General features: G+C 41.4%; 2 protein-coding genes across 5 annotated transcripts in view; one reads left to right on the top strand and one right to left on the bottom strand.

The window, feature by feature from the left end:
• xrn1 (5'-3' exoribonuclease 1) overlaps positions 1-11594 on the top strand; it is a 27080-nt gene extending 15486 nt beyond the window's left edge. The window contains exons 25-41 of the mRNA XM_083928190.1: positions 714-803; positions 976-1111; positions 1236-1292; positions 2476-2608; positions 2765-2834; positions 3260-3455; positions 3580-3669; positions 3792-3863; positions 4608-4652; positions 5007-5087; positions 5224-5361; positions 5649-5775; positions 5871-6040; positions 6148-6264; positions 7133-7238; positions 7405-7586; positions 7704-11594. Coding sequence (XP_083784316.1) covers positions 714-803; positions 976-1111; positions 1236-1292; positions 2476-2608; positions 2765-2834; positions 3260-3455; positions 3580-3669; positions 3792-3863; positions 4608-4652; positions 5007-5087; positions 5224-5361; positions 5649-5775; positions 5871-6040; positions 6148-6264; positions 7133-7238; positions 7405-7586; positions 7704-8063 — 2170 coding nt within the window. The 3' untranslated portion in view covers positions 8064-11594. The remainder of the gene's footprint in view (positions 1-713; positions 804-975; positions 1112-1235; positions 1293-2475; positions 2609-2764; positions 2835-3259; positions 3456-3579; positions 3670-3791; positions 3864-4607; positions 4653-5006; positions 5088-5223; positions 5362-5648; positions 5776-5870; positions 6041-6147; positions 6265-7132; positions 7239-7404; positions 7587-7703) is intronic.
• A 1614-nt stretch (positions 11595-13208) lies between these two features.
• col15a1b (collagen, type XV, alpha 1b) lies at positions 13209-68846 on the bottom strand. Of its 4 annotated transcripts, none has more exons than XM_083929111.1 (44): positions 68727-68846; positions 68405-68469; positions 43866-44053; positions 43304-43513; positions 42848-43000; positions 38292-38366; positions 37836-37934; positions 35608-35725; positions 35352-35392; positions 35044-35217; positions 34890-34916; positions 34757-34819; positions 34573-34650; positions 34366-34428; positions 34142-34291; positions 30983-31036; positions 30716-30751; positions 30456-30593; positions 30206-30265; positions 30020-30055; positions 29857-29898; positions 29400-29462; positions 28947-28982; positions 28249-28332; positions 27638-27703; positions 27238-27273; positions 26813-26875; positions 26613-26702; positions 25330-25365; positions 24945-24998; positions 24231-24287; positions 23376-23435; positions 22547-22591; positions 19755-19836; positions 19542-19567; positions 19211-19309; positions 18771-18924; positions 18586-18650; positions 18290-18421; positions 18035-18127; positions 17426-17500; positions 17078-17275; positions 16703-16818; positions 13209-16103 (listed from the first exon to the last, which is right to left on the bottom strand). In XM_083929111.1, exons 1-44 carry the CDS (start codon positions 68735-68737, stop codon positions 15881-15883), a joined length of 3834 nt encoding a protein of 1277 aa, XP_083785237.1. In that variant the 5' UTR covers positions 68738-68846; the 3' UTR covers positions 13209-15880. The 4 variants fall into 4 exon arrangements, with proteins under 4 accessions (XP_083785237.1, XP_083785238.1, XP_083785236.1 ...); XM_083929112.1 differs by having other exon boundaries at positions 35608-35722; XM_083929110.1 differs by lacking the exon at positions 22547-22591.
• Positions 68847-72089: the final 3243 nt, after the last annotated feature.

Below are 72089 nucleotides of genomic sequence, written 5' to 3'. Positions count from 1 at the left end.
CATGCCACCTTCCAAACTCAAAACCTTCGGACACAGAGCTTTCTCTAGAACTGCACCCCGACTCTGGAACTCTCTCCCCCAGCCCATCCGCGACTCTCCATCACTCACAACATTTAAATCCCGTCTAAAAACCTTCCTTTTCTCACAAGCCTACAACCTCCCCTACCCATAACTACATTCACTCCCGGCCTCTCCCCCCGACTCCCCCCCCCACCCTCCTTCCGCTCTCCTCACCCATTTCAGCCCCTCCCCTTGACCCCCCCCCCCCCCCCCCCCACTGCTCTTCAATCCATCCCCCCACCTCTATTGTTGTACCTGTTTCTGGCTATTTGTCTGTATCACCATTACCCCATGCCCCCTTCGCCTTGCTTCCCTGTCATCCTTGTCATCCTTGACTCCTGTCGTTTATCGTCTGTATATATTATATGTCCTACTCTGTAAGCGACTTTGGGTCTCTGAAAAGCGCTATATAAATAAAATGAATTATTATATGGATAAGTACCTCATATAACCACACTTCAGAAAAGCCAATTTCCTATCCCTTTAAAGTGAGTCCTTCACTCTTCAGTTGTTTGAATGGGTAGCAGCACTGAACATCTGGTTGTACTGAAATGTGTTGAATTCATGTTTGGACAAACAATGTGCAAAACAAAAATGTTTTGCACAAACCAGCATATTTCAACATTTTAAATGATGTTTTTATATTTTTCTAGATTTTCTGAGGTCTTCAACACAGTGTCCAGAAACAGTCATGATGATGTTTTCTATGAAGATGACATCTGGCCTGAAGAGGACCAGATTGGGTAAAACACACACACACAGAGATAGATCACAGTGTAATTGAACAGTTTACTTGAAAACCTAAACCTGCGTTTGCTATGGCTGTACCTGTGTTGAGCTTTTCAACTGAAATTCTATCTTGTGAAATGAATTGTATTGATGGTTATTTGCGGATGAACCATGGACACCCCACAGAGCGGAGAGGGTTGCTGAAATCACTTCCTGGTTGAAAAGTCACCCAGTGAGCTCAATCAGCAGGACGTCATGTGACCTACAAGTGCTGGACTCTGCCATCGTGGAGAGGATCGAGGAGGCGGTGGAGAAATCCAAGGTGACGACAACATACTGCCTCCCGTAATTCTATCACTTCACAGTTCTCTCTGCGTGAACTCACTGTGCCCCAATTCACATGCCTCTCTTTATCCTCTCTCTCACTCTCAACATCCTTCTCTCAGGTGAAGAAGAGCACCAAGAAAGTCCGTGTGACGGTGAAGCCTCATCTCCTCTTCAGGGTGAGCGCTTTTTTACCTGTGTGTAATTACTTAAAGATATACTCTGCAAGATGTTCATCTAGTAACCTAACTAAGTTACTATCTATCAAAGAGTGACTTAAGACAGTGGTGATTGATCATATGACCCACTAATGAAAGCACTTGTTGCCTCTTTTCTGAGTATTCCAATCTGTGTGTCTGTGGAGACATTCCCTCCCTAAATGCGAACGTGCCGCCATGGTAGTGACGCTGACAGCCAAGATCGCCACTAATGGTTATGCTGCATTCACTTGTAATCGGAATTCCGTAACTTCCAACTTCTGAGTCAGGCTTGTAGTAAGGGCAGAAGTGTGATAGGTGCGTGTGTGTAATTATGAGAGTAACATACAGTATAGGGGACCAACCAGAAGGACAGAGGTGAATGTGTTTCAATAATGTTTACAAAAGAGCTTAAAATAAATTATAATAATTAACTTGGGGCTACACGGTGGTGTAGTGGTTAGCACTGTCGCCTCACAGCAAGAAGGTCACAGGTTCGCATCCCGACCTTGGCCTTTCTGTGCGGAGTTTGCATGTTCTCCCCGTGTCTGCGTGGGTTTTCTCCGGGTACTCCGGTTTCCTCCCACAGTCCAAAGACATGCATGTGTTAGGTTAATTGATGAGTCTAAAATTGCCCGTAGGTGTGAATGGTTGTCTGTCTCTGTACGTCTCTATGTGCCCTGTGATAGACTGGCGTCCTGTCCAGGGTGTACCCCGCCTCACGCCCGATGTCAGCTGGGATCGGCTCCAGCACCCCCGCGACCCAGACCCCGGGATAAGCGGTTGAAGATGAATGAATGAATGAATGAATAATTAACTTTTGAAAATTGCTTGGGTTTTGAATAAAGTGCTTGAAATGTAGCTTTTATAGGATAACAGCCTATATTATAATCCTTTAATTTGTCACCTCTCTGTTAAATTAAAAAAAGATTGATAGTATAATTGACAGATTAATAATAATAAATAAAGTTAATTTGTAAAAACAGATCAAAGTCATTGTAAAAAAAAATAAATAAACCAACACCAGTTTGATTACACAATAAAAAAAACATGAAAAAAGAGAGAGATCTCTTATCAAAAACCCATATGATAAGTGCTTATTGAGCCCTATATATGTTTACTTTGCAAAGAACGTGTATGCAAGAACGACTGTGTTTGTGTGTAGCCCTTGGAGCAGCAGCAGGGGGTGATTCCAGACCCGGATTCAGAGTATCGCCTGTTTGACAGAGTCATCAACACCAGGGAGAGCTTCACCGTCCCGCTGGGACTCAGAGGAACCATCATCGGCATCAAAGGAGGTGAGGAGGATTTCTTCACACAGTTAGAAATTTAACAAAAAGCCTTGGCACTTTTTATGGCTATCATGCGTGTCTCTGATAGAAAGGAGAAAATCTGCATGTAACACATAATGTGAATGTAATTCTCACAGTTTGCGTCTGTCTTTATGTCTTCAGCGGATCGTGAGGCAGAGGTTCTCTATGAAGTGCTTTTTGATGAAGAATTTGCTGGAGGTCTCACCATCAGGTACTTACAGGGTTCTTACGGGTGCAGAGAAACTTTGAAATCATTTTTTCAATGTGGTGTTTTCAAGGTTCGAAAAGTACTTGGGTTTTGAATAAAGTGCTTGAAATTGCTTTAAAGGTAGGTTTTATAGGATGCCAAGTCTACTTAAAAACACTTGTTTTCCTTTAATTTGTCAGCTCTGTGTAGAAAGTTGAAATGACTTAGGTTGTTCATATTACAATAACATCTGATTTAATGTGACCAAGAAGAGCATTAATCAATATACTGTATCCAAATGTGTAATTTACCAGTTGTAAGGGGCTGAAAAAGCACCTAGAAAACCAATTTACAATATATAGGTCAAATATAATGTTTAGGTGTAAAGGTAAAAGCTAGCATGACTTCTGATCCGACATGCCTGCTGTATTATTGGCCGGTGTCCTCAGGTGTACATCACCCCGTGGTTACCGCCTCCCTCCCTGCGCCCTCATTAACCTTTCCCACGGAGTACGAGTGGATCAAACCTCCCACAAGCTCACCGCCATCGTCAAACCTCAGCCCGCTGCAGCGGCAAACTTCAACTCACACCGCCAGATGTCCGGCCTGAACCACTCTCCGCGTTCACCCTTCATACCCATGCAGGTAAGGGTGGAGCCCTACACAACCACACACCATTTTTTAAATTAATTTGAAATCAAACAATAAGAATTGTTGTCTCTCTCACAACATCTTTTTTTCTTCTTTCTCTATTCCACTGCTCCTGTAGCATAACAATAAACACGGCGTGGTGAAGGCGGCCACCCAGGGCAGCAGGAACTCTCCCATTAAGGGTCCTATACAGAAACAGCAGGCCAAGGTAAGCACATGGTCACCTGCATGTGTAGACCCTTCTCACTTCTATAGGCCCTTTTAACTATGACACCTTACAAATATATATGGTCCAATTTTGTGTGTCTGCCCGTCTCTCTACTTCTCCAGGAGTACAGTAACGTGTGGCAGTCTCTGCAGAACTCTGGTCCTCCTCTCAAACCTCCTGCTCACTGGCAAAATGTACGTCTGTGTGTGTGAGCAAGTGTGTTTGTGGGCTTTTTAAAATGTAAATGATAGGGGAACAGGGTTTTTTTTCCTGGTCCTGTGGTGACTATGCACGGTATTAAGGATGATTGGTCCATGTACAGAAAAAGGCAATGAGTCTGCATTAACCTTTTTGACAAATTATGCATTTTCCTGTTATTGCTGACAAAAAATGTTTTGCTATTTTTTGTTCTCAATTCTTCTCACTTTGGTGCTTTTTTCCATCGGCCCTGGCTTAAACCTCGTTGGGGGCGAAAAAAAGTTCCTCCACGTTAAAAAAATCCTTGGAAAAGAAGAATAATGTGGCACAATGAACGTGTTATCCATACATAACGTTATTTTTTTAACCTAAAAATAAGTCGTCTTTTTTTTTTTTGTGTGGTTCAGGGGACCGTTTCAACAAATTTGCAACTTGCTTAGCTGGAATTTTCTACATGACATCAATTCATGAATCCAATTGAACATAACGATGCTCCCACTTGTGATGTGAGTGTAAGCAGTGCTCACAAATCACCCTGTGAACCGGACCTTTGCCTGACAAGTGTTACAATTGTGCAAAGTCCAGTCGTGCAGATAAATGGTTATACAAATTGAAAAAAACTTTTCTGGAATGATTTGAAAGTGTATGTTGGATTTTAAATGTTTCTTTGACTGACATTGAAATTTCTTATGAAAAAAAAATTGAAAGAAAAAAATAATCTTGTGTGTTTCCAACTCTAGGAAGGACTTTCCCAACAGGAGAAGAACCAGCACCCAAACAGAGCTGTAAGTGTACACACACGCACACACACACACACACGCACGTACGCCAACCAGATAAAAAGCAGTTTGTTAATCTGAGCTGCTTGTGTAGAAGTATGTCTCAGTTGTGCAGTAATACATCAGAATCAGAAATACTTTTATAATCCCAGGGGGGGGATAGCTACATAAAGAATGCTTTACAACTAGAGAGATCCACTGGTGCTTTATGTATATGTATGTGACTTTTGGATGCAGACCTTTGCTCTAATGTATAAGCCTGTGACTCATATTCACACACACACACACACATATATATATATATATATATATATGACTAATGACTAGGATAACCTTGGTTTGTGTGTGTGTACTTTGCAGGCCCCAGTTGGTGGCATCAGACTGTTGAAGAAAAATGAAGACGCCAACTCTCTTTTCCCCCCACAGAACACAGCCAATAAGGTACACACACACACACACACACACACACACACACACTTGTGCCCATGTTTCCAACCACTATGGGCATTAGTCCACAATGTAAACCAATTGTCTCCTCCTCCACACTTCTCTCTCTTCACATGTTTCTCCCATTCAGGCTTCGACTGAGTTTGAGGATCTGATAGCCAGTCTCAAGATCTCAAAGGGTAGCCAGCAGACCCCAACCCCTCCTGCCCCTCCACAAGCACCTGCTAGCCAGTCAGATGGCCCGTTGTCTCCGCAGTCCTTCGCCATGGTGAGTATCACAGGCAGAAATTCCCTACCAAAAATGAATGGTATTTGGTACAGAAAGACAGACGTCAAAATTGTTTGTGCAGGTCTACAAAACCATAATGTAAAGTAATCTCCATGCTTTTTTGACGGCAAGTTTGCGGGGAGCCAATAATGTCCGTCAACGGTGTTAATCTTTTATGAATCTGAGTCATTAATTTCTTCAAACAGCAACTACTTTTAGCTTCATTGATGGGTAGATGGCAAGAGGCCAGACCAGGACAACTGAAGTGTGTCTGTCTGTGGTTGCAGAAGGGAACCCTGATGCTGAAGGAGATGCTGAAGATCGATGGTGCTGGAACCGAAAGTCCGTTTTCACAGGAAGCAGCTAACACTGGTGGCCAGCAGCAGAACAGGAGGCGATCTTTCAAGAAACTGGGTACGTAAAAGATTATTACACCAACAGCCAAATGTACAGCGACCCAAGGTTTTTTTTCCTCCCTTTCATCCCATTTTTCCCTCTTCTCCTTCTAGCAGCAAATATGAACGCCCCCCACGGTGACGCAGCTGTGATGGCTTCTCCCGCAATGGCCCCTGCCAACCTCTCCAACGCTGTGCTGAGCAGTAAGGTGTCAGAGTTGGCATGTGTCTGTGTGGGCTTAGGAATGGCACCGCCCGATTTCAGCTTCATTGGCAACAGACAGGTAAGAGGGTTGTTTTTTTGAGTGCTTTATTTAACATGGTGTAGATATAACATGCCTCAGCCAAGTGTCTCTCTGCATGGTTGCACTAACATCCTCTATCTCCACAGAGCCGCACAGTTGTGTGTCAGGTGAAGCTGTCCAATGGGTTGATGGTTCACGGCCCCCAGTGCCAATCAGAGAATGATGCCAAGGAGAAAGCTGCCTTCTTTGCCCTCCAAAGACTCGTACGTAACTTGTAAAAGATGGAATGTCTTTACACTCACAATTCAGCCAGCTGGATAGTTTATATGGGATTATCAGAGATCGACATTATTCTTGGCCCATAGCCACAAACAGTTACTCAGCGGCCCACAGATGTCCTCTGTAGGTGGCAACCAAGTTTTAGAAGGTCCTGCATGTCTTAATGAGATTACCTGTCTACATATAGGTTCAACAAATAAAAAAACAGTGTCAATATGCCCCAGGTAAGAATAGTCACACTCTAACCCCCTGCCCTGTCCAGGAGACTTCTATTCATTTACAAAAACCTTTTTTTTTTAAAGTTTACATTTGGGCAACCAATTTTAGGGCCTTAAAATATTAGCGTCTATCCCTGGATTATTATAAATCTATCATAAATACGCCATCTTTCTCTAAGTAGCCACTAAAACCGTATTTATGAAGGTCCCTGACGTAGTGTGCGTCCAGACCAAATGGCCCTCTGTTTAAACAGCACAAGGGGCCGAAGTGTGAGTTACAGATCCTGTTTGAAGACTATCAGATGCCAGAATATTATGGTGGCAATATTTTGTCTTTCCCGACGATCCCAAGGTAAACGGTAAAAACGCACTGTTCATGTTACCAAGTAAACAACCTGGAATTTGATCGGCCACCGAAGTCCCTGCTTGAGGTTGGTTTTGTTTTTACTGTAGTCCTCTGTGCTGGTACCCAAAGGACAGAAAGACATTAACAATTAAACAGGTCGACAAACACTATGTGATCATGTGTAAATGATTACTTTCCATCCAAACTGTAAGGGATGAATATTATAATATTTTATTATAATATTGAATATTAAAGCTTCTCTGTCTGTGTCCTCTCGCTCATCAACAGAACTCAGTGGGATCTGGCTTCCCCCTCCCACCGCCTCTGTACCCAGGAGTTGGTCAGATAAGACCCCCACCCTTAGGAGCCATGAACCCTGTCTTCAGCCAGCAAGGTCAGTCTTCTCTCTGTACATTTTAGATAAATGGTCTGCAGGATTTTGAAAATGTGTTGTTATCTTGTCTCACTTTGTCTGTTTCTTGAGATCTAGAGCTATGTAATTAAATTAATTTGACCCCTTTTATGTGCTGTTATCTCATGAGTATGCTCTTCTTCTCCAGGGGGTTTGCTGTTGCCTCCCCAGGGTTACGGCCCCACCCCTATGTGGGGAATGCCGCTACCTTCTCACCACCACCAGAACCAGCCTTTCTACGGAGCAACAGGAACCTTCCCCGGTGCCGCTCGCCCCCAGCTGGCAACAACACTGCCCATCGGCTCACACAACCAGTTTATCCCCTTACAGGTAGATTTACACGTGTGAGGGAATCGATATCTGTTGAAAAGTTTTGCTGTATTTCTATTTTGTTTTTTATGCTCAAAAAAATAATGCTGCAATTACAGTTTCCTCTGACCTTAACAGGTGACTAAGAAACGAGTCTCAGCCAACAAGAAGAACCAGGAAAGTCGAGAGTTTTACAACGCCGCCCACATTGCGGCCAGAAACCAATCGCAGAAAACCCAGAACCAGCCCTTTGGCCAATCGCTGGCTCACGGCGAACCCCAGGGTGGTAAAGTGCACCAGCCGCACCAATATGCCGCCAACAGCGACCCCTCCTCATCCAGTCCCGGTCTACTAGATGCTGTTTCCACAGCGGCGCCAGCCCCGCACACACCCCCTCGACAAAACATCCCAGCGACAGGCCACACCCCCGGCTCCTCCGGCAAGAGGAAGCACAGAAAGCTGGCCGTTAACTTCGAGACGGCGAAAGTCTCTGAGTGATGAGTGAGTGAGTGAATGAGTGTGTTTGTGTGTGTGTGTGTGTGTGTGTGTGTGTGTGTGTGTGTTTTTAAGCTGCTGTTTTAAAGCCTGACTCAGCATCTCTGATCAAAACCTCATCAATGTGAAAGTTTCTTTTCACTCTTTGCACTTAAGCAAACTAAATTCCTCCCAATTTTACTCCGAACACAACAACACAGAAATCTCACATGGTCCCATCGCGTATTCTCCTGAGATCACGGTTCTGTCAGTGTACCCCCGCTGTTGTCGATTCTGCGTCCTTAAGCTCATTTGCTCAATTCTTTGAATCGGAACATTACTTTTCCTTTATGTATGCTGAATGGATCACTACAGTTTACTATACTATTTTAGTATCTCTGGCTATTAAATCAGTTATGTTTACGTTGCAATTGCTGAAATCACTGCATGTAGCAACATTGCTGTCCAGAGCTACGGAAATAAAGTTGTTCTAGTTTTCCTTTAAAGGTATAGTTGGGCTTTTATTGAAGTGTGTTTTTTTGAGGTACAGTAGATCATGGTTAGCACGCTGCTTTGCAGAAGCAGACAAGAGTACCAATACAGGAGCTGCTGTGGACGGGGGCATTTAGGGTAGTTTCACCGCTTTACCTCGCTGTCAGAAAGCCTTTTCCTTTGGAGCTACGTTTTCTTGACATATTTCTATGCATAAGTGCAACTGTGCCATGCACTGTATTCATTAGAATATCTGCAGTTTGAGTCAGACTTTCTGCAGTTTATGGAATAAAAATGCTGATTATTACAGCCACGATGAAATGCTGCTAACTGTGGAGACGAGAGGACCCATTAATGATTTGGAGTTTACAGGGGAAGAACTTCTGCAGAGGGAGGCTGAATGGCTGAGAGAGAGAGAGAGAGAGAGAGGAGAGAAATGAGAAAAGCATCTGGCAGCAAAGTAAAGCGCTAAAAATATTCTTAAATAGAAGTTACAGTTGATTTTTTTTCGGTGTGCCTTTTTATAGGTGGCTAAAATACGTTAGCAGCTGCTGCCCCCGTCGAAAGTAGTGAATTGCTTATCTTTCGTGTTGGTACTCGTTTCTGCTTCTCCAAATTCTCAGTGTGCTAACTCATCTACTGCAGGTAATGCACCGACTACCTCATACAACCACACTTCAGGATGGCCAAACTATCCCTTTAACTGAATGAGCAGTGCACTGAGTACATACTGTAGGGGGGTAAGGGAAGTATATTCTGAAACCATCTACTGACTAGTTCCCTACGGTTGTTCATTGAGCTTGGTTAAAGTATGCCTAATAGTGAGGAAGTGCCTTTAAAAGTACACCGTCTTCATTAAATATGTATTGAAGAGAAAATCCAAGGTGCAAAAAAAAAAAAAAAACCTGCAGCAGTGCCATCACGTTGAAACCAAAAAATTAGCTCGAAGTAAGTAACACACTTGTTTTTACTAAGTTTTCTGTCTGGGCATTGACACAGCTCATAGAATTAGAAATCAGTGTTGTCTCTCTTACTGCCCTTCGTGTCAGTCTTGGCACCGTCCATCTGCTCCTCCAGCTGAGAGGCAGGACGGTATCACTGACTTGAGGGGTGGCTGTTGCCTTAGTTGAGGACGGCGCAGGAGGCTCCAGGGTAGCATAGACTGAGAACACACACTGGAGTGCGGATATGTTGAGATTTTTCACGCAGTACAGATAAGTCCTCGACGTTTTGGACAGCCTCTTCAATCGGTGGATCTTTGTACTCAGGGACATGTACTCTTCATATTTTAGCCTCAGATTTTCAGTGCTCTGGCAACTACTGCTGCTTTCTTATTTACAGTTATTTACATGGACGTCTTTAGAAAACTAGTTTGACTGCATATGACGCTGTGTTGGCTGTGTTAATTTTTTAGGGGGATGTTAGTATATTAATTATGCATCAAAATTGGGCTTCTATCATGGCTATGCTTGTACAAAATACATCGCCTTTGTCAGGTTTGGATCAGTGGTGTTAATCAGGCCAACAATGATTATCTGTCGTAATGTTGTTTTGTGATCGTTTCCCATCAAGTTCGACAGCCTTTTTATTTCCTTCAGACTTTCGACGCCTTGCTCCATTTTTATACTTTTACTTCCCTTTTTTTTTCACCGCCAAAGTAACAAGTTGAGTGCGCAGTGTAGAATTATGACATGAGAAAGGATTGGAAGGATAAACGCATGCACACCACACGATATTCCCACTGCAGGGCTGTTTTACACCAGCATACATCCCGGAGTCCACACCTACAGTGTTAAAATTGCCAGAGGCTTTTTTAAAATTTGATTTGTCTCTTTATTTTTTTTAAACGGGACCTTTTGAGGAAATCACTGCCAGCGAAATCAACATGATGGAAAACTTTCTGTTTTTATTTGGGTAGCTGCAGGAGGTGTTGGGTGATTTTACACAGGTGCAAACAAAAGAAAGAAATTGCTTCCACTGATGGATTTTTAAAAAAAGATTTGAGCTTTTTTTTCTCGTGAATGAGCCCACGCAGTCTACAATGCTATGTTCTTTTGATATCTTCAATTGAAATACAAACCAAAAATTCAGATTTTATGGCTTGTTTGAAATACTTTTCATTTCGATATGACACGTGTTATTACAGTTGTCTTGGTCGATATGACACGTGTTATTACAGTTGTCTTGGTGATATGACACGTGTTATTACAGTTGTCTTGGTGATATGACACGTGTTATTACAGTTGTCTTGGTCGATATGACACGTGTTCTTATAGTTGTCTTGGTGACCCTCGAGACGTGTGTGTGGGACAGATTGGACAACCACACGTGCTGATGATTAATGAGCTTCCTTTAAAACTTAAACAATTGTCTTGAAAAGTGTATCTGTGTAAACGCAGCCAAAGAGCTTTGGAACAGTGTTGTGATGATATACTAATATATTTCAAACTAAATTCAGCGTACACACTCTCTGAGATGCTTTAGGGAACGTTCCTCCAGGCTTTGGTTGGTGGTTTTCTAAAACTGTTCATTTTCTAATTTGAGATTTTGAGCTTTATCGTACACATCTGTGCACATCTGGAATTATTTACACAAGCGCGCGCACATAGGCATATATAAAATCTCTACATTTTAAAGAGCTTTCTTTCCTTTTCATGCTATGGATTTTATGGATACCCTTTTTACGGACCGTCTTAGGGGTCTTTTCTAAGCTAATTAATGTTTGAATAATGTTTGTAGTGGCGCTGCAGTGACGGAAGCGGCTGCAGCATCCAGTAAAGTGTCTTCGTTTGGAGGCGTACTCTGTGTATGTGGCGTGATTGCTGTTTTAAGGCTGATATCCCTACGCCGACCCTGGGACTCTAGTCTGTAAGGCTCTGGTGCAATAAAGGGAGGTTTTAAAACATTTCGGAAAATCGAAGCACACCTGTCTTATGTCTGTTTTTTTTGTTGTTTTTTTTGAAAAACAAAGTAGAGAATTCTCAATATGAAGAGATAATGACTTGTTTTCATCCAGGAATGTGCTGTACATATCCATTTAATAAAGTCAATCTTTTGTTACAATGTGCTGCTTCTTTTTAGCATCAGAAACTCACTGACGGGTATTTTTTCTCAAATTCTTTTGTTGAATTAGGTTTTTTTTAATTGATTTAACATTGCTTATGAAAACCGTAGACGGATTACTGCAGCATTTCATTCATTTCTATGACGAAAACTTCATAGAACAGGATAAAGGCACAGTAAAGACCTGAACACAAGCTACGCCCACAGGGCCTTCCCTCTGCTGCACAGCCCCGCCCTGCACCAGGAAAGGTAGGGGAAAGACATCAAGTAGTCCATATGTTAAAAATTCATAGTATGGTGTTTAATGTCACATCATTTGACTTTAAATTCATGAAAGTGCAACATAAAATTTAGAGATCCTACAAAAAAACAATTCTAAGAAAGCAAAATACTGCTGAAACTCTGATAGTGTAGTTTGCAGGATTTAGGGAGAAATGGGATATAGGCTATGTTTCCTTCGTGTATAATCACCTGCAGCTAAGACTAGTGTTGGACAATCTTTCGAAGGGAGCACCTGTTCTCTTGGAGTTCAAGGTGATTTTTAAAAAAAATATGTGAAACTAAAATATGCGTCACATCTTACATCTACGGCTCAGCGCAGGTGGCTAATCTTGAGTTATGACCCGCACTGTCAATATTCTAACCATGTGGTGAGAAATTACAAACAAATACATTTTCAAATGGGTAATAATAGGAATAAAAATGTTAAGTTTTCTTTATTGTCGTTCTATAATTAAAAAAAAAATGCCAAAAATATAAAAACTATAGTTTTTTGTATATATCATGTAACTATATATAAAACGTTATAAGCTGTGCGGCTCAGGACACATTTTATTTGGTGGAACACGGGGAAATGGCTCTTGATTGTAAAGGTTGCAGACCCCTGGTCTAGAATGAGCCATTCACATCCACTCCAAGGAGCCCGTCGTGTTGCATGTTTCTACAGTAACCCAGAAAGGACAAACAAAGGCCGCTGAATGTTCTCTTACTGGACCGGTGAGGTCAATCTGCACTTTACCACTAGATGCCATTAAATCCTCCACAGCGCCACTTTAAAGGAGCCATATTCTGCTCATCTTCAGGTTCATATTATTTTGGGTTTCTACTCGAACATGTTTACAGGCTTTGCTATTCAAAACACATTATTATTTTTCTCATCCTGCCTTTTTGTATTTGCCCTCCGTTTGAAACGCTCCGTTAAAGCACCTGTCTCTTTAAGCCCCCTCCTGAAAAAGCCCACTGTGCTCTGATTGGTCAGTGTTTCCGGGTTTCCTGCATCTGTGCTCTTGACGTCTCAACACTGTCTTTGCAGCTGGGGAACGACTGTAACGCCACTGTTTCTGAATACGCTTTGCACCTGCTTAATAATAAAAAAAAAACAGCTTTTCTTCATATCTGCCAATAAGATTTAAACTGTAACTTTTAACTGCAAATTAAAAACAAAACGACACATTTAAAGGTTTAGATGAACGTAAAGAAGGACACTAAAGGAGTCACTGCGTTAAAAAAACAAACACAAAATAAGACATTTATTCAGTGAGCACCAGTCAGTCAACAAACATTCTCGTTTCCTAGAAGTTTTGTTTGAAGAGTTATAATCATAATCATCATAATCAGACATCAGGAAGACAAAACATTTCAAACTGTCTTTGCCTCTGAGCCAGGCAGCCCTGTAACATCTCAACCCACGTCTGGTGAGAGAAAATCTTCAGTCATTTAGTGTGTGTCATATAAAACCTACCTCTACGGAGTAAAGAACAAAAACATTTGGACAGTAACAACACACACACACACACACACACACATTTATATACATACATGTTCCAACTTCATCAAAATCTGAAAGTGACCTCACTAGATTCTCTCACTATGTCCTGCTACTGTATAAATTAATAAACACTGATTTCACCTCTAATACTAACGCTAAAGCACGGATGTTAATGTTGACACTAGCTTTCAAATCATTTATTAAGCAGCAGGACTAAAGTTCAGCAGAAAACAGGAAAGACGATCAATCTTTAATATTGGATTATGGGATGCCAATTAGTGGATGCCCTCAACTGATGCAACATAACGCGACAAAGCTGGTGAGTCGACACATTTTCAGCAGAAGGCGCCATACTCTCTTTAATATTTGTTCCATATCTGTAGCTTCAACAATTAGAGAGGAACTTAGTGGTAAAATGTTTTTTTGGTTTACTCCAGACGGATTTTTTTGGCTTTTCAGTGGCCTGGGGAAAAAATGGAGGAACTTGAGCGATGCTGTGATCGGTTGACTTGCTAGGAGGACATTATTCACATACAGTGTATTTACATCTAAGATATGGCAGTATGACATGGTCACTTACGTCTGACATCAGAGGGGCTCTCAGATAAAATGCGTGATTAAAGAAATACGTCGTAACATGTGTGCATTATGTTTTCAAATGAAAATCTGGTGAATTTTCTCTGTTAACAAATCCTATTTAAAGATCAAAACCAGGAATTAATTGATTGAATTATTGTGCGTGTGTGTGCGCGTGTGTGCGTGCGTGTGTGTGCACATAAGCCACTGTGCCATAGAGCTCCATTTCTGCCCATAAACTCTAGAAAACACATCACTGTTACACTGAACAGTGACATGTTCCCTCAGTACAGGGATCTCACACTGTTTTGATTCAGTCCCATACAGCGTCCTGCCGCTGTGCATCCTCACTAGAGCCCCAAAATTGTAATAATCCACAACTGAAACTAGTCGCAAACAAATGCATCTTCCTCCTGTTGGAGCAAAGTTTGCTAAAACTCCTGGTTTTGATCTTTTCATGGGGTTTGTTGACAAAGTCAGTAATACAGAATGTTGCTAGCCTCAAAACATCGTCCTAAATAACTCACACCTCATTTTATTTCTTGCGTAGCCTGAAGTCTGTTCTGCAGTGTCTCCTCACAACAGCACAACACATTTTGACACAACACACATGGGTCTAAACTACAACACTGTCATGTTTGGATATGAGGTTGGAGTTTGTAAATGGACCACGTTTAATCCAAAATCTTGTTCCATAATTCCATTTACCACAAATCATTAATCATCCTGTGTATTTGACACCATTTTGTCGTATTTAAGACGTTCTGAGCCAGTGGTTTTCATCCCTTTCCCTATATGGAAACAATGTGTCAGATTTGTTCTAGGTGTTTAATCCATCACAGTGAACATTGAGTAAGCGTAGAGAATGCAGGAAGGAGTCCTACTGTATAACCTGGACGTGAGTTTGCATTGTTGTCACTTCTGCTTCCCTCGTCTCAAAGCTTTCTTTGAATGGGTTTTTGTTTTAGCTGCATGAAATAGGATCTGTGTGAAATATGAAACACATCACTTAGTACCCCACTCGTGAATTTTGAAACTTGTATGTCGTACCTGCAGCGCTCTGTTACTTTTGTCAGAATATGTTCTTGTTATGAGGCGATGCATTGACCAAAAAAACAAAAGTCTATTCCTAAACTGCATCACTGTGCGACAGAAACAACACTGAAATCAATATAGACCTTTTCAACAAGTTCCATTTATAGGCAACAGCCGTGTTCCTTGTTAACTTCCTGTTGGCTGATGTCATTCACATTCACTGCAACAGGAAATAAACCAGGACTGTTTTGGATGTTTATGTTTACATCTTTGAGAAGGTCCATATAATGCAAATGTGACACTGTAGAGAAATGGATGGAAACCGATGGCTGCATGGAAGTGAAGAAAAAATACTTTTGAAAAACAGTTGAGTAGTTAAGAAGATCAAACTTTGCACTGGCATGGTCTGTGATTCAGCTGTGCTCAGATCAGCTCGTGTCGGCACCTGATATCCAGGCTCGTCTCTCACTTTAACAGCACCAACTGTAAATGTCCTGTGTGATGCTGCTGCTGCGCTGTTACACGTTCATGGTGAATTTAAATCATTCAAATCTAGACTGGGACGGATGTGTGGCGACACTACGAAGTGATGGATTTCATTTGAGATGAAACTAAACAAAGTGAAAGGCACTCAGACGTGTGTGTGATCTGTATGTTGCGTGTGCTCGAGTGCAGGCTTGTATTTATCTGCATGTGCTGAACGAACAGTTGCCGAGTTGAACAAGTGCCTTCTGTCTGTGTACTTAAATGTAATTTTGACGCAGCGATTTATATCATCCCAATGTGGATATGTGCCTGCATGTGTTTCCCATTCAAATTCAAATCCATGTGCACTGTGTCACATATTCTACTCTGCACTTTCAGCACGCCTGCATGTGTGTTTGTGTGAGAGAGAGTGTGTGTCTCCTCAGGTCCTCTTTTGATGCGCGGTGCCCACGTACGTGTTCTCTATACACAGCACTATGTAGTGGTTGGAGCAGGAGCGGGTGTGTTGGCCTAACAGTCGTCCTGTCTGCAGCAGCGCAGCTTGGCCCGTCACCGCCATGTCGGCCGTCCTCCACGCCTCGCAGTAGTTAGTGGTCAGGCGGATGCCCATCGCATTGGAGCCGTGCCATACCAGCTTCTCTGGCCTGGAGAAGGAGGGGGAGGAGCTTAGTGAGTGGAGGTCACACGGGTAAGCTCTGTTCACACCAAAGATTTGCAAAGAGGTAAGTTGAAACGTGCAACTACCGTTCTGAAACCTGCCTGTTTACACCAATGCGACAAGACTAGGCGGCGTATCATTTGGGTGTAATGTCTCCATAGCAACCACTCTCTGTACCTAGCTGGGTTAGTTTGTAGCGTCTAAAACATGAATTACACTGATAGTGAGATACTTGCTACAGTTGCATTGTCGTGACTCAACTGAGTAAAGACTGTATTTTCATTCTCCGACTCCCTGCTTTGTTCTGTCCAACGCCGCTCTCTCTCTTCACTCACTCTCTAGCTCACTCGACCACCGCTGCTGTTCTCTCTCTCTGAGTCTGTGTACAAAACTTTGCCATTTCGTGCATCGTTTTGCTACAGTTTCTTTGTTGAACAACACACACAGTGTGCGACGGGCATGGAAGTACGTTATCTCTCGTTGCGGCTCCCGTATGTATATACAGTAAACTTTATTAAAAAGGTAGTGTGCTTGCTTATATGCACGCACGCACACACGCACACTCACACACACACTCACACTCACCATGCTGACTCAGTCATCACGTTACGTCCATCAAAGGAGTAGATGGGTGTGGACGGGTTAAATGTGCCTCCATTTCCAGAGAAGATGGACATCCAGCTACTGAACAACACTTCGCCCTGTGAGGAGAGAAGGATGAACCTCAAGGGGATTTCAACATGAACATATCTTCTGTTATGATTTCGGTATAACAATAAATCTGGAGGAACACAGCGGGTGTCGTCTTAATGTCAGTGAAAAACATTTTAACATTCAGAAATATTGCAAGAAAAACAGTAAACTCCATCATTGACCTACTTCTATTTTTTTTTAAATTTAGCTGAATCCGTATTATCTTTAAACAAAATGGTAAAATGTAAAAAATAAATGTGTCCTCACCCTGAGATTAACCACAGGCATGTCATTGCGGTCCGCCTTCCTCACAATGGTCGCCAGGTCCTGCAGGTGTGAGGACAGGAAGGCCCTGTAGGTGGCTGTTAGCCCCATGGAGCGTGCCTGCTGGTAGCACTGGAAGTCTGCACCTCGGATGCCACGCATGTCCCCTTTCAGTGGGGAGTTCAATGCTACCAGATGGAGCTGGGAAAAAGAAAATACGCTTGGTCCAAATCTGCCACATTATTCATCAGAGATCTGGCAGCAGTCAGGTGCGCCAGAATTGAAAATGAGCTTGTGTTGCACTAGTGTTGTGTGCGTGCCTGCCTGCCTGCGTGTGTGTGTTCCACTCACCCCAGGTACGGAGTTGAAGGTCTGTGGTAGTACGTTATAGATGGGCTGATATCCTCTATTGCCCTCTTGGAGCTCCTTTTCCACAAACACAAATAAGTTTATATTTAAAATATTTAAATGTAAAAGATATGTTTAAAGCTCAAAAAGATAACTTTCTATAAAAATAAGATCATGGACTCGACTGATAATCTGTGAAAAAAGGTATTTTTCCTCTGCTCCACCTGGTTCTGCTGCGCCTGAAGGAAAAGCCCGGCGCAGTGTCAAGAACTGCTCTGAACGCCTGAATTAAACTATGAAGTTCTGCAGCGCTGATCAAATATGAATCAGGTTTTTGTTTTTGTGTTACCTATTTCTCAACTAAAGTGTTTGCAGAAACATATTTCAGTTCAACTGTAAAATAAAAATGTCTGAGCAATAAATACACATAAATATACAAAATCAATACCATGTGTCATTTTTTTTTACAACATACTATACTAAGACTTTTTTATAAAAAAAGATTGCAGTGTACTGTTAGTCGAGCCAAAACCCTATACAAAAAAAAGTAATAATGATAAAAAATGTTTTACAAAATCAATACTGCGTGTGGATGTTTGTGCGTGTGAGTACCTGGCTGTGGATCTTTTGTTGTCGGCCCCACTCCCCAGTTCGGCTGAAGGACCCCGCTGAGGAGGAAGGTCCGGCATGGATCAACTCTCCGAGCTAACGGAGGAACGCACGCACACACGAACGCGCACACACACGCACACGCACACACACACACACACACAGCTTAACAGATGTGAACCCATGTTGAATTCCCAGTCAAATCCACCTTTATTAGGTTAAACGGTCAAACATTGAACCAAAAATGCAAATACACACCTGGATCTTGCGCCAGCCGTTGCGTGCTCTGATGTACAGCTCTCCTCCCTTCTCGGACACGTAGGCCAAAGTTCCCTCTGCAGCCCGGTGAGTCTCTCTGCTCAGAGCATGGCTCGTCTTGTAGGTGGTCACCTGAATATGCACAACATCATGCTGGCTCGTTATTTTACTACTAACTTTATCAATATGTTTACAGTACAGATTATACCTTACTTTTCTTATTTAGGAAATACTGTGCATTTCTTGTAGTGTACAAGATAGTCTTAGACAAGTGAACTCAATGGCAGGTATCTTACCAGGTCGGCGTATCCTGGAGATCCTGGTGGGCCAGGAGCACCAGGAGGGCCGGGTATACTTACACCTGATGATGACACATTAACAGAAACAAGACAAACACGCCAGTCAGCCTTGTGTAATACATAAGATCTATAACTTTTATGGATATATGCTGAGGTCTCCATCTCTTTACACATTCACATACTCGATCCATATGCAACTGGGAGTCCAGAGGGTCCAGGGGGTCCAGCGGGGCCAGGGGGCCCTCGGGTACCAGGTCGTCCGACACCAGGGGCTCCAGGCTGACCCATAGGACCAACAGGTCCTGGAGGACCCACGATGGACTCACCTTTTGGACCCTACAGGAACATATAAAGAGACTAAACGATCTGGTAATGATTGATTTTGATTTCTGAATTTTGGGTCGAACCTCAAAGATATGCATCAGCAGTAAACTCAAATGTGTTCAGGATCTGAAGATTAAAATGATTCATTCACATTCATGCAGAGTGGTTCGACTCCGTCCTGCGGCCCTTTGCTGCATGTCTCCCCCTCTCTCTCACTCCATTTCCTGTCTTTCCTATATAATAAAGTCTTGAAAAATGCCCAAAAATAATCTTTAAAAAAAAAATAAAAGGAACTCACCACAAGTCCTGACCTCCCAGGCAGTCCCGGAGGACCAGGCAGGCCACTGTCACCCTTCTCTCCCTTCAGACCTTGGTGTCCCTGATCACCTCTGGCACCCTGACAGATACAAAGAGCCTGAAGATCAACTACGTGCTGTTTAAAGATATCAAGAAGCTTATTTCATTGCCAATATTGACGCCTTCCTCTGATATTTTTCTCTTTCAATCCGTGAGTTCACGTTTATGAAAATCAAACTAAAGTATACTGCACACTACTGTATACTAGGACTTTTTTAGGATATTTCCTTATTTCCTATTATATCTGCAGTGTATGATGAATCCGTACTCACCACAATCCCATCTGGAAACCCTGGTGCTGAGAAGAAAAAGGACAATAAGTAAATGACAGGAGTTGTGGCAGTTATTTACCTTTAAAAAAAAAAAAAAAATTAGGTTTGATCAGTTTGTGTTAAACTGGGACCCGGGTGTTGGGTGAGAGAGCTCATCAATGGCAGTAAATGAGAAGACATTTACATTTACATTCAATGTTGTATAGGTCTTACCAGGTGTGCCTGGCTCTCCTGGTAATCCCACATCTCCTTTGTCTCCTTTAGCACCAAATGAGTCTCCCCCTGTCCCTGACTCCTACACACACACACACACACACACACACACGTAAACACAACATGGATACTAGCATGTTTGCGACAGCAGGCATGTGCACAGTGTACAGACTGCTGAACACACTGATTAAATGTATTCTTTTACATCTGTAAAGAATGTTAAAATGGTTAAACTTGGGTCATAATTTCAAAAACGACACAGAAGTGACTCGTTAAAACTGTCAGCACTGTAAAAACACCTGTTAAATACAAGGGATGCATGCTTGAGACAGCAGCAGCAGCACGTGTAACCTGTGATGGTTAAATGACACAAGGTTAGGGACAGGGTTAAAACAGTTTCATCATGGGTGAAGGTGTTTTACAGTAAGTTACTGTCTGTGACTTGCTGGAAGCTCATGTCACAACACAACTCGCCTCACAGTGAGAACTATCTCATTTAGAGGACGTTAAACAAACACTCAACCGTCAGCCTGGGATGATTTGTACACAGGCTGACCCTAAAAGGGCAGACAAATCCCACATTTGTATGAAACTGTGATATGGATTAATTTAGTGTCTATGTTGCCCTCATATTATTAAGTATTAATACAAGATCATAGCAACGGAAAATAAACAAACGCACAGTGCCTATAGAAAGTTATGATACCCTTTTGAAATAGTCACTTTTTTGTTTTGCAGCCTAAAATGATAATACATAAAAATGTATATTTTTCCAGCATTTTTTACACATTTTGCCTTACAAAAGTCAAGTAAAAAATATTTTTTACATATAATATTTCTTTCAATATTTCTGAAAATGAATGAAAAATAAAAATCTAGAATAGCAGGGTTGGAAAAGTGATGAGTCCCCAGATTTAATACTTTGGTGTTGAGGCACCTTTTGCTTTAATTACAGCCATTGTCTGTTTGGATCTGTCTCTACCAGCTTTGTGCACCTGGATTGGAAATATTTCCCCATTTTTCCTGCAGAACTGTTCGAGTTCAGTCAAATTCTGTGGTGAGCGGAGATGGACTGCACTCTTTAAGTCCATCCACAGATGTTTTGTAGGATTCAGGTCAGGGCTCTGACTCGGCCACGCTAGGACATTCACCTTCCTGTCCTCTAGCCGCTGTGTTGACCGATCTAGACAAGGTCTGGGTGGATCCATATGCCTTCCACTTCTGGACAATACTCTGAACGGTCCTCAGAGGGATAGTTAAAGCATTTGTAATCTTTTTATATCCTTCTCCTACCTTGTGCCTATCAACAACTTTATCCTGGAGGTCTTTTGAAAGCATATGTCCAACTATGGTGAATTCTTTGTGTTACCATGCACGACTAGGAGTGGACTCAAAAACACCACAATTGATGTCAGGTGGTAGCAAACTAACTTGGTGTGTGATCTGGAAGGTCATTGGTTATACCTGGGAATGTTTATTCTAAAGGGACTTATCACTTTTTCAACCCTGCTATTCTAGTTTTTCCTTTTTTATTATTTTTTAGAAATTTTGAAAACCAAAAATTTCACTTGCATGTTGTAAGGCAAAATGTGTAAATCCCGCTGGAATTTCTTTTTTTTTAATGTATCATCATTTCAGGCTGCAAAACAAAAAAAGTGACTATTTCAAAAGGGTGTCCTTTCTTTCTATAGGCACTGTACTTGTGAACCCTCTGGCTACTTCCCCTGTTTACAGGAACCTTAACAGTGGTGGGAAGTGAGAGATTTGAGAAAATGTGTGGTTGCTCACAAATTGATGACATTTGCTTTGAAAGTCTTAATAATTAATCGGATAATAAATGTAATGTAGTGTCATTGACATTTATAGAAGAGCCCGTCACCACACCTTAAACCTACGCAGTAACATTTGAAGAAAAACGACCCAAATTCCAATCAGAACATATCATGTCCATCAAACCTTTGTGGGTAGATTTTAATACGATTTAATATTTCCAACAGATTCTTTATATAACCAGGAATGGGCACAGTTTGCAGTCAGTCTTTCACCAACTTACGTGATTGGAATTCAGCCGACAGAAACGGCAGAAGCCAAAGAACTGAACAGTTTTAAAGCAGAACCCAGAAACCCAGCACCGTGAGAATAGACCGCACATTTATGAAAACATTTCCATCTACGGGGTGAAAGGCAGTCCAAAGTTTGATACATCTCGCATTTATCAAAAACCACATATATCGCAGTATGATCAACGAAGAAAGGAGCTTTTCTTTGGAATAAATAAAAACGAAAGAGCCTGTCGGGGCCAACGTTTGAGGTCAGAGGTTCACCGGGCTCCCTCTTCCCAAGAAGGACGACATGATGAGGACGGTAAAGACAGACGAGGCAAGCAGGATTCAGACCCCCTTTTAACAGCCGGCATTAACATTCAACACGGGTGATGAGACTGGGTTTAACAGGTGGTGGCTAATGCATCTTTAATCTATAATCTTGCAACTACTGAAATAGTTTTCGCACGTAGATCCAACCACAAATAAAGTCAAGTAAATAAAATACACGTTGATGTTGCCTGATGAAACGGGGCCAGAACCACAGACATGGAGCCTTTTGAAAGATCATTGGGACAGCAGGAGAGCCAAGAGGGAGAAGAGGAGAGAATGATAGGTAGGTTAAAGGGGGGGGCATTTGTAGCCCAGACCAGAGAGCTGCCATGCTGCTACACCCACACACTAACAGGACCACCGGATGGTCCGATTTCAAAATGAAACGGACCATCAGATGGTCTGACTCAGACTTACTCGTCCCTTTTTGCAGTGCGGTCGGGGGCGCACCGGAAACACTGTCTTTAAAAATTCAAAGAAGAGCGAAACACTAAACTGTAGATGAGCTTTAAAGACATGAATGAAGACAAAAATCAAAAAGAAGTGCACACAAAAACAAAAAACCACAGACAACACTCAGGGTTCCTTTTTTCTGTCAAAGCCAACACGGTATGTGTCATGTTTTATGTGATTTAGGAGATTACAGCATCTTTCAAAAGATTCTGATGAAGAATGTAGAAAATCACTTCATATCTTATGGAAACGTATGTACAAAAATGTCTATGATATCTTAAGAAATGTTCTATTTAATGCCATAACATGGGGATCGGTTAAGTTTTGGCAACAACATTACCATTAGGTGAAAGTACTAGTGCCACTACGTCACCTATAATTTCTACAGTAATAAATACGTGGATGAATATTAATTGCAGTGCATAACTCTTCACAAGTCTAATAAAATAAGCCTCTTGGATTTCTGATATTCCACTGCATTTGTTTGGACTTGTTTAAAGATATGCCTTACATATGTCTGTAAAACAAGCCTTTTAAGTACTGCAATGCAAAGTGTTGGCTGTGTATCATCATCATCATCATTATCATCATCATCATCATCATCATCATCATCATCATCATCATCATCATCATCATCATCATCATCACCATCATCATCATCATCATCATCATCATCATCATCATCATCATCATCATCATCATCATCATCATCATCATCATCATCATCATCATCACAGTCCACCAACTAAAAATGACCAATTAGAGAATTAAAAATCCACCAATGGAAACTTACTCCTTTCAGTCCAATAATTCTTCCTGGAAGTCCAGGTGCGCCTGGAGGACCTGGAGGTCCCTGAAAGAGAGAATAGAACCACATCAGTGTCACTGTCCCATGTCATTTGACAGTCCCATGACAGTCCTACAGCAAACAGTTTCAATGTGAAGTGTGTTGTGGAAATGGATTTCTTCAATAAAGATCAACAAACAGGATCAGCTTTTTCTCCGTGGTCTATTTTGACAAAGTATTTTCTTCTGCAGACAAAAATAGTTCACCCCTGCTTCCTCACAAAACTCAGAGTTTAGCAGGAATGACCCCGAGCCCACTGGTGCTCAGCCTTTTAGAGGAGGAACGAGCTATGCCTTGGTTGGGTGACGTCTTTAGACCAAACAAAACATGCCTTAGACATTACAATCCCTCTCTGAACTTCTCTCATCACAAGGTCTCTAAAACAGGGTCCACATAGGCCATAAAAAAAGTCATGAGTTATCTGCAAGAGACAGGATGTACAGAAGCACAGATATGCCATAATACCGTCATGAGGCAGTTATTTACGTTATCCATTTAGCACAAACAAGCTATGTACTAGTCATATGATCAGGTTAAACAGAGGAGACACTGAACTGCGTCTGACCTGACAAAACTATGATTATGAATTACAGATATCCAAAATTCAAATCAAGTGAAAACTAACTGATGGGACAAAGCAGTGATCGTAAACGAAAGGCCCACCCCACCACCAACGTCCTAAACTGAAGATTGAAACATATATCAGGAATGGGTGTCTTATTATCTGTCTTAAATTTTCAAATGCATTATTAATAAGGACTTAAACAACAAGAATCACAGTTTTTTTTCTTTTCCTCTTACCTGTAGGCCAACAGATTCTCCTTTATCACCTTTCCTCCCAGGCATGCCAGACCGTCCCTACAGGAAGAGAAACACATCAGTATTTGTGAAGGTATGAACAGTTCAGGGGTGCTTTGGATAATGTTTGAAAAGAAGGAAAATGATTACGAAAATAGGAATAGCTCTTCTGATTTTCTGAACCATCATTGATCAGCACATGAACTGCTGTGCTCTCCTGTTTCTACCCTTGGTCTAACGATCCTTCTCCTGATCCTGACGAGGCGACACGTGGCGCTCTTACCAGTGTAAATAAAATATCTTTGATCATATACTTGAATAGGCGTTTTTAATGTGCAGCCACTACCACAAGCACTGGTGCTGGTTTATCTGCAATATATAATTTAACAGTACAAGCACAAACCAACCAAAAACTGCAAATGTAAAAATCTATGAAATCATTGAGAGATAAAATTTTAATAAGAGGATCAAAATCACAGATCATGAGCAGTGTGGGAGGTTCCCCCCCTGAACCTGTAAATGAATCAGTGAATTAAAATAGATAAAAACAAATGAATGAATACTATTTTTCTTAGCACTAACAAATATATTATAAAGAATATATTGGGGTCATGCATCGTTCATATAGAAGTTTGAGTACCAGCACCTCAGTACACTCTATCTACAAAGGGGAAGCTCATTTCCTGACAAATGTACAACAAATAAAAAGGGACTCACTGGGCGACCGGGGAAGCCATATTCTCCTTTTTGTCCAGATGGTCCTATTGGGCCCTGGAATAAACAGAAACACAAATCAATTATGGTCCCTCACTAAGCATCTCATCTTCAACCGCTTGTCCCTATCGGGGTCGCGGGGGGCTGGAGCCGATCCCAGCTGACATCGGGCGTGAGGCGGGGTACACCCTGGACAGGACGCCAGTCTATCACAGGGCACATAGAGACAAACAGAGACACCTGCATGTCTTTGGACTGTGGGAGGAAGCCGGAGAACCCGGAGAAAACCCACGCAGACACAGGGAGAACATGCAAACTCCACATTTGTGTAAAGCTTGTCCTAATAAACATAAGTAAGTTATAAATGTTTTATTTGATATGAACTTACCATGAGTCCAGTAGGTCCAGGGAAGCCACGATCACCCTATAAATGACAAAGCAGTGCAGGAAACTGTGAACGAATACGACAAGGATGTTTCTCTGTCTGCAGGTTTGAATGAGCTGTTTCTCTAGAATACCCGAGGGACTGTTCACATCTTCACCATACCCCAACAGATACTTTTGACCTTGACTTCTGTATATAACAATAGTTGATAATATTTTAATTTGGCAGTGTTATGAAATTACAACAACCATATAAGCGCTAACATGTACTGTAACAGTAGAGTTGGTAAGAAATATTGACATCCAGTCTCCTCTTCTGTCTTATCCTATCTATAGAAAGTTATTTATATATATATTTATATTTATATCTTATTTAGTCACTCTTTTGTTTTACAGCCTGAAATGATAATACAAAATAACAACATTTTTCCAGCGTGATTTACACATTTTGCCTCACAACATTCAAGTGAATTTTTTTCCCTGAAAGTTCTGAAAATTAACAAAAAATGAAAACTAGAAAAGCAGGGTTGTAAAAGTGATGAGTCCCTTTAGAATAACCATTATAAACATTCTCAGGTATAACCAATCACCTACCAGATTACACACCAAGTTAATTGGCCTCCACCTGACATCAACTGTGGTGGTTTTGATTATTTCAGAATAAAATCAGCTGTTTTTTGAGGATTCAACTCATAGTAGTGGATGGTGACACAAAGAATTAACGTTAGGAGGAGAATATAAAATATTTCAATCGCTTTAACTATCCCTCTGAGGACCATTTATAATACTATCAAGAAATGGAAGGCATATGGCAAGTACTTCCAAGTTCTTGAGGAAAACCTGCAGCCCTCTGTTAGACACCTGAAAATGGGCAGGTGGTTCACCTTCCATCATGACAATGACCCAAAACACACCTCCATAAAAACAACACAGTGGCTAAATGACAGGAAGGTGAATGTCCTAGAGAGGCAGAGCCCTGACCTGAATCCTACAGAACAAAATGTGGCATAATGTGTAAATCACGCTGGGAAATATGATTTTAAGGCTGTGAAACATAAAAGTGAATATTTCAAAAGGGAATCAAGACTTTCTATAGGCACTGTAATTATGTGCAGCTAAACCTCAACTCTTTATTAATTTCCAGAACTGAGTATCTGTGGTGTAGTGAGGGACCCGGGCATAAAGAGGACAACCATTAATGTTGCAGGGATTCATTCATCAGACTCATGATCTTACTGTCTGCCTGTAAGGTAAGGCTGTGTCAGATAAGGGTAAGAGGTCCGGTACCTTAATGCCTTTGGGCCCCTGGGGGCCTTTTGGAGCCAATAAGAGGGATCCATCTGCAGCAATGGTCACCCCCGGCTCACCCTTCTCTCCCTGTTGGTGCAAAGAAACAGAAATGTAATGTTTATCTGTTTGGATATTTCATCATGTCGTTTATTTGCAAGATGATATTCGTTATTATCCACATTCTGTCTCGTTCTCACCTTGAACCCTGCTGGGCCCTGGATACCTGGAGGCCCTGTGTCTCCCTTTGGTCCCCTTGGGCCCTGTGGACGGATGAAAGAGTAGTGAGGAGTGAGTGGGGAGGATTGGAAAAAAGGAAGACATTGGAGTTTTGTAAATTCTTCGGTTGATGAGAAAGAAAATGTCATGGGTCCTGGATTTATGAAGGGCTTAAAAAATATATCAAAGTAACCCAAAAGGAAACAAAACACCATCTGTGGATGTAACATACCTACCCTGTTTATCCCAAAGACAGCAGAAGCAAAAATGAAAAAAAAACAAGTTACATTGCTTCAAATAGTTGTTGCATCTTTGTTCATAAACTGCAAAATACACATGTATTCAAAACACAGTCCACAGGTGAAACAAATGCTCAGCAGAAGGTAGTGTTGCAAAATGCTCTTACAGGAAATCCAGCTCTGCCAGCCAAGCCTTCAGGGCCCTGCAACACGCACACACACACGCGCGCGCACGCACACACACATAAACACACACATGCATGCACAGCCATAAACACAGATGTAGCAAAAGCAGTAAAGCTGGGTTAATGACATGCTCATACACAACATCATCAAACAGAGAAGCAGTCAAAATGCATTTATGATGCTACAATAAAGTGTTGCCTCATTCTATTTCAGCTTAAATATGTAACTGGAGAATCCCTGAACCATTGATTTCACCGATGTGAATGGTGGTAATGTATGTATCACCCTCTGTTCTTATCATCAGCTGTTTGAATGTTTGTTCATTCAAACATTTGCAGATGGAGGCAAGTAACATCTTAACAAAAGCTTCATGCTACGCACCACGGGCCCCGGTGGTCCTCTGATCTCTGTGAAGTTGAAGATACCGTCTGTGACATTGAGCAGCAGCTGTAGACACAATATGCAATGAGTAAATGTAGGCACTTTAACCATTTTTTATATATTTGTAGAAATGATCTAAATAGGTTCTCTGTAAAGGACAAAACTATCAACGTAGAAAAAAAGTTTTTATTTTCATTTTTTTAAAATATATTTTTAAAACTATGGAGCCCCTGAAGGGTCACAATGGCAATGCTTTTCTCTGGACCACTTTATTTCCCCTCACAATAACTTTTTTGTTACATCACGTTACATTTTAGGTTACTTCCAGGGCTGTCTCTGATTAAAGCCTGACTAAGACTCTTGATGTTCTCGACGAAACGAATAATTGATTTAATTTACAGATCTTTAAAACTTTTCTCTTCAAAGAATCATGCAAAAGCACCACTTTAAATCTGGTGTTTACATGATTATTATTTCTTTGTTGAAAATAAATAATTTCACAAGAAAAAAAAACATAAAAAATTACTAATCATCTAAAGAAATTTAAGTCGACCAATCAGTCAACCAACAAAAGTGTCATTGTGAGTATGTTTGTGTGTGTATGCACGTACATCTGGCAGATTAATGGTAGGTCCAGGAGGTCCGGGAAGTCCAGGTGGTCCTGGAATACTGACTCCATCAACACCTCGATCCCCCTTTAGGACACCAAATCCTTATTAGTAATTTATTAAAATAAAAATGGAATAAAGGGAAGCATAGTGACCAATATAAACTCTAACCCAGAAGCAATCAAGGAAGTTTACTTAAAGTGTAATTCTAGTGTAAAATAGATCTTTTTTTGGCACTTACACTCATTAAATAAGCCATCAAGACAGTTTTTTGTGTATGAAGTATTAACAGATAAATCTGGGAGAGTCGCTAACAGCCGGATGTGGCTAACAGTGATTAGCTTGGGGCATTACGGTGAAGGCATTACATTTTTTTTTAACCACTAATACTGCTCAAAATAACACCGAACCTCTGCAGCAGCATGAGAAGAGTCCTTAAACATAAAACAAAGCACCAGATTTACACTTCAACTTTAACTTTACTCCCTTCTTGCAGTGCAGAATAATACGTTTGCAGAAACAATGTCAATGTTTGATTCTGGTGACTGGGTTGCAAAAAAACACATTCTTTTTCTCATACTGAATATACCCGTATTCACCCTAAAACAGCATCACAAAGGTGAAGAACAAACTGTGCAGACTGCATTAGACTTCTCAGTATAACCAAGTATCTACATGTTGTCTGTTTTCTTCAACCCTACCTTGGATCCTGCATTGCCTTTTTCTCCTTTGGCCCCCTGTTGGTACAGAAAAGAGACATAAAACCTATTAATGTGTTGCTAACCATTATCTAGAACCATGTTATGCTTAAGGGTGATTTGAAAACAGAGTTTATTAAAATCATTTTAACATATTATCCCTCCCCTGATGACTAGAACAGGGATATTTCTTGTGAACAGTTCAGTGCTGTAGGCAGGATGCGCCTTTCAAACATTAACTTGTTTAAAGATGGCTGATGCAGATATTTGCTGGGAGAGTTTCACATTTTTAATATTTCAAGGTGCATGAGCATCAACATCTGCCCACATCAGCTTATGTTGGTCAACCTTGAACATTTCACCTCTACGAGTAAACAAACGACTTTGCAACCAATAATTGCAAATGTGAAATCAAGAATCATCCACATATTTGTTGTGTAAACCCATACTACTTACCCTAGCACCTGGTAGTCCAGCAGGACCCTGAAGACCCTCTGGTCCTGGGTCTCCTGGCTCACCCTGCAATCCCAGCATGGGCAGAAGAGAGTGATTTCACTGTTGTGTGTTTGACTGGAGTCGCATACATAATATGTCTTCTTCGTCTTAAATGATGAGAAATGCTTTTAAAGGACAGAACTGTTACTGTCAATTAGTGATGGCCAAGTGACCCTTTATAATGCCTCATGATCCATTTTCTTTATTTTCTGAGCCCACTAGATGACAACTAATGGTTCATGAAGCTTCATTCATTGTCATCACTGCTATCAATACACTCAAATCATAAAAGAGACTGAGGGAATAGCACAAAAATATACCTAAATGTATCATTTACTGACCACCTAATATAAATAGTAAAGACTGAAGATTATATAACAAAGGAATCGCCAGCAGTGTTATATCAGAATCATCTTACCTTGACAGACAGCCCTGGAGCACCGGGGGCTCCATCCTCACCCTACAGAAGACACGAGAGAGCATCTTACTGAGCAAGAAGGAGCAATAAAAAGCGTATGACAACTAGATTACCAGCTACATTATGCAAACATGCATTTCATGGTTTTTCATGAATCGATTACCTTAGGTCCCTGTGGACCAGGTAAGCCAGGGGGACCCTGTAAAATAACAGAAAACACTTGAAATAATATATACAGTCTTCAGGAAAACACACGCACGCACGCACGCACAAACACACACACACACACACACACACACACACACACACACACACACACACACACACACACACAAACACACACACACACCTGTGGTCCTCTGACTCCAGCTCCAATGAGCATGTCGCTCTTCCCAGATCCCTCCATGTCCTGAAAAAAAAATACGGTCTGATGTTACACATTGAACTGTCATCCCTTTCTCTAATCTGCTCTACATGAACTTGTTATCTCTTTCTTGGTTTATTAATCATGAAAGTAATTCATTATAATGGAAGTTTGTCTGTATGGGTTAGTCAACAACAGTGATATGTGTGAATCTTTGGTATGAAAATTGGGTCACCTCGACAAAGAATTTGGTTCCTGAGGGCCCAGGAGGGCCAGGGGGTCCTGGGGGACCCGATGGGCCTCTCTTCCCCTGTGGACCACTTGGACCTGGTTGTCCCGAGGACCCAGCTGTACCCACAGACCCACATTCACCCTGCAGAAATAAAGAGAAAAAGCTGACTGGTTAACACCGATTTGTCCTTCTTCTTCCCTAACAACCAGAAATGGGTTATTGATTGTTGAGTACCATATTACTAAAGTAGTACGTAATATTACCTTTGGTCCAGGTGGCCCAGGTAACCCTTGACCACCCTAAGAATGTAAAGAAGGAAGAAAGAAAGACGTATTACTTCTTCAGCAACATATTTTACACCATTCAAACTTCTCAATGCAAAATTGACCTTGGACTGCTTTTATAAATGCTTCAATGTCATTTCCATGTCTTCAAATGTGGTAAAATTGTGGAAAATGCCTTCTGAACTTAACCACAACAAGCAAAACCAGAAAAAAAACCCAGGACACAATTCATCTTAAGGAGGGTACCTTCTCTCCCACAGCTCCTGGTAAACCTGGAGCCCCGTCTTTTCCTGCTGAACCCTGGACATACAAACAAAGACAGACACAAGCATGAGTAAACAATTTTTAAAAAAGTGATAAGTAAAAGAAAATATGTTAATATAGAAAAAAAAGAGCAATTTAATGCTAAGCTGTTTGTTGACCCTTAAGCCATTTCAACAGGGACCAACAGCAAATCTGAAGGTGACAGTCTGTCAGTGTAAAGAAATACTGAGTCAGTTTCCTAAAGTGATAAGAACATCCATGCCAACATTTGTCTGATTCACCAAAAGATCATTAACATCGATACATCATGCTCACGCTTTGGAGAAGACAATGTTGAGTAAGTGTTGGCAAGGATGAAGATGTTGTTTGTTTTCTCATCACTTAACAGGAAGTTATTAAAAATGCAATGTATTCCTTTAACTAAGCAGTATCAAACCGAATTACAGCCTTGCTTTCTGTACAGCATCTTGTACAAACTGCAACATAGCGTACCAGAAGCTTAATGCTTCAGTAAAACATTGAATTCCAAGGCACACTGATTTTATGAAATTCTGTACTTATACCCATCTACTACTGGGGGCTAAGGGTGGGGATATTAGTCGATCTGCCTGTTGATGCTTTAAGCCTGGGGTCAGCAACCTTTGGCACGGGTGCCACCATTGGTACAAGGTAGCTTAACCAATGGCACAGTATAACATGTGCCATTGGTTAAGCTACACTATAAGTATGAAAGAAATTTTGGGGGAAATGATGTTGTGCTTCTTATGCGCATGCCAAATGACCTCTTTCACAGCCATTGGTTGGTGCACTGCATGTTATTCACAGTAGTTTGACTGGCTTTTTCCTCGTGAAGCTTCATGAAGCATTTTCTTGATTTTATGAAGACAGTACTCTTGGTTTCAAGAAAAAGGCTCAAACACTGACGATTTGTCGTGCTTTCAACCCTTTGATGACCAGTGAGTGCCATCTAGTGGGCTCAGAAAAAATACTTCATATAGCTTCATGAAGCTTTATTTGGACATCACTACTTTTTCCCCATCCACATCCACAAAGACATGTCCAACTCTGCCTCTGATTGGCTAGTACTCATTGTTGGGCTTGGGTGACGTTGATATGGCACACTGATTTAGAAGAAACTGTAAAAATGGCACTTCATATCAAAAGGTTGTCATCCCCTGCTCTAGAATAACAAAATTGTCTTCAGCGTATGTATGTTGCTTAATCCAACACTATTGTTCGGTGAGGCGTAGGGGCCTTGCACTCTTGTTATTTCATAACTTGAAAACGCAGAAGCTGTTCCAGGATTATTTTGTAAAAATAAAGTATCCATTAGTAATAAAGTTTGACTGATAAATGCACTAACTAATCAGTGTAACTTGGTATTTGCATTGACTGAGAACAGCCAACATACAGAAGTATACAAAAAGAAAATACAACAGATGAGTGAAAAGGCAGATTTGTTCCTTTTCCATGTTGTATGGGGAAAAAAGCAAAATAGCACTGAAGCTGAGGTTGTACAGCAGGTAAGTTCAGTTCATTCACTGTGAAAAGTGAAACGTAATGCTGAAATGTTTCACTTGGCAATGACAACATTAGCACGGAAAGCAAATGAACCGAAACTAATTGCAGGTCATAATGTGTGCAAACAGTAACACTGGCTGCCAAGGGGGATTATCAGGGCACAGAAAGCAGTGAGACAGAGAGACAGAGAGACAGAGAGACAGAGAGACAGACACACAGACACACACACAGACACACACACTGACTGACACACACACACACACACACACACACACACACACACACACACACACACACACACACACACACACACACACACACACACACACACACACACACACGCAGGCCACACGCAATCGAGAAAACATGGTTGGAGATAATGTACAGTCATTCGCCTGAGTATTGAGGCAGTGAGCTAAAGTTGGTCCTTATCATGGGTCTCACTGTTGTAACAAGATAAAAGCACAACTGATTGTCTAAGGTCAACATTTAAATAACTTAATAATACATAAGAATGCTTCTTCATTACTCAGGCGTTTGACTGTAATTCTGACTTTAATCGTTTGCTGGTTGAACCAAGCAAACCAGGAAAATATACCTCGCCTGAACCCCAGGCAGACTCAAAGTTAAGCCCAGAACCAGAGGCAAAGCCGGATTGGACAGAACTGAAGCCAGAACTTAAACCAGAGCCAAGGTCAAAGGACGACTCTGAGCTCAAACCTGAACCGTCAGACCCAGAACCACTAAACCAATCCTCAAACATCTGAAACAAGAAGTGGGGAGGAGGAGGTGGAAGGAGTGGAGCCGAAGAATCAGGAGGGGGCAGAATAAAGATTAGGTGAGGAGAAGGAATGGAGGGTGAGAATAATTAAGGAGGGGTGACAAAACAGAGGTAAAGGGAGGATAAAACACAGGCTGGTCATTGGCTGTGACACGTACAAATATTCATCACTGCAATATGATTTGAGGAGAAACAAACTAGGTAAATTTGAATTGGGAAGGGAAGATGGAGAAGAAGAAAGACAGAATACACAATGACAATAAAGACAGAAATACAGCAACACAGTGAGTAAAACATAAAGGGACAGACAATGAATTTGCATATAAATAATGTCACTGAAAAAAAAGACAAAACAAAGCATCCTTTTGGGCTCCATTCTTTTGGATTGGTCATCGACTTGAATGGACTTTACTATGAGAAGAGCTGGTACAGGGGCCAGTGGGTAAGTCTTTAAAACACTCTTTTAATAAACTCTGGGTTCACTAATTACGTTGTTGGTAGAACTCAGTTTTATAGATCTGTTGATTAGATCTAGTATTTAATCCAGTAATTAATTTGCCCATTGTCATTCTGACAATGTTGGATCAAGTATTCCGTGTTTTAAAACTGTGTACTTGAACTCTGATTGAGGAAATGTGTGCCTGTAGATCTTAAAAGCGGGCTCTACATACCCCTATGTGAAGAATTACTGTAATTCATAACAATAACTACAATAACAATACATTTAGACATGGCAAATTATTTACAATGAAAATAAACCCACAGATTTGCAGGTCTTACTTTTTTATTTGAAAACAAATATAACTGAAAGTTGAGTATCTTTAATCTGGGTAACTCACTGATATTCCAGGTTTGCCTGGGAGCCCTTCGTTGCCAGGGATACCAGGTGGTCCAGCATGCCCTGGAGAGAAGCCTTCAGCTGTGTCAGATGACGACAGACGTCCAGGAGGACCAGGAGGTCCTGGAGGCCCTGGTGGACCAGGATGACCCTAATGGAAAGAGAATTTGTATTATTTCCACTGAGCAGAGACGACTCCGTCCATCTCTGCAGCCTTTCTCTTACCCTGATGAGTTCAGTGTCACTGTCCAGGTCTTCAAACCCAGAACCCAGTGCATCTGCTCCATACTGTAACAAGGAAAAGACACAAACACACTGACCAAACATCTCATCCTTCACTCAGGGTGACCCGCCAATATCTTTACTACATGCTGATTTCTTCCCACGTGTGCCACGATAAGACAGAGTGAAGGCATAAACTGTGATACACACCGGTACACTGCGTGATCTGGGGGGTCCAGGAGGCCCAGGGAGGCCGGGAGGGCCCGGTACACCAACTCCTGGGTCTCCCTGTACAGAGGGAATGTAAGAGGAAGAGGAAAGGATGAAACAATTTACAGTATATTTGGTGACATACAGTCAAAGTGATTGCAACTTGTTTGCTTAAGCCATATACCTTATCTCCTTTAGTTCCAGCTTCTCCAGCCAAACCTGGAAATCCCTGAGATCCTCTCTGACCCTGGGTGTAAAGCACAGTTAAGTTATTACATGTCATATAAAGCATAGCGAAGAAGAGATGAATAACTTACTGGATCCCCTTTATGACCTCTGTCTCCCTGTGAAGAGAGAGAAGGATTAAGGATCAGGACGAAATCCTATGAAATCAGAGGTTTATAAACTGATAGCAACACAAACACAAACACAAACACACACACACAAAAACACTATCGCGTTGGCTCACACCTTCTGTCCATCTCGGCCTGACAGTCCTGGGGATCCAGGGGTGCCTGGTGGTCCTTGTGTCCCTCTTGTTCCAGGCTGAACCAGCCCAGGTAGAGGGGTGGGGCCCGGAGGACCAGGTGGGCCTCTCGGTCCAGGATCTCCACGTTCTCCTTTTAACCCATATCTGACACGACCCTGGAAATTCAAATTCAAAAGAACAAAGACTGTTAAAAAAAGGAAGAAAGAAAGAAAGAAAGGAAGAAAGAAAGAAAGAAAGAAAGAAAGAAAGAAAGTGAAAGACAGGTGAGAAAGCCCAAATCTGAACTTACATCTCCTGATCTCTCCTCTGGCTCCTCTGTCTGGTGTGGCCCTGTACACAGCATATGACATCATCAACAGGTCTGACCAATCAGATTCTTATGAAGTAAAACTGCCAATAACTGTAAGTTGCTACAGACACATGTACTGTAACAGTGCGGGCTGTCCTCATTCACTTTTCGTACATAAACCACAGCCAATAAACTGTTAGTAAAATACAACTTGTATACAAAAGTATGAATAACGTAAAGAAAGGTTACTTCTTACGTCTTCTCATTTCTTCATTGGCCTCTGTTGAGGTCTGATGGCCGGAGTACTCATCAAAGTCCACATCCGGAGCCTCAGTGGGCGGAGCTCTAACTGGAACACTGTCCTCCTCCTCCTCCTCAAAGAAGTCATGAAGATGAGCAGGTCAATAGGTCACCCATATTAAAATGATTCTTCCCTGCATGCAAACTCTCTGAACTGTTGTCTCACATAGTTAAGGAGCACATACTGTACACGTGTAACTGAGGATCTGAAAGAAAATATCAAACATGTATGACATTCTGTGGGTCAGACAAGAAAGCATCTGCCACGACTTTAATATCTAACTGTTATTTAGCCTCTCAAGGACTGTGTCGTTTGAAGCTTCAAAGTCAGTGTTGATTATGGGATGTTTGGGGTCAGAGTGACTTCCTGGTTGTGGGAGAATTACAGTTGGTAACGGAACAGAGGAAAAAACACTTGGAGGAGTGCTGTTTTAGGGGTCCTGATGATAAGAAGAGGGTGTGTGCATTATACACACCAGAGGACACACACACACACACACACACACACACACACACACACAAACACACACACACACACACACACACACACACACACACACACACACACACACACACACACACACACACACACACACACACACACACACACACACACACACACACACACACACACACACACACACACACACATACACACACACACACACACACACAATAACAGAATAAATACACCTTTTGCATAAGCAGAGGTGTCAAACTCATTTAAGTTCATGGGCGACATCCAGCCCAATTTAATCTTAAAGTGAAATTCCGGCATAAAATCATCTCAGGGTCTTTTTCAGCAAATACACTCATCAAATAAACCATGGAGAAGATTTTTTTCGTGGAACAACAACTATTAACGAAGAAATCCGGTAGAGTCGCCGAATGCGGCTAACAGTGATTAGCTCAGGGCAGTATGGTGAACGCATTCAAACATTTTTTTTAACCACTAATACTGCTCAAAATAACACCAAACCTCTGCAGCAGCATGAGAAGAGTCCCTACACAGAAAACAAAGCAGCAATGGGCTCCTTCCTTTGGGATTGACTTTGGTAATCGACTTGAATGGACTTTACTATGAGAGGAGCTGGTACAGGGGCCAGTTGGTAAGTCTTTCAAAACACTCTTTTAATAAACTCCGGGTTCACTAACTACTTTGTTGGTGCTTTGGTTAATGTGTAAGGACTCTTCTCATGCTACTGCAGAGATTTGGTGTTATTATGAGCAGTATTAGTGGTTCAAAAAGCCACTTCAAATCCTTCACCGTGCTGCCCCGAGCTAATCAGTGTTAGTCACATTACATTACATTACATTAATTACTGTTAGCGACTGTCCGGGATTTCTCTTTTAATAGTTATTACATGACATTTTTTTCTAAATGGCTTATTTAACGAGTGTATTTGCTGAAAACGACCCTGGGATGATTTTAAGCCGGAATTTCACTTAAAGTGGGTCAGATCAGTAAAACAATTCCAGCAAAATCCAAAATCAGGTTCTCGTCAGGCTGTTCGTACCGCTGTTAATCTCTCTACTACGACTAAAAACAGACTGCTCAAAAGTACTGCAAGGCTGCAAGTACTTGTGTTTCTCATCATGATGAGCTTTATAGGGGCACCAAATAATCCTTGAGCACTGTAAAATGCTTTGAACACACTGGCTTCCCATTGACCTCTGTGCAGAAATAGGAACTTTTAGGGTTTTTTTCTTTGAAAACTCGTCTGCATCACATTTCTGCTTTAAGACAAAGACATTGATTTGTACTGAGAGCTCCTGCATTGACAGCCTATGCTTGACTTTGTTGTGTCATGCAGCCTGTATGTAAGCATGTGGGAATAGCACATCCAGCATAAGGCCTGCTTCTCTTATTAGTACAGTGTGACCAAATTGGTCTGATCTGAGGGCTGTATGTTTGAAACCCCTCATTTAGAGCTTCTCAGTAAACAGAACTTGTTATCTTTTGTGTGTAGGCCTATCTAAAGGCATCTACAGAAACCATAACTTCTGTTACTTGCAGTTCAGACATACAGGACATTTTTTTTTGACTCACAGGGAGGTCCCAAACTTGTCAAAGATATGACATATGTCATATTAGTATGTTTCGATCTGATGTAAAGATGCAGCAGACAAAAACATGACTCCACCTGTCAGCACCTCTGACAGATTTCTTTCAGCCCTACCTACCTGTGCTGTTCCGTGTTTTCTCTTGTGTGTGTTCTTCATTACTTCCTCCTCTGTCTCTCTGTCATCCAGAGCATCATCTCCACTGGTGTATCCCGAGGCCTTTAACAAAAATTACATTACGTGTGGGTTTGACAATATTATGTCAAGCAATTATGCATGATCCCTCCTGAATATCCAGCTGCTTACTGAGGAGTTTAAAAAAAATCTGATTTATTATTAAGTACTAAGTACTTGCTAGGGCAGGAAAAAGGAAAAAGTTGACTCATTTGATCACGCAATTAGGAAAGAGGAGGACCCATCCCCACTAACTACAGTATGTATTTTTGTTCAGTGAAGTCCCTTGACCACTAGGGGGCACTGTTGATTCATATGTATGACATTTGTACAGAATTTTAAAGTATTATAAGAAGAAACTGTTTTTGTTCTAAATTGTGAGTTCCTTTGTGCAATTCTCACATAAGGATCATCGTCTTCACACTGCTCCTCAGCTGCTCTGGGATCATCTTTTATCACCAGCTGCTGAATGGATCCCTGGAGAGAGAGAGAGAGAGAGAGAGAGAGAGAGAGAGAGAGAGAGAGAGAGAGAGAGAGAGAGAGAGAGAGAGAGAGAGAGAGAGAGAGAGAGAGAGAGAGAGAGAGAGAGAGAGAGAGACAGAGACAGAGACAGAGACAGAGACAGAGAGAGAGAGAGAGGATTAGAGATTAACCCCCTTTGAAAAATGTAGCAACCATTCAAACACCTTAACTGGGTTATACAGGTATAATAACAACATAGCTAGAACAAGTTGGGTTAAAGCCTCCCAAAGTAAAGCATTCACGGAATTCTCGTATGTTTTTATCTCATCAGCTATTGCAAATGCTGTACAGTAATTTATATAAATATAACTAGTCTTATCTTACTTGTGGTAATGGTGGTAAATTAGTTCTTTGTTTGCATATAGATAGTGTGCGAGATGCAATCATTTACAGGCGCAGGGTTTTGTTTGTACAATGTTTAATGTGATCATTGCTGCAAGACATTGATTTTTGTTTACATGCACATGAGTATCCAGGTTTTGTTGGTTCCCTGGTCCATCATTTAGCATATGGATTATGAGTAAACTTGTGTTCAGGTATGTTGTGATTCCTCAACATGTCAGCCACCTATTTCTGACCACAGCTGAGATTGAACATAGTTGAATTTTCTGGTTCACTGGTCAGTCATACACAAAACTAAGTAAATATTTAGAAAAGAAAATGTCTGGGCTCGATATTTACTTTAAAGGTATTGTCATCATATTACGAAATCATTTCAGTAACTTTTTGTAAAAGATTCTGTGTGAATACTGTTGCCTTTTCATGTAACTTTTGAATTTTATTAGTACTGTTGTCTGAGAAAGTTTTGTCAAGAACATCTAGTCCCTGTCTGTCCTTCTATTTCCTCTCCACCCATTCATCCAATCTACTCCACACATGGCAGGTGTATTGCTGAGGACCCAAAGAAATGCAGTGTCATGTTTAGGCTCAATGTGTAGTGTATTGAGAGGGGACCTCTATAAAGGTGTCACCGCAAAAGGGCATCGCTCTCCGTCACACGCTTCAGTACATTCAGGAACAGTTGAAGAAAGAGAGACTGGAGAACGGGAGATCTAACATCAAGCATTAGTAATGTAACTTTCAGAAACACTTTGTTCCCGGAAATAGCCTGGTCCCAAATAGCTAGCTGATCGCAAATGACGTGTATACTCTAGCATTGCTAGGGGACACAGCTATGCTATGGCAGGAGTATCGATTTGGACCAAACGAATCACAGTGTGAAGTGTGAAGCTGGTTGAATTACGGTTCACAAGAAAGCTGCAAGCGGCGAAACTAGAAGCCGAGCATTCTGCTAAAGTTACATAAAAATATTTAATGTGGTGACACAGACATGCAAGTCTATCGTGCCAACCTGAAGCTTTTATTTCAATAAAATTCATCGCGGCTTGTGTTATTAGTAATTGTTAGTGTTGCAGTCTCTTTCTCCCTATAAACATAGAAGCAGCACAGACAGTACAGAGCACTTGCTGATATCACCATAGAGATGCGCACACACATGCACAACACTCAAACGCACAGCATGGTAGTAAGCAGTGCCTGTTTATCTAGCTCTAAGGGGACATGGAGAGAGATGTCAGTTCCAACATTTACAACACTCAAACACACGCTGATTAAAAAGGGCCCCATGCCATCACTGCTCTTCTCTGAAGCCAACACACACACACACACACACACAGTGACCCAGATATTTCAGACTGTATATGACTGCTGCTGAGCATGCACATATTCTGTCGTCATGCTTCAGATAACCCGTTCAGAAAGTCAGGCTACGCTGAACAAAGCAGAATTAAGTGGGAATGGTGTCCGCTCACCATGGCAACAAGTGACTAGCAGCACGTATTCATCTTTTGTGAGCGCTGAATGAGTTGGAAATGGACTGACAGTAATAATGTCAGTGAGAAGAGAGTTGTAGTTGCTGAGTCTTTAGGTTCTTCTCAAACAACCCCCTACACCCTCTCCCTACCCACTTCCGCTCCGTTTGTGAGTTCGATTTGAGCACCACACTAGATGCCCTCTTAAACCAATGAGTTATAAAACCCTCCAACAGCATGTCTACATTGATGCTGACTTACTGTCCACGTGCAACCCCTGTTTGTCAGGGAATACGCTCCGTACAAAACATTTATTTGTAACTGGATTGGATGGTTTATTGAACGGCCCAGGGGCCTATAAGGTCAAGGGCCTATAAAGTCAGGGGCAAAAACACAAAAAAATGATCACAAAGAGATGCTAAATGATCGCAAGTACACACAAAAGGGAAGAGACAAAAAAGGACTATAAGAAGAAAAACCACCACGAAGAGATGCTAAATGACTGAGAACAGACACAAAACGACCACATAGAGACAATAAATGACGACAAAGACGATTAAAATAGACGAAAATGATTAAATGATTAAAAATAGACGACATAGAATCATAAAATGACTAAGAATAGATGCAAAACAATCACAAGACAATGACCACAAAGACAAACAATATAACGTCAAAACGACTAAAAGGCAACTCTTTGAATTTGGGTGTCTTGTTCGTACGTAGACAGAGAGGGGGGTCTCTTATATGTCTGTGCCCAGGCGCCTATTGGCTCATGAGCCGTCCATGCTCATAACACGTAACACAACATTAACAACTTAAAGGTTATATTGTATTTAGGATCAAATATAATCTTCTGCTAGTTTAGAAAAACGGTCGATGTGTTCACTTGATTGTAAAGTGCTTTATATTTACAGTTGTCATTAAGGATGCTGATATGAAACCAAAGTTACGTTACAGTTCCCGTTTCTGCTCGAGATCGGGAAGATTGTCCAGAAGCTTACCACTGCATTTATACCCTACAGATTAATGGAGGATTCTGTGAGAAGTCTCACAGAGTAGGGAGGGTCTGGTTTGAGAAAGGCCCTTAAAGTCTTTAATCTCTATTAACTGGGAGACTCTGGGAGATCACACGTCTGTCTTACCTTACTAGAATATTGCTTCAAGTTCAACCTTACTGTATCATCATACTTGACATGGAAGCAGACTCAAAGGCCTGAGACGAGCCCTTGATCTGACCACAACTAAGCCTTGTTAACATCTCTGACTTCCTCATCTGCCATCGACGTACTCCCCCGTCTTCTCCTCCCAAAATATCTCAACCCCTCTCCCATCCTTCTTTACCACCTCTGCCTTTTCACTTCCTCTCTCTCTCTCTCTCTGATCTTTAAAGGTTTATCAAATAAAACATGCAACAGAGTCAGCTCAGGAAGTAGTCCCAGAGGTGGTCATGACATTTTGACCCTGTGTAGACCTGACTCTGACCCTTGCTGTGTTGGAAGCGTCATCAGTGGTATAACAGGGCTCCTTTTATATCCGCATTGGCCAGTCGAGGCACTGAAGGTATCATCATCATGATTATTATTGTTATTATTATGATGATGAAGCACTTCCTATAGACTGCTGATTATTCCGGCTTTCAGCTACCGGACTCAATTGATTGTCCGTTTATTTATAAACTTTTTTCAACTACAGCTGGGTATCAGTACTCCGACCGAAATAACCCAGTGAAGTCAAGCGCATTTGAACGCTTACAAAGTTAATTTGGTTAAAAAAAAAAGAATTTGAATGGAGCACGAGTGAATGTTTCTATTCACCTGACAGTATAGAATCAAGTTGAAAGGTATAAAATGAAGTATTGGCATCTGTATCACTTTTAGGGCACTGGTATTGGTATTGCTTTTGTAATTCTTTTAACAACTTTTCTTTTTTTTGTTAGATTCAAATGTATTTATTTTAAACAGGGACAGTGCATATTGTACAAAGAGGAAAATATGTAACACCTTCACCGAGTTGGCCTTTGATTACATCATTACCACAAAATATAGGCTGTATATGTTACGTCTTTCTGCTTACTGAGATAACAAAAGTAATGGCCACTTCTGATTTCTGTGCATTTACTTTACTAGTCTGGCATTTCAGTATTTTCAGCACTACATTCAAAATACGTAATGGTGAAAACATTCACATGCAGCTTATTTGGCAGCTTTCATTTTATCATTTTCTTCTTCTTTTCGTTGATGCCTGCTGCACACACACAAAATACTCACAGAAAAGCTGAATGGTCAGTACTTTGTGCAAGTCTTTAGTCAAACATAAATTGTTTGAATAAATTGAATGCTGGTAAGTGTCCAGATGAATCAGACTGAGAGCAGACGACATTTCAGATCTTTAACATGGTAATGAGAGGCCAGAACACACAAGCGTACACCTCCACACATGCACACACATACACACGCACACAAATGTAATCATGAGGCCAACTGCACAGAAAAACTGCACACTGATATTGACACAGACAGCCGGTCTCATTCTTTCTCGTTCTTTTTGCCCTTTTTGCAGAGAAAAACTTCTGTCCCTCTAAAAGACACCCACCAACTACATTTTGAGGATTTCTTGACTTACCACAAAGTTGTCAAGCCCCGTGCTTCCTGCATTCGCTACGAAAACGCCTGAATTGTGCGAGAAGTTGAGTTTTTCTGGCCTCCGATGGAAAGTAGTCCTCTCGGCCTCACCACAGTCCATGTAGAGACGCACCTCGTCATGCTCCACCACCACCTATAGACAGATCAAATGGACCATTTAATGTAGTGCTTGGTCATGGAATTGTATAATTGTTGTTGTAAAATGGCTTTTTGTATGGTATTGTGTTTGTATTTCAATTGACACTCAAATGTCAAATACTTATAGCTATTCAACTCTAAATAAAATAACACAATACAAAGAATATAAATACATCATTGCAAACATTGTAGCTGAGGTGGAGCGTAAACCTCTTTAATAAAAGATGTGCATCAGCTGTATTTATCTCTCTGATGCTATATAATTTGCCATACAACACATGCAGCATGTGATGCTCACCGTGAATCGTGCCCACTGGTCGGTCATATCGGGTACACTAAAGGAAGCAGCTTTGTGGCTGTGGGAAGCTTGCTCTCCGTCGGTGTAGTACAGTAAGATGCTCTGGAGGCCCCCGCGCACTGGAGTGAGGGCCAAACCCAGCTCCACCACCTTCTGCTGGGAATCTGTGATGGCAAATAGCACGCCTCCTCTCTGAGAGGCTGGACGCACCTGGAGTAAGGGCAAGGTAGAAGACATCAGAGGTCACTAAAGCTTATTGCTTTGGCATCTTGCTCCCATTTTATAAATATTACAGTCATACCATGAGACATATACAGTAAATACAGTAATGTACAATGCTGAGAGCCACAGATGCTCCGGTGAAATCGGACCAGTGTCATAGAATACATTTACAGATCTAAAGCATTAATAATCTTTTTTGATCATGCAAGTTAAGGAAAGAAAAAAGAAGAGATATTTTATCATACGCCCTATGCCTGCATGCAATGTATGTGGTGTTGATAGTGTTAAACAATATAAACGGTGATTAAAAGGGTTGGAGGGTTCGTATCTCTAGCATTACCGTGACAATGATGGCAAAGTCTCTGTAGAATGATCCTGGCACAAAGGTCTTGGTGTGCCGGCCGATGTTGGCTTCGGGCCCGAAGTTGTAGGCTGGAAAGCCCTCATAGCCAGGAGTGAAGGAGACGGAGGGAGGGAGGGGGACGCCAATTAACTCTGTCAGGTCCAGATGAGCTCCCGAGCCCCGATCTGACAAAGACAATGTAAAAATGTGTAAATGGAAACAAAGGAGGAGTAACAGGTGGAAACTTATTTTCCTTGACAGTGGGATCACTTGACTGAAACATCCACCTCGAAGTGAATCTTACTAACGAGATGCACAGAAGCTGTTCTGGCTTCTGGAGCCTGGTTCAAACGGGCCTTCTGCGTGTTGCTGGTTCACACGACACATTAGAGATACCAGAATCATCTTGACATGGCTTTAATTTGACTTGATTTGATCCAGACTCTGCCCCCACGCCTCGCTGCTCTGCCTTGCACGGACATAATCCTCCAAAACAGAAATGCACACACAATGGCTGGCAATTAGTGTGTATGTGAAAAGATGGCTTCACATTCCACATTGATTCCCCTCACTAAGGAGTCCGGCTCCTGTGGCGACTAACTCTCACCTCAGCATTCCTCCAGGATCACCCCTGCTACCTATATCTCTGTCATGCACATACAGTACATACCTTATCTTGGAACAAACTACAGGATCATTTCAAACTGGAATCCCTCATCAACACGGACCATTTCAAAAGCAGGATTAAGGACTTTTTGAATCAATTTGCACATGTACTGTTTCTGAGCACTTATCTGTTTATTTACATTATTTCATATTATTTAGTTGTGTGTTGTTTTTGTTTTTAAATGTGAAACTTGTACGTTGTATGCTGCTGTCTTGGCCAGGACTGCCTTGGAAAAGAGATTCTAAATCTCAATGGGAATATCCTGGTTAAATAGAGGTTGATGCAAATACCAAAATACACACACAAATGTATTTGCATACATTGCGTACACATCAAACATGCATCTCACCCACATGAACACACACAAACCGGAGTGGACCGGCCAACATCTGGGGGTCTCTAATTCATAAACCTGACCAACTGGAAACGTACCTGATTAGAGGGTTTAAGGAGTGTGTGTGTTCATGTGTGTGTGTGTTTGTTTGCGTTCCCATGCACTACTCACACCACTGCAAGTGAAGCTCTGCGCATTCAAGATGTGCAAAGAAAATAAACACACAAACACAGTAAAGCCCTGACTCCTCCAGTCCAGATGTGGCGTCATTAGTGCCCTGGAATGACTGAGAAGACCAGACCGCTTTGGAAGAGCTCATGCGACGGACAGAGGTTTAACTTTCTTTCACTCCTTTACTGTGAGACACACAGTAATGGAATCTGAGTCTGACTTGGCAGCAGTCAGACCCGGCTGCAGAAAAACATTTAAGGGAGGGCATTACATTTTTTCAGGGGGGCAAACTTTATCAACCTACAATTTTTAACCAAAAAATTGCTTCATGCTGAAAAATGGCTCTGTGACCACTCCTACAGTGGGGAGAAATAATAACTCATACTAAAAAGGAGCAGTTTGTCCCAAAATGTAAAAAACAAAAAAACGAGCGTAGTGCTGTGTCCATTTATTCAACTCTCTGTCTTTGTCTCTCTCTGTCCATCTGTTCATCTTTTCTCTCTCCTTTTCTTCCTCCCCAACCGGTCAAGACAGATGTCCATCCTCCACAGAGCTGGGTCTGTCTGACGTTCCTGTCTGTTATAGGGAAGGTTTTCATTGCCACCGTACTCTACGGGGGAATTGTTGGGTCTTTGTTTATCATAAATAAGTCATAGAGTGTGGTCTTTACCTAGTTTGTAAAGTGTCCGGAGATAACTTTTGTTATGATTTGGCACTATAAATTAAATTGAACTCAAGCATGTATTCAAGAAGACCAGCAACAAGGGTTGTGTCATGCAGACAGCACCATACAGCTTCACTTCTACTGGAAAATGAAGCACTGGTGTCAACCTGAACACTGAAGGAAACATTCATACTGGGAGAGTTAGCTACAGCAGCTAGGGAGCACAAGGAGCAGAACCAAGCAGTGTAACTCATCTGCCTACTAGTAGCCTGTCTGTGTGTGTGTGTGTGTGTGTGTGTGTGTGTGTGTGTGTGTGTGTGTGTGAGGGGGGGAGAGACACACAGAAAGGTTTAACCACTTATAGTAGAGTGGCACGTTTCTCCCATGCAGAGTGCTTATCTGTGAAAGGTGTAAAACTGTGGAAATCCCAGGAGGACGAATTATAGCTTGATGCACGTATTGTATAAACTCTTCTATAGGTTTAGTATTTAATTTGGTGATAACTGTGCGAGGGTGGGGGAAATAAGGGGAGGTCATCACATGTTTGTTATGTTGAAATGGGGCAGACAAATATAAGAATGATCTGCTCTTTTCCATTCATGTAAATGTTTAAATGTGTGTAAATGTAATTGTGAGTTGAATTTATCATTGTGTGTACAATGTAATGAACAGGCATTTTCATGAAAGGAAAAAATAAATACAAATACACTGCTTGGTGCTGCTCCATGTGCTCCCTAGCTGCTGTAGCTAGCTCTCCTAGCCGCTGTAGCTAGCTCTCCTAGCATGAATGTTTACTCCAGCGTCACTGTTGACTTCAGTGGTCATGTTTCCAGCAAAAGTGAATGGCGCTGCTTCCTGCTCGCCTCGTCACTGCTTGTCCGCGTGTTTTTAATGGAAAAAAATGATGGACATCCATCTCGAACACCACAGCTAACTAGCGACAATGTACCGCGACCATGAACGTCAAGTACTCAGTGACCCGCCCCCACCACCTGTAATGGCCAGCAGGTCGCCTTCGTTTGTTGGATGGATTGGTTGAATTGTATGATCGACAAACCGAGATAGGAATAATAGAGCGTTGGCCACTCCGATGTAAAAAACATGCCCGGCCCATGCCCGGCCCATGCCCGGCCCATGCCCGGCCCATGCCCGGCCCATGCCCGGCCCATGCCCGGCCCATGCCCGGCCCATGCCCGGCCCATGCCACCTGGACTGGCAGCAGTGACCTGGTGGTGATTACCAGTCATGACTTGGACAGCAGCCAAGATATAGATAGATAGACCAGATATAGAAAAACCACGTTCAAATAAGAGTTCTCAAGGATAAAAAAAAGAAAAGAAAAACGGGGTCAAATATAGATTTCTGTAAAAGGGCAGAACTAAATGTTTGAGGACAATATGCTCGTCTTGTTTTACTTCTTTATCAACATGAGGAAGGGGAAAGTTCCCACGCTGAATGATTAAACTAGAGGAATGTCGTACAACGCCTTCATTTGATAATTTGATTTTACAACAGAAAATCAATGACACAGACCAGAGATAAGACCATAGCCAAGATAAAGAGTGTGCCTTTCCATCTACTTTTTAATACTTTTAACTATCTTAGTAATATATATATATATATATATGTATATGTATATATATATATAAATAAATAAATTGAACTTTAACCAAAGTTACCTGTGGCTCCTTCACCCAACTAACGTTAGCTTGAATGGGATTAGCCATTTTGTAAATTGAAAATCTCGTATAAAACGTGTTAATATCTTCTTCTGAAATGTAACCCTAACTTGTGGCAGGTTCAATAATTATCATAATGTTGGTGCAATAAAGTTACTTTTCACTGCTAGTTTTGAAACACACACACACACACACACACACACACACACACACACACACACACACACACACACACACACACACACACACACGCCTATACAAATTAGCAACAATGTCAGGAAGGTCCGTGGTCAACTCCCATTCTAATGACATCATGTGTTATGGATTTACGACAGAGTATGGGCTACCTTGGCATAATTTACATGAAAGAAAATACAAACAATATATTTCTGATGATTTATTTCTAATGATTTATTAAACTGATTCAACATTCCTTTGAACAGGTGCAACGGGTGGTCAGTCAGGCTTCAAACAGTAGGCCGTATCAGTCACTAAGTCTGCCAGTCATCTGATCCCTCAGTCACTCTGCGTCACATTTTTCCTCTCTCACTCCCTCCTCCTGAACCTAATCCTCATCATGTTGGCCACATGGATGCTTGACCAGCTTGGGGAGACTTATAAAACCAATATTAACAACCCCCCTAGCGCTGCCACGTATAACCTTTTTAAACCCACCTTGAACCCTGCTGCGCCGCACAAAAGCTTCCTGCTGCTCGGCCCGCTCTCTCTAGATTTCTCAGACTCTAAAAGATTCAACGCAGAGTACAACTGTGTAACAGACCGGCACCATAAAATAACAACTGGGGCTTCTGTTCTGAATTCTTAGATACACTGTGGCTTCATAAAACATTTCATTTCCACATATGGTCGATCAATTTTACTTAAAAAAAAGAGGGTGATAGAGAATAATAGCTCTGTCTTCTTACATAGTTTCTATTAAATTAATTAAATTTTACAGATATTCAACAGTGACAGTGGCTCTGTGTGTTTTAGGGCATTCAAATTCAACTAGAGTATTGCTCCCATCCATGGATACTTGTAGTTTGTGACAAACGTGTCTTTCTTAAAAGGTGCACTATTATCAATCAATTATCAATTATCAATATTTTCATATTAACAATGGATTAATTCACCATATGTACTGTAAAAGAGGTTGCTTGTTCTGACAGAGATGTATCACCTGACTCATCTGACTCTTTAGCTCATTGTTTTAAAGACCTTCAGCTTTTCTGTTTTAGTTCTCTCTCATCATCTTATCTAAGAGCTGATATGTGCTATAATTCCCTAAGAGGTAAAAGAAAAAAAAGAACAGTGAACATTGGATTTACATGTGTCAGTTGGACGCAAACACAAAAACAAACACGTTGCACTGAGTAGAGCGCAAATTGCCCCCAGGTGCGTCTTCCTCCACCTTCCCAAGAAGAGTTGAATCTCACTCAGTTGTGGACCCCGGCTCTGTTAAAGCCAAACATGAACAACTGCTGAATATGGACTAGCTGCCTGCTCTCACTTCCCGCCTGCTCCAGTTCAAAATGAGACCAACATTTTCTATGGATGTCAGTTTTTGAATCAAGCCAAAATGTGTCCTGCAACAGGCAAGGTAAGCCTTGTTTTTAGCTGAGTCAGCGTGGCGGACCGTCACCTTTTTTAATCCACATCAGCATCATCAAATCAAAACGCCTTCTGCCGCTGTAGCAGTTGTTAAACACCTGATGAGTATGTGGAGTCAATAAAACAGTTTTTATCCACGGGTTGTGAACAGCCACAACCACGAGAGGTCCATGGGCATACAGTCATAAACATGATCTCGGAGATAATCAATCATAATGTTGCTCTCTGTCTGTTTTTTATGACCTTTCATTATTTAGTTTTTTTTTTATCATCTTCATCACCTTTTGGTTTAACTGCTTATCTTGCATTGACTGAAGCATACAGAGCAGACATTGCTTTTTTTAAAGGGTCACAAGCCTAAAGGTTTACAACTACTAGTATTTCTATGGAAATTGAACCTCTACAATGAATAATACTAAATATGAAGCAGTATGCAACCTTGGCTATTATGGTATCATGTCTTTTTTGAAATGCCTCTTCTCTTCAACCTCCCCATAACACTCACCGCCCTTCCAGTGTTTTAACGGTTTGTATTGGGCCTTGGCTTTGCTGGAATTCTCCTCCGGAGGTAAGGTCCCTGTTTCTGCAGTGCTGTGGCCAAAGACTGACACTCCTGGGCTGGGTGTTGGTGTCAGCACGGACCCCTCTGTCTGAGTGCTACTCTCCAGCACTCTCTCTATCACCCCATCCTCCTTTACAACCCACTCGGTTGTCCCTGGGGTGTCAGAAGAGCCCAGGGAGATGATGGATGGAGAAGTGACAGAGGGAGGAATGGAGGTCGGAGCAGAGCTGGTGTTGGTATCAGGGTTCGCCCAGAAGATTCTCCACCACTGGGCTTGTGCGGGAGAGGAGAAGAGGAAGAAGAGAGCGAGAGAGAGGTGAAGGGCTCCCATCCTCTGACGTCTGTTAACTGCAGCTACAAAATGTGCCCCACGTGCGGACAGGCATATAGGTAAGACACAGTGTTAAGTCTCCAGAGAGGACGCACATGCAGAGTCCCGCAGAGTGTCTAAAAGTAAATCTCAGTAATCCAGGAAGTCCGGTTGTGCAAGAAATGTTCAAGGAACAAACTTTCAGCTGCTTGCGATTCTCTCGGTTCCTTCTTCTTTCTTTTCTTTTTGTCTCCTCTCTCGCGTCCTCCCTTTTCCACATCCGTCTATGTCTATTGCTCTGTTTGTAACTCCCTGACATCTCTCTCTTTTTTCCCCACTCTCCCTCCCCTCCTCTCTCGCTGTGTAATTACTGACTCCCCCCTCCTCTGGCACTCTACAACACAGCAGACTTGATTTTCTCCCCCTTTTTCTCTCAGACAGGGAGATTAGAGAGTTAGTTCACCCCTCCTTTCCCGTGTGTGTGTGTGTGTGTGTGTGTGTGTGTGTGTTTGTGTGTTCTCTGGGTCATACTTGTGGTCTCTCGGCCCACCCCTCACGCCACATCTGTGTTAGTTCTAATACACACATATTTATGATAAGGTGCATCATTCACAATGTTTCCAATACAGCAGAAATATAGAAAGGAAAACAGTATGATTCATTTAAAAAGAGACCACATCTTGACATCTAAATGTTCATATACTAGGTCACTACTAATGTTGAGGCTTGTTTTGAGATTACAAAATAAATAAGTCCAGAAAACACTGCACAGGCATTAGGAGGAAGATTTCTTCATAAGGACAAAAGGGGGGGGGGACAATGGGGGGGGGGGGGGGGGTGTATCATTCCCTCCTCATCTTTTATGGGACATAGAATACTTTTTTTAGCTACACGGCACATTTAGAATAGTGTGGGAAAGAAATAACAAAAAACAAAAAAATAACTCTTTGCGCCGAATTTATCACTAGTGTTCAAGTAGAAAAAGGTTCTCGTGTTCGGAATGCAGACTTAGGGGGCGAAGGACAACATGTACATAAAAAGACAGGAAGATATTCTTACATTTTGACTTGTTATGTATATGTATCATGCATGATTGTGCAGCCTCTATCCATACCTTTATAAAATTAGGACCTACTCACACTCACTATTCGTACCGTGCCCAAGCACGATTCAGGGCTAAAGTCTAGTTCGTCTGTTCGTCACACTTACCGGCCATGGCCCGGTTGAGAGAGGTGGGTTTCAGTAAAGCACGGAAACACATGTACAAGCACGAGCGTGCACACGTGTACGAGCATGAGCATTGATGGCGGTCCTGAGACTATTTATACACGAATGTTCCCGGCGGCGGACTTTTAATAAGATGCTGCTGAAGGGTTCGCGGTGGTCTGATGGAGGTGGAGTGTTTGCTGCAGATTTGGTCAGATAAAAATATTTAGTGATGTCTATAAGTAAAGGGCAATCGAGCTGAGGCCCGGATCATTCCAAGTAATGTGAGTGCAAGCGGGCCTGGGCCTCGGGGGAAGAGGGAGGGGGGACAATCACACTGAAGCACGGCACGGATCATCTGAGCCAAGTGTGAGTGCACCCTTAGCTTCATCTGTCAGTTTAAAGGGAGACACTATAGGGGAATAGAGTACATTTCTAACTAATAGATATCACCATCTCCATAAATCACAACTTACTATCAATACTCTCATTAAAATGTTACATAAAACAGGCTATGATTGATATATAAACAATATCCTCTGTAAAACCCTTCAGAATATAGATAGGAATGACACAAGAAAGTCTGGAGTCTGTAAGTGTTTGATGTTGAAGTGGAGATTTCTGGCTCCACTAGTCTTAAAGAAGACATGTTATGGAGGGATAACCTCAAAATTGACCAGTGCATTAAAAAAAGGACATTTTGTCTGTATTTTTCTCCCCTTAAAATTGAAGAATTAACTCCTGTCTGGCTCAAACCGCTAAGTCAAGACTAGATTAAGGTTCATCTCCATCATAAGCCTGCACTAAAATCTTAAGTCAACATTGCTTCATGTGTGAAAAAGTGAAAATAATCAAATTAAACTGTACTAAACTGAATTAAAGTTACCTACGTTTTAGGCCCTGATTTAAGAACATTTACTATTAAAAGCAGATGACTCAAAAATATAGCCTAACAGTTAACACCTTTAAAAGTCACCTGACTTAAATTAAGATCAAAAATGAAAAAAAAAAATAAACAAGGTTGAATGGAAGCATTTATAGAGTGTGGACTTTCTCTCGGCTGCAGCTCACTGATCAGGCAGAGAGGGGTAGAGGCCCTGTGTTGCTGATGACAAAGGGATGCCTGTTCTGTCGTATTGTGCCTCTCTAAATGTATGGTGAGGTGCAGGATGAGGGACGGCGTGGTCACATTCAGAATGTTCTGATACACTTCGTTTTAATACTACAATTCTTTTTCAGGAAGACAACACTAAGTGTGTTTGGGGTTAACGTGCGACCTCAAAATGCAAGGGTTTATGGGTGCAAGGGGACAGACGATCAACATTAGCACAACTGCTTTACTTTGCATGTGTGGTATATCCGTCACTATGTTTAATGGATAACATTGATTGTTTTAGTTAAGCTTAATAGTTCAACATCAAACATTCCTGACTGGCTGTTTTAAATCCCTTTTTGCGAAATTAAAACCAGAAGAGCATCTCACACAATGCATGTGTAACACTGCTATCCACAGAGCAGTTGACTTGGTCATTGGGTTGGTATTTACTGAGTGTGTGTGTGAAAGGAAATCTGATTGGCTGTTGATGGCAAAAAGATCAGCCATGGCCCACTTTTCTCAGCTCAAGGCCTGTTGACTGCACACACACATCGTTTTTGTTTTGCAGGCTGTTCAGCTCTATGGGGAATTATAACGACTTGTTGACCGTGCATACTAATAAATGGTTACTGCACGAAACAAAAAATATGCATCCAAAGATATCAGAGATTTTTCATAACCTATGCACATTGAGGACCCTTAGGGTTGGAAACACTGACTGATGTACTTTTTTTTTTTTTCTCGCTGTGTGTCGCACTCCTCATCAACACACTTCACCCACTACTTGTTCTCATCTCTGCGACTCCATTGTTCTCCCCCCTCCTAACTCTACCTGGGGCTTGTTGGTTGTATCTCGATAAATTTGATCAGAGCCTGGGAGCCATGCTGGTCCGAGCACACTAACATAAACAGTTGTGGAGGAGGAAAAGGGTGGGGTGGTCTCTAATGGAGCAGATGATAGGTTTAAGACTTAAAGAGAGGGTGAGGTAGGAGACCCCTCAGGGGGAGAAGCTTGATTAGTCATGGATTAGCTAAGGGTAAGAGGGTGTGGAATGGGACGGGGTAAGGATGAGTTGGAAGGGGTCAGGAAGAGAGACAGGGGGGCAACTCTGATTCCTGACTCCGCCAGATGGATTGATTCGCATGATTCGCATCGTCTCATCATATCCATCTGGGAACTCTCATTTGGAGATCTTTTGGGATGGGGCAAAAATACTGATTGTATGACAACGTACTCGTAAAGGATATTTGTTGTTTGTGAACGGAAATTTACAGATAATAACACAATTTCAGGTGTCCGGTTCATATTCCAACAAAAGGATCCAAGAGAAAAAAGCGTGAGCGGCTTGCTCGATAGCTGCGCTCATCTCATCCTTGGAAGCCACCAGTGAACGGTCGCTTCTCATTGGGGAACACTCACCAGACTGAACTGCGATCAAAATACAATGGAGCTTACGAGATCCGGATGGTCTCACGAAGCTACATCTCTGACACTCCATCATAGGGGGACCTGGCACCACGTACAGCCACTGACTCTCCTCTGATCCCTGTTAAGACAAGGTGATCTCATACGATCTTTTCTGTAATGTCAACCATTTGGTTTGTGGACTATCGTTTTGAAGCCAGGAGATTGTCATTTGGCCATCGCCATATTGGTATTTTAGGGTTGTATGGTAACCCAAGATCTGTGAAAGTATTGCGATATGGTTAAGGCACTAACCTCCAATGGTTAAGCTTAGATAGTTAGGTATTAACCTTGAATGGTTAAGGTTAGATGGTTAGGTATGAACCTTGAATGGTTAATCTTAGATGGTTAGGTATTAACCTTGAATGGTTAAGGTTAGATGGTTAGGTATGAACCTTGAATGGTTAAGGTTAGATGGTTAGGTATGAACCTTGAATGGTTAAGGTTAGATGGTTAAGTATGAACCTTGAATGGTTAAGGTGAAGCATTGAACTTGAATGTTTAAGGTAAGTGTAGGAGTCTTGCGAGAGTTCTTGCAACTTTTGGCAAATCTAGGGTTACCATCTAGACATGGCTGTATTTTGGAGCCAGAAGTGACCGTATTTGGATGGGTGGAGGGTGGAGCCGGGAGGGGACAGCTGCAGTACGCAAGTGATGTTTCAATGGTGCTGTGCAAAACATAAACTTAAACTATACTAGGACCAATGGACGTATTCAAGGGTAAGAATCAAATGAAAAGGATGTAACATGTTAACATGGACTCTATTAGGTAGTATGGTGTCAACAAATAACAAAAAGAAAGTGTCCACTTCCATGTGAATAGCTGGCTCATTCATATGAGTGTTTTTGGATCCTCTTTTTCCTATACATGGTGACCCTATTTAGGGCCTCTGGATTCCAGGAAGAGTAACCCCTTCACCCTTCACCTCTATCTCACTTCCCGCTCTACCTAGCAACCGCCCTAACAATAAACTCTAATTGGTTTACTGTCAAAGCCAGTTGCACGGTGATCCTATGAATTTATTCACATAAATAACCGTTAAAGTGGCTTCCGGAGCAGACAACACTGCAGTTTAAAAATAATAATTGGATGTCATATATCTGAGTTCCATGCAGTTATTAGATTGTCAGTATTTTTTCACAGAATATATTTGCACATCAGCTTAATATTACTTAAGCCAAAGGATTCAGAATCAGCACAAATGAGGAGACACAGTTAGCACTGTCACCTCACAGCAGGAGGGTTAGTGGTTCAAATCCTGGCTGGGGCCCTTCTGTGTGGAGTTTGCATGTTCTCCCCGTGTCTGCGTGGGTTTTCTACGGGTCCTCCGGTTTCCTCCCACAGTCCAAAGACATGCACGTGTTAGGTTGATTGATGACTCTAAAATTGCCCGTAGTTGTGAATGGTTGTCTGTCTCTGTTCGTCTCTATGTGCCCTGCGATAGACTGGCGTCCCATCCAGGGTGTACCCCGCCTCACGGCGGATGTCAGCTGGGATCGGCCCCAGCTCCCCGCAACCCCGACAGGGACAATCGGTTGAAGATGAATGAATGAATGAATATATAGAAGTTATGAAGAAGAACCTGTAAGGAAGTCTTGTTCACACATACTAGAACTCTGGCTGCATCTAGTGGTCAAACAAAATAATGCACCTTCTGGAGGGAACACTACCAAATCAAAGTAAGTTACAGGACAAGAGTGCACATCACATCTGTTTTTTTAAAGCATATTAAAAATGATTAAAGAAATAAAAAATAATTTACTTATAAATGAAGTCTAAAAGGGGGTACATGACAAATAGTAGCTCAGCTAATATTAAAAATAGAAATTATGATTTGGTATATAAATGCGTTTTTTAGGGAGGAAAATAAATAGAATTACAAATCGATGTGAGACTTTAGTATATTTCTTATCACAATATCCAATAAACTAAACCATGCACACGCTGGGACTGAGAGTACAAGTTTCAAAAGAAAGAAAAATAATAAAAGTGATGCATGGTGATAGTAATATCAATGCAAACTTGACCAAACCTACTGAAAAACAAAGACAACTAAGAAACCTAACCTGAACGTAGACATTTCCAGGATCACCGTCTCGTATGAATAAATAGTTGCAACAATGTCAAATTGTTTAACCAAGTAATAGTGTTACATAACATCCACGTTGAAATTAAAACAGTTGAAATTAAAACATTACCTGATGGGAACAACTATGTTAAAATATTCCACTTGTTTAAGATTATAATTTACCCATAGACGGCATCTGTGCCAAATGGGGGATTAAACAACGACTAACTACTCTACATGCTGGCAACATTTCTGGAACAGTCTGCCCAGCTGTCCAGCTCAAAGATGCTCATGTCCGTCAAAGCTGTCCCCTCAGAAAGAGTTAACGTAATTCCTGTTTTGTTTACAAGTCCTACGTGTGTGACGGAGTGTACGAGTTGGTCCACTCTGCCAATTAGAGCGAAAGAGGTTTTGGCTCAGTGGCCGGCGTTTTTGTGCCAGAACAACACAGGAACTCATTTAATGGGCAATACAGATGCAAACAATGGTTTTAGTGATTAATGAATTCATCTTTCATCTTCTCAAGATCATCTGTGCCACTTAAAGGGGCTTTTTGTGTTTGTTTTTGCCTTTATGTATGCCTGTATATTATATTTTACTATTCCCCAGTAGGTTTGATTGACACATCCTCTTAACCAAACCCTGCAGCAGAAGTGTGTGTGTGGGCGGGCTGCGAAGGTCAACAGAGAGGACCTGTTCTCACGTAACGGTATAAACCACATATGCACATTTTCAGACACTCACACACATGCACACTGTAGCCACTAGGCAAGTAGTCAATGAAACCTGTGTTGCAAAGATGTTTTTCTCATGCACCTCCCACTTCTGCTCCTCCTATGATGTGTCTTCATTTCATACTTCTGGGCCGTGTTTAGTCAGGAAATGCTGGAGTACATTTATAAGCTCTGATTGGGAAAACAAGCCAAGAAAGGCTGTTTTTATCCTTTAAAGACTAACATGATCCTCATATGGAGTGGTGAGTCATTATCTGCATTTTGTCACACAATGAATCCAATAAAGTCACTGATATGCAGCAAAAACCATAACCATGTAAAAAAGGGAGTACATCAGTGGTTGCTTCGGGAAAATACTGCAAACACATGGCTGTGATGTGGTGTGATCTGTGTGACTGATGCCAAGAGGAATAAAGGTTAGACTGCAGAAAATATTAGCCAATCATATTAGCATATTAGCCAATCCCAGTGTGTAGACCTGACAGGGTGGAAGCTTAGCCTCCACACATAAAGCAAACTTTTAGAACTAAATCAAATCAGACCAACTTTCCTCATACTTAAGCGTGACAAACAGATTAACATCACGAGGCATGGAGGAAAACGACTGGAATAAAGGTGCACGCTCACCCTGCTTTACTCTATTTCTCCTGCAAACAAATGATGCCACTTCCTGAAAATGGTCTCAATGGAGTTGTAGTCTTTTTTATGTTTAGGAAAGTGAGAAACTACAAACTGAAAGGGCGGGAAATGATTTGATGGAATTATGAAATGGTCAAAACAAAACAAAAAAAAACCTAACTATTTGTCTTCCTAATATAAATGTTTAATCAGTTAGAGTTTAACATGGCCAATAAAATCATTTTTTCAAAAGAATTATGGCTTATAATTCTTTTACTTTTGGGGACACAAATCAAGCACATGTACCAAGGAAGAGGTCAGTAAAGTAAAAACAATATAATGTGTATTATTCTGTGTTTGTGTGATAAAGAAGATCGTAACCAATAATTAAAGACATTTAATAGACATTTTAATGAAAATGTGAGGATCCTTTACAGAGGGACCAAAGTGGTGCTTCTTAACACTTCCACCAACCCAAATCTTATTAAAATAGTTTTCTCCACCCTCTTTCGCCTGGCTTAAATTATTGTGATAAATTAAAAGACAATCTAACCCAGTATTCTGTATACATTTTTTATCACTCATATAAGTTGTCTAATTATAGAGCCTTCATAAAAGCATATCTGATGTTTTTCGTACAATTTTGTGACATAATAACGTTTTTTTGGCCTTTTCTTTTTTATAATAGAAATGCATTTTCTGTTTAATGCAAAGGCCACAAAGTAAGTCACTTAAAACACGGCGAAAACACGCAACCGTCATTCAGAGCATTGCCAAAAATGAGTTCACAGTATGATTTGTCAAATGGAAATCTCAAGTTTCGGCAACTTGTAATGTACAGCTACATCACTGAGGGGCAGCAGCACGTTCTAGCGGTGGCTCTGCACACCGTTAAGCTTCAGTGGTGATTGCATGAGTGGGACGGGACCTGTCTGTCTGATCCGATCCCCTTTGTGTCCACGACGGCAGGTGGGAGAGGAAAAAAATGTCTGGAATGTCAGAGAAGATGTTCGACGCGACACACACACAATGAAAGACAAACACACACACTCACACAGACTCGCACACTCACACTCACACAGACACATACACGCACACGCACACACTCTCTCACACTCTTTGAACCTCTGGCTCAACCTCCAACCTCAGCGAAGACAAAGGGACTACCTGCAGGCAAAGGTGGCGGTGCAGCAGTTATAATCAATCAGTCTCCATCAGTTCTTCCGTCATTTAGTAGTAGTTGACAGTTTTCTAGGTGGTCATTTTGTTTCTTTTAAAGGTCATTTTACATCCACTTTTAGTTGTTTTGTATGTCTTTGTAATTGTTTTGCATCTATTTTTAATCGTTTTAAGATTCTGTTGTTGTTTTGTTTCTCTCTGTGGTCATTTTACATCTATTTTTAATCATTTTGCGTCAATTTGTTGGCATTTTTGGCTCTTTGTGGTAGTTTTGAATCTACTTTCAGTCATTAAACATCTCTTTGTGGTCGTTTGCATCCCTATATCATTATCCCTATGTAATTTTTTGTCTTTATTGTCTTATTGGTTGTTTTGTGTATGAATGTAGTAGTTTAACATCTCTTTGTTATCATTTTGTGTGTTTTTTCAGCTATATTTTATGAGTCAGGGTCCCTCACTTTATAGGCCCCTGGCCCGGTAGGCCCGCTCAGTAATCCATCCATGTTCGGATCAAAGTCTGCAAAAGTCTGTGTAAGGAGGTGGATGGACGGGTCAAACAAACACAGGACCTTCACTGCACTTGTCTGTCACTAGTATGAGGACATGTAATCTGGCAGAAACTACATTTCCCTCAGAACACAATTTAGAACAAAGTTTAGTTGTATGGAGATGTTCATTTTTAGGACACAGGGTAGTTTTTCATTTGCCTATTAAAGTGGTTTGTGACAAATTTATCTTAAAGCTTGGGAAAAGAGGGGGAGGACGGGCAGAGGAAGGGGAGGAGGGACCGAAGCAGAAAAAGGAGACAGACATGGGCTTTGGTATGGGACAAGAAAAGAAAAGAGGAAAGATAAGAGGAAGAGAAAAGAAAACAGGAGAACATTTGGGAGGCAAGTGAGGTTATCAGAAGAAGCGTTTGACCTTAGGGTAGGATTAACCCAGCTGACCTGCCACACACACACACACACACACACACACACACACACACACACACACACACACACACACACACACACACACACACACACACACACACACACACACACACACACACACACACACACACAGTAACCAGAGACATGGATGCTGAACCCAAACTTTGATATTGTCTCTCTCTAGACAGGAAGAAGTTTGTGCACAAAAATGTGTGTGCACAAACTCATCCACACATTTGGGAACATGTGTGTGTGTGTGCCACTGTCAGTCAGAGTTCCCTTTTAAAACCAATAGAGCATGTGTAAGTAGAATTTAGATTGTATCGTGCTGAATGACAAAGCACATTGGACTCTGTGCTGGCTTGATGCTATCAAATAAACAAATTAAAAACTAGGCCTGAGCTGACCGATGGCAGACAACTATTACACACAATAGGCTGCACATATTATTAAATCTCCTTGCTGGACATGTAATATTAGCAGTGGAGCAGCAGTTTGAGCTGTCATTCAAAAACACATCAGGAATCTCGCCGAGGGGAGAGTGGCACGAACAAACCTCCCTGTTTATCTTAACTTTAAATCAAGTTTCAGACCTGTGTGCTTTTGATAAGAGCCTACAACACTAACAGTAGGTTGGATAATGACTGGGGCAGTTATTCTGCCAATTACATTAGAGAAGTCATGGGGCCAACATAACACAGCCTCAGATAGAAACACGGCTGACCAGACAAGTCAAGAATGTGGTCCAGGGAAAATTCAGTTTATCCACCTTTCATTATCACATTAACAGGTTTTCATAGTTTGATCTGTGAGTGGACAGACTGTGCTTTAACAAGGTGACTTAAAGGATTTGTGATGTCAACTATCCACCCTGCTGAAGTGTCCTCTAGCAAGAATCCCTACAAGCTCCCTGTGTTATCCAATATATGACCTCTGACCTCCCTGTGGAAGGAGGTTTCTAAGGGCGCACTCACACTGTCCATCCGTATAGTACCCCGTGCTTGCCCCCCCCTCCCTCTTGTTTTTGTGCATCTTGTCCGACTGTTTTTGAATATTTTCATCGACCAAATCTGCAGTAAACACTCCACCTCTGCATCACACCAACATGAACCTTTCGCCGCCATTGTTTTAAATGTCCGCGCATGGTCCCTCCTTCTTTTTTCTATGTCCCAACAGGCGCACATAAAATGACGTCAGAACCGCCGCAGGCCTCGTGCTCGTACACATGCGCACGCTTGTGCTCGTACATGTGCAAACATGCTTTACAAAAGCCCACCTCTCCCAAACGGGCCGTGGCCGGCAACCGTACCGCGCCAAGGCGGTTGCACTCACACTGGTCAAACGAACTAGACTTTACTCGTGAAAGGTGCTTGGGCACGGTACGGATGGACAGTGTGAGTGCGCCCTAAGTGCATTCAACCGTTATGTACAAACCAGAGATACTTATCAATGGGATCATATAATATCTTACTATAAAAACTTCGACAACAAATGGAATGACATTTTACTGACGATTTAAGCAACTGTTTTTAGCATAAAGCGAATTGGCAACTAGCTTGTGAACACAGCGGAGCAGCTATTGAGTCATATACAGTATGTCACATATGTAATTTCAGACAAAAAGCAGAGTAAAAGTAGAATTACATTTGCTAGCTGGCCACAATCACAGCCACAACAAATGTATAGGCATCTGTGCAGTAAGGCTAATGTGTTAGCGTGTTCCATTCCCCCCAAAAATCTAATGTAACAGCTTAAAAAACTGACATTTACAGGATCCTTATGAATCCTAAAACATAGTGCAACTGTTGCACAAGTGGAGAACAATCTTAACGCCAGTAGTGACCCAGTAGTGTCAGTTTTACAGCAATATCTATGCTATCTAAGTTTTGCTAAAATTTGGTACATGTCATACAACCGAATAAGGTTGTAGCAGCAAATCCTTGATTATTGGTATCATTGGTATTAAATTGAGCAACAGTGCCTTTTAGTGCTTATAGATAACTGTTTTGGGGTTAACTGTTTTAATCTCCTTTCAGAAGTTACATAGTAAAAAATAAAAAGTTACTTGTGTTTCTGGCCACCTGGCAAAGGTTAGTCCAATATTCAGTCTCCTATGAGCTCTGTTTTGGTCTCCACTAACTCTTGAGATAAATATACCAATTTACTAAATAGGCTTGCTGTCAGTGCTGGGTTGTGGTCAGGCTACTCTGGTTTATCATTTCTGAATAGGGGAAAAAAACCTCTGGGTTGTTAGTATTTCTTTAAACCAATCGCAATAATCTTGGGTGGCAGTAGATGGTCATTTTTATCGGCCAGCAGTCTGTTTGGAGATGAGCAGGCAGTATACAGAGAGGGAATGATGTGCAGCAAAGGGCCACGGGTCGGATTTGATCCCGAGCCACTGGCAAGGATTCAGCCTACATGGGGCTCACACACTCTAGGGTGAGCTAGAGGTCACCCCAGCACTTAGGTTCATTTAAGGTTTCGGGCTGAAAACAGCTTCCTGTTGCACAAAGTCCTTTAATCCATTGTAATATAGATTACAATGAGATAAGATGCATTATTATTGCATTTAGAGGAGTGCAGCTTTAAGATACATTTAAATATCATGAACGTCAGCTGTCAGTTATGATTTGATGGTTTGGTGCCATCTTTCATTTTACTCCTAAAACTAACTTAAATCCGTCTTGTGGTAAGTGGCATGTGAATGCAGCATGGGCTGATTGGTTTAATGACCTACAGGCTGCCTGCCGATCCACAGGTTATTAAGACAATAACTCAGCTGACACTATAGATTCTGACTTTGAACACACACACACACACACACACACACGCACGCACGCATGCAAGCACGCAAGCACGCACACACACACACACGCTCACACACACACACACATACACACACACACACACACACACACACACACACAAGTTCGCTCAATGCCACACTGTAAGGCCTACAACATTTTTGAGATAAAGAATGCATTGTTTTGAGTTATTAGGAGGTCAGAGGTGGACATCTGCAGAGGGACAGTTTCCATTACATCAAGTGTCCTGGCTTTCACCCCAGTATTGTCATTTTTTAAGCATTGGCTGACAGTTTTGGTGTTTTCAAGAACTTTTAGTGCATAAAAAAACTAGTACATGTTTCAGAAAAGTTCTTACAATTTAAGAAAGGTATCTAGCAATGCTGTTAACTTAATCACATACAGTACAGTGTCCTGAAACAAGCTCACTTTAAGTGTAACATGTATTATAAAAACATTCTTTGTAATAACAGCAATCTAAATTTATTGTATTTTAAAGTGATGGTAGAGAGATAATTTGAGATGAACTGATTTCCAGTCAGTCAATTTCTCCATTAATGTGGTATCATAGATACAAGTTCCTGGACTATTTACATCCGCTTGTGACCTGATTATGCATGTATAGGGCGCAGGGCACTAAGACTCCCAGTGTGTGTGCGTGTGTGTGTGTGTGTGTGTGTGTGTGTGTGTGTGTGGGGGGGGGGGGGGGTGTTGAGTTGTGTTTGCTCAGCTGCAAGTGTTGTTCTCAGAGCAAACAACCTCTCAAAGCTTCTCGCATCGACTCATCTCCTCCTCCGATACGAATGTTAATGAAACCCATGGGAGGCACTGTAAAGGGGGGTATTCTTTCACACATTTGATGTCAACTGCCTGGAATGAGAGACAACCTTTAGAGAAATGGGACAGGAAAATATTATCTCATGTCGGACAGTCCCTGTGGCAGAGTACCATCTGTTGACGTCCACCCACTGAAATCGCGCCACAAAATTCACCATTGTTCCGAATCTGGAGAAGTCAAATGCTGTGCAGTGTGGCATTTTTCTGTTTGTGTCTCTGTTTGGCTGTTTGTTGAGACTTCCTGTGCGTACGTACGTACAGGTGCAGTCAACACTAGACTGAGGTGTAATATTGTAATAATGTTTGAGTGCACAGGTTTCTGGCACAGAAAATCATTCCCTCTTCTTAAAACACATGTTAACGTGCAGAGAGAAATGAGTATTCCTGTTAAGGCACAGGTTAGGTTATTCATTTCAATCAGTTCTTGCCCATTACTCATCAAATACAGCAGACTGGTCAGCGGCCCGCAGAGTGTCAGATACCCATGCACAAGGCAAACTTTCAACGCATTACGTTTTGTACACAAATTTGATGAAATTGCAGTCACAAAAGTTACAGATGTGTAGTTGGAAGCAAAAAGAAGGTCAAGTTTCGAATGGGGGTTTGGTCCGAGCAAAGGCGGCGGAAGTAGGAAGATAGGAAGGTAGGAAGCAAGGGGTAGAAGCGGGTCCCTGTTTAGTTTGATTCACATGTACAGGGGCACATGATTAGTAACCGTTCACCGAAATTACAGATCTGTCCATCCCCCAATGCCAGAATGCCAACAAATGGAGACAGATCATACTCCAGCACTGGTCAATGGTTTGGCAATGCAAGACTTGGAATAGTTCAACCAAATTCAGTTTTCCAATTGATTCTCCTATTCGTTTACACAGTAATAAAAACAAATTTCATGACGGTCTTTCATCTGATTGCTGGCTGATAGCATCTCATTAGCTCTCTAAACTCCCTTTGGTGTTCTGCAGTAAGGTCAGTACTTTTACTGGTTTATCAGTGGACAGAGTTTAGATGATGTGAAGGGTTATGAGCTGAGGAACCACAAGTCCGACATGACAGACAGCACTAATGATCTGTAGAGAGGTGTTAGCGTGTCTCAGAAGAAGAAAGATACTGACAGAGATTATAAAAGACGAGTGTGAGTTGAAACACACACATTTAAAAAAATATGATTTCAATTATAGGTTCAAATAAGTCACTTTTAACACAAAATATTTGCTGGATTCTGCTTCCTAAATCTGAAAATTATTTACTAAGTTTTGGAAATAATAGAGAAATGATGAATTGAGCTGCTAATGAAAATTAAAAAAAGTTGCAGCACTTAACTGAACGCCCACATCTGTAAGACTCACCAAGTTTTACTAAGTAGCAATGTTCTCTTCACTTGTAGAGCAGGCAATACAGATTTGTGTAAATGTCCTAAAGTGTGCTCATAAGCAGAATGTTAATACTCTATAATATATAATATAATACTCAAATACCTTACGTTTTATATCCTCTTGCTTAGTAAAATACTTTTTTGTATGTTTCTTGCCCCCAGAGCATAGCACTTATGGAACAGATGCACAATGAAGTCGATTCACGGTCCATATTTTAAACAGTAGCTATGGAAACGGTGTACTCAAACAACAACAACCGAAAACCAGTGAATGTTTCTTTTCTAAATAACCGTTACTGTAAGAGCTGTAAATCTGAGTTTTTATATAAAAAAAAACCATCCAATCAACAGTAATACATTCTTCAGATTTGACTTCTGCCCACAGTCTCTTTTCCTTTATATGGTTACATGAAGCAAAGTCGTAGGACTACATCATCTCAGTGGGCATCACATCATGGAAAACACAACGACCATTTTCAACGGAAAGTCCTGAGACCCTAAAAGAAACACCCTTTCTTATGTTTCAAGTTTCCAGTGACTGATTTTTTTCCCATTAAAAATCCCATAGAGCTGACCTTTACACTCATACAGCAATGACACCTTTTACAGTTGGCCCATTGTGCCCAACTGTGTTCGAATCAAAGTCACTCTGGCTGAATGAGCACATTCCAGACAGGACGCTGCTGCAGTGAGGGCAGTTCTCTAATATACTGTCGACGTTTAGGTAGAGGCTCTTTCATACAGCTCTATGACACTCATGCTTGCCAGGTTTTTAGACTCATAAAACACTAAAAGGAGCTTGGTGGGAGTTTTATTCCAGCAACATCACAGACCAAATGAGGAGAGAGAGTGGGAGTGTTAGAAATGCTTAGGTAAAACTGAAAAATGATGCTTTTGACGGCAGAGAACTTGTTTTCTAGAGGTGAATAGGGTTCATAAAGCAGATCTTCAACAACCGAAATATGGCTGCTGATGTGGATCTTAACGGTAAAATAATGTGACAACATCTTAAAGTACAGAGGAGCTCCTCATCCAAAACAGACTCCTACTGGGCTCACCTCACAATCATTTATATTGGCTAAACATGGAACCCTTTCAGAGCAACTCAACCAAGGGTAAATGGAAAGTGAAGGTTCCTGGAAGCAGGGATATGAGGCTTTTTATGGGGGGAGGGGGGGGGGGGGGGGCATGTTGAAGTTTGTAAATGTTGTAAAAAATATGATGAAATTTGCTTTTTCAGATAAAGTTGTGTGTCTAGAAATGCAAACAGCGACTAAATCTAAAGGAAGATGTTAAAAATGTGTAAAAAGTATGTGCTATTATTGTCTTTCCATAAAAATACAACTTAACAATAGGAGAATGGCTAAATGTAAGGCCAGGGATTTCAGATTGATATCCAGAAAGGTTTTTAAAACACCAACTCAATATGGATGGAGCACCAAAACAGAAAAAGAGGCTTTGCAACAGACCCATGTGGAAACAGTCTGAGGGCCACTCTGCAGCTGGGCTCATAGCTGTTGTTCCAGAATAGCCAATGAGATAGGATTTCAACTTTTCTCTTAAAACAAACCCTATCACCACAGCAGAATGACATTGGATGACTCTGCAAAGCTCCAGATTAGTGACATTTCTTTTTACATCCTACAATGCCTGCACGTGGCGTATTGTAAGGTTAATGTTAGGGGAAAATCATGGCGATGGCAAAGAAAATATGGTCACGGTATGGTTGGATTACGCCGTGTGTCCACACAGTATTTTTTTTCTAATCGCCAGCGTCTTTTTCAATTGTTCCCGATGACGAGAGCACGCAAAGGTGCTGGACCAGCATCTTTTTCCAGAGGACACTAAATGTTGCTGCTGAGTGCTTTTATCACCGTATGCCTTGTGAGCTTGTTGTTAGCTATGCAGTGAGCTCTCCCTGTTAACGTAGCATTAAGCTAGCTAGCTAGCTACCTAGCCTATATCATTGTCATAGAAACAAAAACCCAGGGGCAGTGCTTCAAACACCACACGTCTTGTGGCATCATGCCACATTGTATTAACAAAAGTCTGTTTTGAGCATAACCCTTCGCTACAGTGTCATTATATTTACAGTAGGACACACTTGTTCCTGCACTCACACCGAATGTTGGCATTGACTGGGCTGACTAAAACATGTGTGACACAGCCTACTGTATGTTGAGTCTGAACCAATAGACAACACCACTGTCACTCATATCGAAGGTACCAGTCATTTCTAAGGTGTCTGAGTGAGAGATTTGATTCATGCAAGGCCTTAATATTGTCGTAAAGTTATTAGAACGTAGAATGGAATGTAGATGGAATATTGTGTCCAGGAATCAGTGAGATACAGAGATGACAATTTTATAGAGTTTTGCTCAAGGGAACACTTGGATGACTCTGATATTCCAAGCTGATTTGGGGACTTAAACATGATTTTATAATCACAAGACAGTATCTCTAACCATCAAGCCTATGGCAGTCCACAATGTGATGAGCTGTGCTCAGTGAGAATAATAAACAACTCTTCTAAACCCTGCACAAACACTGAATCCTTGGTCCTTTCTGTAAAGGTTTGAAATAGAAAATTATTTTTGGCATCCATTGTCAAAACTCACCCACCCACATCCTCACACATGCTGACATTAGACTGGCACAGGGACAAATGTCGTCTCGACATCCCACTTTAAAGCTCTGTGTGAACCGGCCCAGACTGTCCTCTCTGATGTTCTCAAGCACACAAGCAGCAAGTGCAGATGAAACCCCTCTACACCATTACCATACAAACTAAACACTTCATTTCTCACCCTGGTGCAGCGTTTGACTCGATGCCACTTCCAGCTTCCTCATTACACACACACACACACACACACACACACACACACACACACACACACACACACACACACACACACACACACACACACACACACACACACACACACACACACACACAGGATAAAGAGAGCAGAGGAAGCTCGGTCTATTGCCAAACAAACAAACAATCTCTCTCCTACAGAGCTGTATATAAAAGAGGAGCCTCACAGCAGGGAGTAACTAAATGGAAACCACAGCAGCAGACAGAGGTGTGAAAATGGAAATAGAAGGGGGACAGACTCTTATTATGGATCTCGTAATGTGTCTGTAAGGGAAGAGAGGATGGCGTGAAATTCAAGCCATTGTCATTAAAGACTGTTAATCGATGGGTACAATTTTCACGGTCCACGCTGAGAAGCTCTTAAGCCATTCACCCATAAAAAGTTCATACTGAAGATCTGCTCAGCAGTCTATCCTCAACCAGGGTGAACTTAATAAGACATGAGCTGCCCTGAAAACATGAGTTATGAATTTTGGGGTTCCCTAAAATATTGACAATATGCTATCTCCATCATTATAGATCATGTAGATCATAGATCAAGTGTTGTGCTTTTATTGATGTATGATACACACATGAGGGTGATTCATTACTACATACATGCTCTTGCCATTACCATCAAAGTGTGGCGGCGCAATGTCCAAACCCCCCCTCACTTTACGTAACTGTAAGATCGTGAAAAAAAAGTTCTTCTCCGCCCAGTCTTCACATCAAATGGCCATTATCCTCGGTGTCTTAATGTTTGTTGCTGAAGATGTGCATGTAAGCCAACATTCTTCAAGAGTTACAGTCAGTCCTTTGAAAAAGCAAACAAGATCATCATGAGGAATCTAACTCAGTGACACAATATAAAATGTTCTTATAAAGGTCAGGCGAACTCCATCTCCATAAACAAATGATTGATGTTGATGTTAATCTGCTATTTCACGGCGCATTCTAATCTCTCGCAGGATCAAATCTAATCACAGCATCCATAATGACTGTGACTGTATTGCTATGAGGCAATCACATGAGCAGCTATAACATTAGGATTATTAGACCTTAGTCAGATGATTCTAGATAAGATAAGATATGGTCTATATGGGCTTCAACTTTGCAGTCAGTTCAGTTCCAACCATAATTTAGTAGTTTATTATTGCAATTATTGCATGATCACAACATTGTCTAGTGGGATTCAAAGATTTGTTGGGGCTATCATCACATGAGGAAGAGCTCCTCTAATAAAGCTTTTGTGGGGTCAGTGGCAAACAGTTTTAGCCTCTCCTCTGGAGGATTCACCAAAGCTGTATATTTCTTTTACAGTTACAGTGTCAGGAAAGAGCCGCAGCAGCATGAATCTTACCTTCTATAACCTGGAGGGCAGTGGCCAGCCAGCACAGCGGGACTAGATGCAGGGCAAGAGACCACCTGAGGAGACACACCAGTCACATAATGGAAGTTGTGTTTCAGGCATTCATAATAAATAATATATGGGTGTAAAAAGTTCAGAATATCAATTTAAAGCAGCTTATATTGTGAGTGAAATGCGTTAGAGGTAAGAAAGCTGCGCATAGAAGAAATTGTGATACTCTGAGGTGTAATGGAATGGATAATAAAGTCAGGTGAAATCTACTCTGCTTTCTTTACGGTACATGCAAAAAAAGTAGAAGTAGAGGTGTCCTTACCCTTGAAACATTTTACAAGTAAAGGAATAAAAATCCAGGTTTGAAAATGAACTCCAAGTGCATGTGTGATGAAATTCAGGCAAACTCAGTGGTCCCTCTGCCTCACCGTGCAGACCTGCAGTCACACAACACTACCGCTTCTCTCTCTCTCTCTCTCTCTCTCTCTGTCTCTCTCTCTCTCTCTCTCTCTCTCTCTCTCTCTCTCTCCTCTCTCTCTCTCTCTCTCATTACAAAGGCTCTCTCAGTTCTGAGCTGAGTGACTCTCAGACCCACAGAGTTGGGAAATTTGACTCCCTTGAAGGAAAAGAAAACTCCCCCTTACTCACTCACTCACTGAACCCTCTCTCCTACCCTTCTGCTTGAGTCAAGTTCCTTTCACTAATGAAAAAATTACATTTCTATACATTTATGGCTAACTCCATCTTAGATATGTCAGTGCCTTTCCAATTCTAACCAGACCATTGTATTTCATAGGTGTCCAATATTACAGAAAACACATTGATGAAGAAAACGTGCACTAATTGATGATCCTTCTCGGCGGTGGATGAAGAATAACTCAAAGAGCCTCAGTTTATCCTTACTTGAATATATTGTTTTATAAAAGTATCCGATCGGAGAAGTTTCTGGTACATGTTTGCATAGACACAGTCAGATACCTAAAGTATATAAATACACACATATATGACTAGAGAGAGAGAGAGACGTCTCAGGGACCAAGGACCAACTTTATCTGCTAAGGCGCCAGAATAATAAAACAACCCTTTGCTCACACTTTTGGTGCAGACACCCAGTAGTCACTGACGTATGTAAATTCCAGAGTTAAGATATCTGAGCATATCATATTGTGAATTATGTCAATTGATTAAGAGGATTGTATAGCAAGTAGTATGACTGCAATAACCCCACCTTGTGTGTTTTATGTATGCACCCTGTGTATCGCCCCTAATCCTCATAAGGTATATGGTGCAAACAGGAAATTACACATGGCAGCTTCATTATACACCCAGAGAACCAGAAACCAATCATTCCTCCTGTGGTGGAATAATACTATAATACAGGTCTTCAGTGTGAGTTCATTTAGGGTCATTTGAAGTCAGGTCAGTTTTATATCTACAGCTCAGTTCAGTTTTCCTCAATGGGCTTTATAATCTGTACAGCGTACAATATCCTCTATTGGGATAAACAAAAAACATTTAAAGGGGAAAAATGCAAGAAACCTACAGAGGCTTAACCGGGGGCCTCAGGACAGACAGATGGTGTCGTGTGCAGAACAAATTGCATGGAAAATCTGATGGATTGTAAAGATATGAAGAATATGCTGCTGCCTTTGAACCTTTGAAAGAATGTTTTTACTTGAATGCTGCATTTTAATATGTATGCTTTTTCGTTTCTTAAATGCCTTCTAGTTTTTATTGTGTCTTTGAAATGTTTAAGTCATCCCAAAATTTCATCATTCATTGGTGTGAGGACAACAAAGATACGTTCATTTTTTCATTTATATTGATCCTGAAGTTCAACCAACAACTTCCGGTGTCCAATACAATAACTAAAGTCTTGAACAGTGGTCACTCTGTGGTCACAAGTGGCAATTACATTTCACAAAATGGAATGACGTGTAGATTTCTTGTTTTACTTTTATTATAAAAAACACTGAGGTGTTCCTTAGTATATATAATATACAATAATATTGGAAGTATCCTAATGCCTCTTGTCCACGGCATGGAAAGCTCGATATGATTCGCTCTTTTTTGGTTTTCGATTGGCAGAAGGGGAGAATAGTACCCGGTACATAGTACTTTATTTGTTATCACTGCTGTTAAAGTTGTGCATAATTAAGGACATGGCCGCTTTGACCATTAATGGATTAACAGACAGGCAGAGTTGAGCACCGCCAAGACGGTGACGGCCAGAGCCACAAACATCATAGAGACCATCATCACCACCCGTCCATGTTTTTACTCAGTCTAGCACTGAAGATATTGAACTGAACAAAGGTGTGTGAATTCAACTTTTGATTATTATTGTGTTAGTTCCTCTTCTAAAAGTCTAAAAGTTGCATGGTTTAATTTTAAAAATTTAATACCGGGCCCCTCAACAGGACAGGACCTACTTACGTTCATATTTTGGATCTGTGGCGTTGGGGCTGGCGCCCACTTTGCCTGGTTAGGAGTCCAGCCTCCCTCTGCGAATACACGTTTGCTGGTGGTCTTATCGCCATATATTTATTTTATTTATTTGTTTTTATATGTAAGTGCCATGTTCAAAAGCACAATGGTGGCTGGAAATATGGCCCTCCCTGCTAGTTGAAAAATATTCTTAACCATTCAGTCTAAAAGTTGACCATCTATAATTTCCTCAGGTTAGACGCGGACTCACTCTCTGAAATACAGTTCTCCTCTGAACAGGAACGGAAAGGAAATAATCCATGGATTATACAAAGACCATTTGCTCCAGAAGGGCCATTTGACTCAGGCATGACATTTATGCGTCAACACTTGTTGTGTGGTTGCTCTGTCTGTTTTCAGTGCTGTATCAGTCGGACAAGAAAATATTTTCAGACCATTATAGTCAAACCCTGAGACTGCCACACTGACCATACTGATCACAGACAAACGTAAAAACAGCCATTAGTCTAATTCTGGTGTTTAGTCTTGCAATGGGGAGTTTGACCAGTTGATTTCCTAAAAAACCTATGGAATTTGAAAAAATGACTGTTCCTGAGTGTCAGCGGCTACCTGCAGATCAATAACCATTTAGGTACATACAGGAAATACAATTGAAGGCAGACAGCTACCAGATAGCAATTAAATGTGTGGCCTCAGAATAAATGAGTTAAACATCATTTCTAAAAAGATTTTCAAAGAATAGGTGCCTTTGTTCTTGAATAAATACTATATACTTTTATCTTATGACATATTTCACAGCTGTACACAGAAACAACTGGTCCAGTCAGTTAGCAGTGCTAGAGCCTGCACAGGCACAAGCCTCAGGGGTCAACAGGATCAGACGGAGTCTCTGTGAAACAACCCACGTTGTGATGTTAACACCCCAGATGCTGGAATGATAATGACTCGGAGAGAAGGAAAGGTACCCTTCCTTTCCTCCTCCTTCATTGTCTGTCCATTCCCTTCCAAAGCCATCAGGGCTTTCCCTTTTAGATCTTCTCCCAGATTAAGTTCTCAGATATAGAAAAGCTTCTTTTGCCACCGTTTTTATAAAACTACGGGATTATGGGTCACATAGCGCGGGATATTTCTCGACCTCAACTAGTCTTGGCTCAGTGGTACACACTTTTATGGCATCTTGATTTGTGTGCAGGTCCTGGCATGGCATGAAACTTCACTCCAACATTAACCAGTAGTT

The sequence above is a fragment of the Echiichthys vipera genome (assembly GCF_963691815.1).
Source record: "Echiichthys vipera genome assembly, chromosome: 15".
Taxonomy (NCBI): domain Eukaryota; kingdom Metazoa; phylum Chordata; class Actinopteri; order Perciformes; family Trachinidae; genus Echiichthys; species Echiichthys vipera.
The sequence above is the reverse complement of the archived record's forward strand: the minus strand, read 5'-3'. Positions and strand labels throughout refer to the sequence as shown.

Bases quoted from the DNA above. Each gene is read 5' to 3' on its own strand.
- col15a1b (XM_083929111.1), bottom strand. The intron at 34,820-34,889 runs GTAAGTTATTCA...CTTTACACCCAG, and splicing joins GAGGTCATAAAGGGGATCCA to GGTCAGAGAGGATCTCAGGG. The intron at 19,837-22,546 runs GTAAGTCTGAGT...GTGTGTGTGTAG, and splicing joins CGCACTGCAAAAAGGGACGA to GAGTCAGGGACAGGGGGAGA.